This window comes from Fringilla coelebs (genome assembly GCF_963513975.1).
Source record: "Fringilla coelebs genome assembly, chromosome: Z".
Classification (NCBI taxonomy): Eukaryota; Metazoa; Chordata; class Aves; order Passeriformes; family Fringillidae; genus Fringilla; species Fringilla coelebs.
Window position 1 is genome coordinate 562053 of NC_140031.1, and position 71685 is coordinate 633737.

Below are 71685 nucleotides of genomic sequence, written 5' to 3' on the forward strand. Positions count from 1 at the left end.
TTTGCCTCCCACTGGCACTGCAGCATCTCCAGCCCCCCCAGGCCCCCCTGGCTGGTTCCCCGTGGCCCCAGCCCTGCTCCTGCACTGTGCCCATGGAGGGGCTTGGGGAGGTTGGGATTGGGTTTGTAGTTACAGCACATGTTCATATTTTAATGCAGAGATTTCATTCACCTCCCAACCAACCCCCCTGCGTTGCTAGGATTTGTATCCCCCTCTTATTTTTAGGTCTAGATATTTGCTAAAAGTATAGATTTTCACCCTTCTCTCGGGCTGGCAATCACTCTGTGTGGGTAGGACTGCAAATCTGAGTTATTAAATCTTTACATATCCAGGACACCACGCTAAAGGCTTATTTGGGGTTCTGTTTGCTTGCAGGGTGTAAATAGAGCCTGAGGTATCCAAATCCCTGTCCTGCCCCCCATCCATTTGTTTCGCTGTGACTGTGATCCCTTTGATTTCCCAATTTTTCCCTCCCTGTGTTATTTGTTACCCTCTCAGACGAATGCAGGCTGGCAGGCTCAGAAATCAATTCAGCACCGGAGTTTCAGTCTCAGAAGAGCTGTGTGGGGATGGCTGCCACCTTCCCAGGATGGCTGGTGACAGAAGATAAATCGCCGTGGATTTTTTGCCAACGTGCCATATTTCAAACTCATAATCAGTCCAGCATCACCCTGGGCTTCCTTCAGCAGCTCCTTCCCACCACGGGTGATTTATGGCCCCGGGTAGCGACACCAATTGTACATTTCTAATCCTCTCTTGTATAATTTCTCTTTGCTGCATTTCCTTAATTACCCTCTTTCTGACCTTCCTTTTCCTTCCTTACCCTGCTTCCAGCTTGCTCCTGGGCTTCCTTGCCCTCGCTTGACTCCTTCATTTAATTCACGGTGTGAACGTGGTTTATGAGCCCCCTCGGCCCCGGTGACATCGGGGTTTTAGGGTGGCATGTTCCTGAGGCTGGAGCAGAGGTGGGAGCAGCCCCTTGCCAGGCTGGATTTGGGCACGTTGCCTGGAAAAGCTCCACAGCGAAGGAGGAGGTGGATGATCTCTCCTTTGGGCTGTTGAAACCACCCCAACATCCCTTCCCTGTGTGTAAAGGACTCCTGGTCCCAGCGCTGGCATTGTCACTTCTGCTGTCAGTAATTCCAAACAGTGAAAGCCATGGAGACGTGCCCTCTGCACAGGGTCTGGGACAAAGCACTGGTCCCGGTGCTGCAGGGACACAAATCCATGGCCAGGTGCCAGCTCTGGCATCCTGGAACAAGAAGGGCATAGAGGAATTCTAGAATCTCTACAGGCTGGGAAAGCCCTCCAAGTTCATTGAGACCAAACGTTCCCTGGGCACTGCCAGGGCCACCACTGACCAGTGTCCCCAAGTGCCACATCCCCAAAGCTTTAAATCCCTCCAGGGACGGGGATGCCACTCTGGGCAGTGCTGTCTGGGCTGGGGCCTGAGGGCAGAGGGAAAGCACAACAGTTAACTTTAAGCAATCACTGGAACATCTTCTTCATAATTAATAAATGGGAGATGTTACTGCAGCTAATCAATAAAGTTGTTAGAGGGAATTGATCGCAGGGGGAACTCTTTTTGTGGGTACAATTTTTCACCTCTGCGGAACAAAGGGCTCCCCGGGGTGCTCTCACTGTGATGGGCACGGGGAGCCTCACCCAAACAGCCGACGAGGGAGAGACGATTAATTAATTAATTAATTAATTAATTAACACCCTGAGAACCAGCGGAGGGGCAGAGACTGGTGGCTGTGCATGTGCCACTGCTGGGGTGACCTGGGGCACACTCAGCCCGTGCCACTTGTGCCAGCACCCCCGGATGCTCACGGCAGGGTCTTTTCCCAGCTCCCTCTCGGCTGGGTCAGCTTTTCCGTGACAAACTCCTGCGCCAGGCAGGAAACATCCCTCTAGCAGGGGCTTTATGGGGTGATAATGAGCACAAAAAACCCTGGGACTGACGCTTGACGTTAAAGGATTTGCCTTGGGAGATGAAATTTAAAGAGCTTGTTTTCGACTCTCTACTTGCTCGGGGTTTTTTACTTGTTTGGGGTTTTTTAAAGTGGTTTGTTCCTTTTCCACTGGAGAGGCCGTTTGTGCCCCGGCGTGTTTGCCTCCCGAACGATTCGATGTCAGCTCTGCATCCTCAGCTGGAGCTCCGTGGCACGGGCTCACAGCCGCTCCTGTTCTCACAGGCAGCTGCACCCTCACACGGCAGCGCAGGCCCGAGCCCGGGGCAGGGAGGGACACCCGGGAGCGCTCCCGGGGACAGGGCAGGGGCCGGCAGGGACAGCTGTGGTGCCCCACGGCAGGGTCGTGGGCAGTGTGGCCGTTCCCCTGCTCCCTCTGCTACCTCCTGTGCCTCCTGGCCTCGAGCACTTCCAGGGATAGGCCACAGATGAAATCAAGGTGGATATTCTTGGCTTGACGTGCCCCAGGTAGCCGGTCCTGCACCGCAGGGTGCAGCAGGCACTGACCAGGATGTCCCCGGAGCGGCAGCCGCGCTTCCCGGGCAGCCAGCGCAGCCAGTTATTGCTTGTAATTAACTCCAGCCAGCAAATCTCCTCTAAATCAATCACAGCCTGACTAATAAATAAATCTTGGCTCAGTCGCTACCTGTAGAATGTGTAGACAAGGGTGAGTGTCTGTGATTTACCGCTTCCTTGTGCTGGGCTGGGGAATCACGGACTGACGCAGGAGGGACACGGGGATCCGAGTGCGATGCATTATTTAAAACTTCAGAGATAATAAAATTCTGGAGGAGACTAGCCCATTAGCTCAGCGTCCCCATTGACATTTCTCCCACTGTATTAGGCGCTGTGTTAATGATTTTATATTCCCTTCTGACTCCCCACTCATTTTTCTTTGTCTTTTTGTCATTTTAGCGGGGCAGTGGGACATGTTCCACGGTGACACCCCAGCAGCCAGAGCTGCCACGGCTCCTCGGAGCAGAGCACGCACCCCTGGTTTGACTGAGCTCCTCTGGACCCCCTAGGTACCAGCTCAGCATCACACGTGCCTTTGCTAATTCCAGGGCTGTGTACCTTAATCTAATGGCTAATTCCAGGAATCTGTCGCTCAGTAATGGGCTGTGCCCCCCGGGATGCGCCAGGGTCTGGTGCTGAGACGCTGAGCAGGAAGGATCCCGGGAGGTCTCAGATGAGAGGGAAGCTGGCTAGAATTCCCTCCTTAGCTCATTAACTCACTAATTGTGGGGTATTTGTAAAACCCAGAAAATGTCCTAGAAATGGAGGCAAAGGAGGGAGTCGCCCAGCCAGGAGACTCCGTGGGAGGCAGCACCTGGACCCAAAGCCGTGGATGTGCTCCCACCTTCGCTGTCAGTGCCGGGGAGGTGCTTCCTCAGGGGAAAGGAGCTGTGTGAACCCGGCCCGTGGTGAGAAACCCGGTGGAGCCGGTGCTTTTTGCCAGCCAGGGAATGCCATGGCTCAGGTGGTGCGGGGTGGAGGAGCAGAGCAGGGGCCAGGAGCCGCTGGAAAGGACTGCGGTCCCCTCAGACAATGCAGCCTCGACTCACATATTTTTCATCCCAGTCGAGGGTACAGTGTCAGCCGATGACCTTTGTCACACCCCAGTGCTTTCTGGGATGTAAATTAGGGCCTTTTTTTCCCCCCATCTGGACAGATAAGACGGACTCTGACTCGCCCGTCTCGGAAGCCGATATTTATTGTGAGCCCACCGCTCCTCTCAGCAGGTGGACAAAGATAATACTGTCATTATGTGCTCAGAAAATGCTTTGTAAAATTTGGTAAAGTCCGCGAGATAACATCTGCCTCGAGGACCGCTCCGCCGTAAACAGGGCTTGGAAAAATAGCACCCACTGCTTCTCCCCGGGAATATCGATTTTTGGTGTTGGAAAGGGTCAAATTCAAATCGGCGGCACAAAGAGCGGCTGCAGCTCCCGCTTTTCACAAAGAACAAAGTGCTGCGGCGGCGGGAGCGGCGCAGGGCCGGGCCGGCGCCTTTCCCACGGGAGCGGGCAGCTGCTGCCCGCGGGGACCGTCCTGTCCTGCGGCGTCCCGCCGGGAGCCGCGGGCAGCCCGGCCCGGGGGCCGCGAGGGGCCCCGGAACGCCGCGGCCACACCTGAGCCCGGCCCGGCACGGCGAGCTCCGCGCAGCGCCGCTCCGGGGCCGGGCCGGGCGGGACGGGACGCGAGGGAGGAGGGAGGGAGGGCTGCCCTGGCAGCTCCTGCGCCTGCCTGGCAGCCAGCTGGTGACAGTGACATTCCGCCAAGGGCTTTCCCTGTCCTTCCAGGGCAGAGGAGTGTGGGCAGCAGAGGCGCTGGAAGCTCAGAGCCGTGCGGTGCGCCCCAGGTGTGTCCCATCCTCCCCTGGCATCTGCGCCGGGCGCCTCTGCTGGGAACAGACCCCAGCCGGCACCCCAGGCACGCTCCCCCAGCAGAGGGACTCAGCATTCCTATTTCCCTCTCTGGTGCAAACCCCAAATCCCTGCTTGCTGCTGGAAACCAAGCCCCTGCCTCACGGCACCACCCCACAGCAGAGGGTCCTGGAGCGCTGACAGCATCGAGTCAGCCCTGGAAATTCAGCAGCCGAGCTCTTGTCCCTCAGGAACGCCTTGGACACAGCTCCTGCTCTAACGGGAAGCAAAAGCCTCGGCAGCAGAAAAGAAAGTGCAGGAGTGGCACAGGCTGTTGGAAGGAAAGGGTTTTACCCCAGGAGCACGTGGCAGCTCCAAATCCCCTCCATCCCCAGGGCATTATTTATTCATATTCCCCGTGTACAGACCAGGGGCTCGGGCAGACACAATCGATCAGGAGCACGAAAAGGGAACCTGGGATGGGAAGGGAGGGGGTCTTGCACAGCAGGCCCTGAAAGCTGGATGTGGTACCCAGGGAGGAACATCCCAGGGCAGGGCAGGGCAGGGCAGGGCAGGGCAGGGCATCCCCACGGCATGCCTGGGGTGTAGGACAGCAGGGGAAGTGCAGGGCAGAGGCACCATGGCAGCTCCCAGGGGCGCTCGGAGGCCGCCAGGGATGGGCCCCACCCTGGAATATCCCACAGCCCCTCCACAGCTCCAGAGGGCACAAGCAAAGGAGAAAAGGAGGTTCAGGAGGGACCTCCTGGCTCTCCACAACTCCCTGATAGCAGGGTGGAGCTGGGTGGGCACTGGGCTCTGCTCCCAGGGAACAGGGACAGGAGGAGAGCTGGAGGAGCTCGTGCTGCTCCCCAAGGCAAGGACATGGCCTTGGATCCTTTGGACTCCCCTCCCGGTGGGAAGTGGGCTGGGCCCTGCCCACAGGAGGGGGAGATGATACTCTGTGGTTACACACAGGATGGAGCTGGCATCTTGTAAAGGAAAAATAAACGTGGGTCCCACTCAGTGAAATGTAACTGGAGGCTTTGGAAAAGCCAGTGGGCTCCATTTATGGCTTTGGGATCCAGGAGGGCAGGGCTTTGAGAGCCAGATCCTGCTGCTGGGAGCCCATTTGGGGGAGAGCTGTTTGTTCAGCACATGGATTGTTTTCGTTGTGAATTAGCACTCAAACGCCCCCTTTTCCAGAGCAAGCTGCTCCAAGTGCCGTTTTCCAGGGTGCAGATGAGTGGCTGGAGGAGGCAGGAGGAAGGTGACAGTGAGGACACTCACTCAATGTGTGACAGGGACAGCCCCCCTGTCCCTGTGGGTGCACACCCAGGGAATCTGCACCTCTGATCCCGAGAGCTGTCCTGCACTGCTCCGTCCTCCATCCCTGTGCCCTGCTTGTATCCCAGCAGGTGCTGGGTGCTCTGAGGCCTGGCTGCATCCCTCGCTCCCTGGATGGATGTGGGAACAGCAGCTCCCAAAGATGGTCCATCTTTCACCTCCAAATCCCCAGCACTGCTGCCACAGAGCCAGAGAGGGGCTTTCTGCTGTTTCAAAATCCATCTCCCAGCTCATTATTATGCCGGGCAATTTTTCATTCATCGGGAATCCACGGCAGCATTTTAATGTGAGAAGCTCCCTGCTCTGTTTCTCTTCCCCTGAAGAAAAATAGCTTAATTTCTGCAGTTTGATAGATTTTCCTGAGCCTTCAAAAGGTAGAGAAAGACTCTTGAAAATCGGTCGTTGAACTATCCACAGGCATTTTATAATGGCCGTAAATAGGCCTGGACTGAATAGCTCTCCAGGCATCAGCTTGAATGGTGTCCTTGACACTGTTATTATTATCCCCACGGAGAAAAAAGGGAAAAAAGAAAGGGAAAGAAAGTCTGGGAGCCTCTCCACACTGCAGTTGGTGTGTCTCTAGGCTGGAAGAGCTAAATCCCCCCTGCTGGATCTACAGCCCCGGAAATGTGCTGGTTTTCACCTCCCAGAATTGTCATAAATTTCATGGAATTTCCTGCATTAAAAATAAAATCAATGAACTCAACAAATTTTGCAAACTCTGGAGCAAATAAAGTACAAGAAGTTTATGGGAATTTAGTTTTTGCCTTTTTGCCCCTTTGCCCCCTTAAATCTGTGGTTGCTTTCCATCAGGGAATTACTTTTGTGACTTCCAAGCTGTTGTGTCCCACTGCTCTTTGCTGAGGAGCAGCTTCAGCAGCCTCACCCTCTGACCCTCAGTTTTGGGGGGTTACTTTTCATGGTGATCATTTTCAGCACCCCAACACATCACCACAGAGCAGCTTGAGAGGTTTCCCAACCCCATTTGGACCCTTCCCCACTGCAAATCCCAGCACCTGAACCACGCCTGTCCTTCTCACCTTAGATCCTGTGGGATTGTGTCACCAGAGACACTGCAGAAAAGCTCGAGGTTAATCAGTAAGAACAATTTTCTCAGCTTAAATAGGGTGCTTTCATTTCTTGAAAGCCACTCTGATTTTTCCAGCCCCCTCACAAGGCAAAAATAGCGTGTCCTAAAAATGTCAGCGGCGTATGGATTCCTCCATATGGAAAACGAGCTCGGTGAGCGGCCGTGCCTCTCCTGGAGCAGCCTCAGCCCTCCCCACGGGGTGATGTTCTGCCAGGCTGTGGGCTGTGCTGCAAGGCACTGAATTCTGGGATGGGTTGGAGTGGAAAGGAGCTTAGAGCCCATCCAGTGCCAGCCCTGCCATGGCAGGGACACCTCCCACTGTCCCAGGCTGCTCCAAGCCCTGTCCAGCCTGGCCTTGGGCACTGCCAGGGATCCAGGGGTAGCCCCAGCTGCTCTGGGCACCCTGGGCCTGCCCGCCCTCCCAGCCAGGAATGGGCTCCTCATTCCCTCCCCTTCCTGTGGGGGCTAAAACAGAATAAATAAATCTGCATTTTACCCCTTGGCCCGTGTTCAAACACAGGAAACAGCTCAGCCTGGGGCTGCACTTGGTGCCCGCTGTGGGAACAGAGGAGAGCACGCCGCTGCTGCTCTGCCAGTGCTGCTTCATCCCCAGCCGTACCCTCGGTGTGCCCTGCACGCCCCGGGTCCCCGCCCGTCCCCAGCAGCTCCCCGGGGCTGGCTGCCCCTCCCGCCGCTCGGCAGGGCTGGCAGCGCCGCCGCCCTTCCCGGCACCGCGCCGCTAATTGCTCGGCTTCGTTAGGGAGCGACAGCCGCGCTCCCTCCGCGCCGCTCCCCGGGGGCTCCTCCGCCGCCTTTCCTGGAAGTGTTTCCTCCTCGGGCCCCTGCAGTTCCGCCTCCATCCATTATTGATGCCGGGCTGGGACCGGAGCTGGGTTCGGGGTGGAACGCCGGACCGCATCCTGTGGGATCCCACCCACGAGCTGCGCGCCGTGCCGGTTTTGGGGCCGTGGGACACGGATGGGGCCCGTTTGGATGGAAACCTGCCCTCCGTGAGCTCGTGTTCGGGGATGAGCTTCGGGCGAGGCGTGCGAGTGCCGCCGCCAGCGCTGGAGCCCCCCTCCCCTTCCCAAATCCACTGCTGTCCCGGGTCGGATTTTCAGCCCTGCCAATCTCCTGGCTTGCCGGGAAACCCAAAATTCCCGACCCAAACTTTATATTTAATGCCCCAGCCCACCCAGTGGTTACATAATTCCCAGCTCCGGGCCCGGGGCAGCAATGAGCACTCGGAGTTTTTAATTGTCTCCCTCCTCCCCGGCAGTGCAGGAGAACAGACAGAGCAGGCACGAAATGAATCCCACAAAACCACAGCTGACAGGTTTAAAAATCTATTTTCCTGCAAGGATCTACAGGAAGGACGGGTGATTAATGAAGACTATGAAGAAAAGGTTTTATCCAGCAGATTAATTTCAACGGGTGTTTAAATCCTTAGCAGAGTTGGACAAGATGCTCCAAGGAGCAGCTGGGGGGGCTCCCTGGGCACCTTCCCAGCAGGGCACAGCATTCCAACCAGCCAAGGCTCCATGTTCCCCCAGCAGTGCCTGCCTGTCCTTGTCCCCCTCAGGCACCTCCTTTGCTGAGGCTGCTCCAAGTTTGGGTGCAATAATGCAGTGTTTTACCAAAAAGAGGGAATATCTGTTACCCTCCACGTGTGTTTCCCCTGCAGAGACAGCCAAGGAGAGCAGCAGAAGGAATCTGGTGTAGATGGAGGGTGACCAGCTCCCATGTTCAGGAGCTATTCATGATCCAAACCTCCAGTTTGGCAGAAAAACATATTTAATCTCTTTTAATCCCTCAGGACTCGGACCTCTGAGCTGGAACCCACGACCTCCCACATCCCACAGGACAGGCCCCAGGCACAGAGGATTCCCTGTACCCCAGAAGTGCTGCCCAGGTAAGCTTTGCTGCCAGCTGCCTCTGCAGGTGGGCTCCAGATCCATCCTGGAAGGAGGTGACCTGCACCCTGCTGAGTCCCTGCACGGTTTGGCTTGGAAAGGACCTTCAAGACCACCCAGTCCTGCTGGGCTGTTGGTGCAGGCAGGTCTCCCACAGAGTCAGTCCCAGCACTGCAGAGAGAATGCATAAGCTGTCCCTGACAGGCAGCGTGGGGTTCTGAGTCCGTGAGTCCCATTTATCCTCCTTCCCAGTGCCCCCCATCTGTGTCTGACAGAATTCCATCAGGGAGCTGCTATCCTGTGCTGTCTCTCTGCCCGTGGCAGGGGCTGGAACTGGCTGAGCTTTAAGGTCCCTTCCGGCCCAAACCACTCCAGGACTCCAGGATTCTGTAGCTCCCTCCCACAGCCGGTGCTCCAGGAGCAGGTGATGGCTCTGGACAACTGAAACCCACAGAAAATTGACTCTGAAAGGAGCAATCACAGCACAGGCGGCTGCAGCTCTTCCCATTTCCCCTGGCAGAGCTTCCCCCGGGACCGTGCGCGCCTGACCCTAAACCTTCCCCATTTTCCAAGCCAATGCACTTGATGGGAACTGATCTCTGCACTCCCCACGGCTCCCCTGGCATCCCCGGGCTGGGACACGGCCGCTTTCGGCTCGGCTGAATCCCCGGCTCCATTGCACAGATTGGATTGGGGCTCTGCTTTCATCTGCTGCCATTCCTTCAGCTCTGCAGGCTTCCTCACCTATGGAACAGGGGCTGTTCTGTTCTCCTCAGGACAGGAATTGCCCTGTCTCCTACAGAACAGAAATCTGTGCTGGGCAAACAGCCCAGAGGGCCAAGGAAAGCCCTCTGGCACCCTGGCACCATCCCTCTCCCATCCTCTGCCTCCTCCCACGAGGCCACCAGCAGCACCATCCTCACTGTGTGTTCCTGGACTGAAGTGCATTTTAACCTGTTTTCTGTCTGAATCCATTGTTTTATAAAAAAGCCAAATTAAACCTTGCAAGGGGTGCAGATTCCAGCATCACTTCCAAGCTGGAAGCATCGGTTTCCTTTCACCGTGTTGCAAAGTGTGAGTAGCTCTGCAGGAGTGAGTAAATGCCTGTTTAAGGTTATTTACATCAATAAATAAATATTTACCCCTTTTTAGGCATCTCCAGTCCTTGCAAACAGGTTTCCAATTTACAAAAATCAATTAAAATCTGATATTAGAATGCACCAGCCCACGGTGATGTTCCCGGAGATGTCACTCAGCCTCCATTCCAAGCCCCACATCAGCATTCCAAAAGCTCTGCTGCTGAAAGAGCAGAAAGTTTCACCTTTTAATTTTTCATAGCGGATTAATTTTTAATTTTCAGACATCAGAGAGAGGGGGAAGTTCCCCAGGAGCCTCTCCCGCTTCAAAGCGCGCTCCAGGCAACCGCTGGATCGAGTGTCAATTTATCACACCGGAGGCTCCCTTCCAGATTTTTCCTGATTTTTTTTTTTTTTTTTGGTGTTCAGACAAAAGTATTAATGCTGGTGAAGTTTCCTACAGGCTGGGAACGGGCTGGACAGAAGCAAAGCCTCCTCTGCTGCCTGCTCAGCTCAGCTGGAGGAGCAGAAGGGCCGTGGCTGCTCCAGCTCTGCAGGCAGGTGCTTCACTGCCCCGAGCTGAGGCTGCAGCCAGGCACTGCCTCTGCCCATCCCTCCCTGGATCCCCCCTGGCACTGCCCAGCCAGCCCTAGGGAACAGAGGGTAACACATCCACACAATTCCTGCGGGGTTTTGGAGTCTGGAGCACCCCGTGGCACAGGGCCTTCCTCTGCTGGCTGCCATGCCCTAAAGCAGTGGGCAGCCCAGCCTCCAGAGACTGCAGCAGAGTCAATTATTCAGTGCAGTTCATTCCCCTGGGGGAACTCCCCTCTGCTCTGGAGCCAGCCTGGCAGGGCTGGGGGTGCTCACCTGCACAAGGGAAGGCTCCAGGAGAGCTGCACAGGGACTGGGGACAAGGCAGGGAACAAGGACCCAAACCATCCCAGGATTCTGCTCTCATTCCAAAGGAAATGGGGGCAATCTGTTCAAGAGTGACAGATTCCTGATGAGGGGGCAAAGAAGGAGATCACTGACACCCACGCAAACCAAGAGGTTTCAGTCCAGTTTTATTCCACAAGCATATTTACACCAGGAATGTCGATCTACAGAGGGCAGGGATTGGTGGAGAAGCAGACACTGGAACCATCCCAGGGTGACTTCATCCCCCCCTCTCATCCAGGGACACCTCCACACACACAGGGAGAGGCCAAGCAGCGCCAAGGACACGCAAAGCTGGCAGCAGGGACGGGCACACAGCCACCTCCAGCAGCTTGTGCTCAACCCTCCTCAGGCTCTGAGCCCCTGACTGGAACTCTGCTGGAACAGCACACGGAGCTTCTGGGCTGCAAATCCCACCTGGGCACTACACAGATCACCCAAAGCGGAATTAAATACATTTATTTCCTCTTTTGGAGCCATGTGAAAAATGAAATCCTTCATTTTTGGAACAAGTACCATGTTTAGCTTAGCAGGTAGTGCCAGCCTCAGGTCGGAGCTCTGCAGCCAAGGAAAAGCTGCACAAACAGAGATATTGAAATAAAAGGATTTGAGAGATTTTCTCTCTTTCCCATGAGCAGAAACCAGAAAATTTCACACAAAATATTCCACAGAACGAGATATGTAAGAAGGAAACACAGTCACAGCGAGTGTCACACAGGAATATTCCTACTGAAGGAAATATTTCAGTACATCCAGTCGATAATTCATTTTTTCCATAATTTCTATCATTTTTCCATTCAAAATGGCCCCCTTTGTCCTTTATTTAAATAAATACCTGCACTGGTGGCAAAAACCACCTTTCTATATAAATACTGCTTTTTTCCAAGTCTGCCATTTAACAGGATTTTTAAATTATTTATTTACACGTGGACTATCATTTTTCCTTCGGCCTGGGCACAGCAGCACTTCCCATCCCCTCAGGAAGGAGCTTCCCCCCTCGGGATCCGCACGGCCCCACATTCCAGCCCCAGCCCCGGGCAGGTACCTGGCTCCGGGGACAGCATTCCGCGGTCACCAGGAGCACGTCCATGTAAACACGAGCCTTTTTGGTAAACACCGACATTCTGGGAGGCTCCGCAGGGAAAAGGGGTCGGGTGCCATCCAGCGCCGAGGGGCCGGGCTCAGCCGGCTTCGGGAGGAGCTGCTCCTGATGCCGCTCCCGCTCCGCCGGGCACGCTCGCAGCGGAGCGGGCCCCGCGCCCTCCTCCTGCTGGAGGCACGGCAAGGCTGTCAGTGCCACCAGCCGGCCGGCAGGGATGGGCCGAGCCCCGCAGGGCTCCCTCAGATCCCAGCCGAGCCCCTCAGAGCTGGGCAGGATTTCCTCAGACAAGCCCCTCCCGGGTCCCGGCGCTCCCCGGCACGGCTCCCGGTGGCCCGGCAGGCTCACCCAGCCCGGTGAGCGCTCCCTGCTCCCTGCTCCCCGCCCTGCCCAGGCTCACCTAGACCATGAAGCGGTGCTCCCTGCCGTCGTGGGCCATGAGGATGATGTTGCGGTTGGAGGTCCAGATGAGGCGCGCCAGGCGCAGCGCCGTGTGCGAGCCGGGCGAGGCGGGCTGCACCGGCGGCACCTGGTAGGTCTTGACGCAGCGCAGCTGCGGGGCGGAGTTGAGCATGCCGATGCTCCCCAGGAGAGAGGTGTTCATCTGGGGACACAGCCTGGCTGAGCCCGGCCCCGAGGCCCAGAGAGCACGGGAGCGGGGCTCTGACGCTGCCCGTGCGGCCCAGCGAGAGGATGCGGGCGTGCTTTGGGTGGGAAGGCACCTTGGAGCTCATCCAGTCCCACCCAGCCATCCTCACGAGGTTCTCCAAGCCCCGTCTGACCTGGCCTTGGCTTCCACTCTTGGGAAAACAGGCTGAGCACTGTTGGTGCCAGCTCCAAACCCTGAACACTGAGATTCCCCAACCCGCTCTCCGTGCATGGCAAGCCTGGGGTTTCTGTCCCTAGCAAGCCCTGGCACGCCCCGGGGTGTTTGACTGCTGCTGCCATGCCCTGAATCCCGAGCACGCCCCGTCCCAGCCGCCCTCGTCCCGGCTCTCCCGTGTCAGGGTGTAAATCACGGCATCCGGGCCGGCAGCGCGCGAGCCCCGCTGACATTTTCACAATTTAAATCATCTTGAGTAATAACCCTTTTAGGATGACTAATGCTCCTGATTTTCCTGCATTAATAATCGTGCCAAACAGGACACGGAAGGGAAAAATCACCAGCGCAGGAGGTCACATTTGAGAAGCGCACGGAGGTTTTTTAACCCCTTGCGTCTGGGCTGCGAGGGATTTCAAGGATCAGCTCATTCCACTAGCCCGGGCTGCTCCAAGCCCAGTCCAGCTGTGACCTTCCCTCCCTGGGGATTTCTTCCCTGCTGGAGCCCCTCGATGCCTGAAAAGAAGGGATAAGAGCCCTCAGGTGTGCTCACCTGCCAGAAGCAGAGGTGGCTGTCGGAGTTGGAGTAGGTGGCCAGGTAGCGGCCGTCGGGGGCGAACGCCACGGCGGTGATGGGTCCCTTGTGGCCGTGGATAGTCTGGGAACAGGGCACACAACGGCAGGGTGGCACGCGGTGGCAGCCACAAAACAAGAGCCCCCCACAGAAATGTCTCCCCAGAGAGCTCCTCTCCCAGAGCAGTTCCCCCAAAAAGGATCAAAAAGCCCAGGTTTGCACTACATCCAAGATGCCACTTGATATTCTCCTGGAAAATCCCATTCCCCCCTGGATCAGCACTAGCAAACCCCATTAGCAGGGCTCCTGTGCCCATGGCCAGGTTATTAAAAGCCCTGCTCGGTGTCTGCACCTGGAATGAGCCTGATATATTAACAATCCATTAAGATATTCATTTATTCCTGGTGGAAAAGGTGAGTGAACCCCAGATCTCTCTCTTTAATGGGATCCCCACAGTTAATTAGTTTAGCCCCATCCCACTCTTTAGCACTTAACAAGCACGGAACACTTGTCAATAAAATATGTTTTGGTGAGACAAAGGTAGAAATCAATAGGAGCAGCACACTTGTTGCTCTTTTTACTCCTGGAACACGTTCCAAGAAGTACAAATCCTTCAGGGAATCCAGCTGCTTTGTTATTTAAAGGAAGCGCTTCTCTAATTGATGCTAATCCTTTCCAGCCAGGATTTTTGTGCTCTTAGCTTGTGTTTTCCACCAGGAAGTGAAGCAGCTGCTTCCAGCTTCCCTCTGCCCAGGGCTTGAAAGGGAAGGGAACTCTCCTAGGAGCCCCCTGCACCACAGCACCCACTGCAGTCACCCCAACAGCCCAACCCCAAGGGCAGTGCTGGGGAAAGTCTCCACTGAACCCCACTATGCCACTAAAGGTGATGAAAACCCCACACTGGAACGATTTATATTCATAAATGCATATTTTAAATTGATAATGCCCTGCTGGAGACACCCACTGATACCTGATCCTGTTTGCTGTCTGGTATTTATAATTCTGAATTCCTCACATACAAACCTGCAGCAGGGGCTGGCAGTGCCCAGCCTGGGAACCCCAGGGCACGGGAAATGGTCCCACCCAGCCTTTCCAAAGGAATCCCTGCTCTTGGAGCAGTGTAAGGGAGATTTCTATGGACCCACAGCAGTTTCAGCACCTTGCTTTAATAAATGAATCAAAGAAAATCCCTTCCTCTGTTGTTTCTGTGTTTAGAAAAGGCCTTTATCCAACTGAGGTTACACTCAGGAATTCCCTTCTCTCTGAATTTCCAGGATGTGCTTTCCAGTGACCAGGTTTGCCTGGAAATGCAGGTCTGGATTGCAGGATAAACACCTTTAAAGCACTGCTTTCAAGAGCAGCATCTTTTACTCTGTAATTAATTAAGCCAAGCCACAATTCATTCCAAATGGAATATTAAATCCTTTCCTGCCCTCCACATAAATCAAACTTTGCCAAGGCATCCAGGACTGAAATAAAATCAGCCCTGCACAATCCAATTAATGCTCGGATTGCTGGGATTTTAATTCTGGAAGGACCCAGGACCAAACAGTATTGATTCCAGCCCAGGCTTAAAAGTAGTTTTTGCTTTGAAATAAACCCAAAATAACTTATGTTTCTCTTTAATCTTCCGGTGCAAATGACCCAGGTTTTAGGTACAAAAATTACATGCATTTCTGAAATGCAGCTCTAAATATTTATGATGAATCCCAAGATTTAATCAATAAAAATGGAATATTTCAGAGTCTCTCCTTAAAGACCCAAATACGGTCGTAAAGGAAAAGAAGATAATTAAGGAACCTGTACAGAGGAATTAATTGGGGGATTTTGGGCCAGACTCTGGTACTCAGCAAGAATTTACCTGGGAAAATACGAATATTTTCCCATCATCCCAAAAGCAACCATCAGGTATCCTAAAATTCAGTCACCTGCAATCTCTCTCTCCAGTCCCATTTTAGTGTTTAATTTGATATAAAATAGTATTTATAGCATCAGCATTTTCCTGTGTTACTGCACCTTTAAGTGCAGGATTTTTACCTGTGTGGTAATAATTAGGAATCTTACTAAAATATTAAAAATTTGGTTGGAATTTAATATTATTTTAGTGTTTAATTGGGCAAGCAGAGCCTGTGCTCAAGGATACCTTAATCCTGTTGCCTAATCCTTTTAGCATTGTTATAGATGAATTATAGCTGTAATTATTAATCCAAGGGTTTATTTTGGGATAAAAATTGCCACCGGTGTTTAATCCCGCGCGCCTGGCTGGGGATGCGGCCGTGGGGTTCCGAGCTGGGCAGACAAAGGGCACATTTCCAGGTGGAGCTGCTGCTTTCCAATTCCCTGTGCAGCATCAATTATCTTTATCAAATCCCAGATCTCATCTCAGCCCTGATCAAGATGGAGCCCCGCTGGAGCAGGACTGCCAGAGCCAGGGAAAAGCTGGGGAGGGAGGGAGGAAGGGATCGATAGTCATCATCGGATTGTGCTGCAGCTCAGGGGCTGGAGGTGCTCAGGGAAGCTCCACCTTCTTTTTGGGAAGCTGCTGCCGAGTTTAACCTCTGCCTCACCTGAGAGCCGGGCTCTGCTCCAGGCAGGAGCGCTCCAAATCCCGCCGGCATGGCCAGAGCCATCCCAGCAAAGGGAGGTGGGATAGAGCTCAGAGCCAGCACAGGGACAGGGACCTGGCTGCTCAATCCCTGTGCTCCAGGATAAAACAGCAGGATAAAATCCCACCTGAGCCTGCTGGGGCACCTGGATCCTCCCTCCCCAGCCAGCAGGGAAACCCTCGCACAGAGCCCCGACCTCACCCGGGCAGGCGCTCCAGGAGCTCGGAGAACCTGCCCACAAACCCTGGGAAAGCACTGCATGGATCCCTGGGAAAGCACTGCATGGATCCCTGGGAAAGCACTGCATGGATCCCACAGCACATTCCCAAAATGATCAGGGAGCTCGTTTGTGAGGGGGAGCATAGAGCAGAGGGGGAATATGGAGCAGGAATGAGTGAGGGGGAACATGGAGCAGGAATATGGAGGGGGAATATGGAACAGGAATGAGTGAGGGGGAATATGGAACAGGATTGTGTGAGGGGGAATAGGGGGCAGGAATGTGTGAGGGGGAATATGGAGGGGGAATGAGTGAGGGGGAATATGGAGCAGGAATGTGCGAGGGGGAATATGGAAGGGGAATATGGAGCAGGGATGTGTGAGGGAGAATATGGAGGGGGAATATGGAGCAGGAATGAGTGAGGGGGACTATGGAGGGGGAATATGGAGCAGGAATGTGTGAGGGAGAATATGGAAGGGGAATATGGAGCAGGAATGAGTGAGGGGGAACATGGAGGGGGAATATGGAGCAGGAATGAATGAGGGGGAATATGGAGCAGGAATGAGTGAGGGGGAACATGGAGGGGGAATATGGAGCAGGAATGAATGAGGGGGAACATGGAGGGGGAATATGGAGCAGGAATGAGTGAGGGGGAATATGGAGCAGGAATGAGTGAGGGGGAACATGGAGGGGGAATATGGAGCAGGAATGAGTGAGGGGGACTATGGAGGGGGAATATGGAGCAGGAATGAGTGAGGGGGAACATGGAGGGGGAACATAGAAGGCTGCAGCTGCTGCCCTGTGGGACAGCCCCTGAGCTCAGGGCACGGATCCTCCGTGCAATGGGGCACACACCCATCTCCAGCTGGCCCCCAGAGGGAGAAGCCCCCCTGAGGCCGGGCTGGCTCCCGGAGGCACGGAGCTCCCAGGCGGTTTATCGGGAGCGCCACGGGGACGGGTGAGCTCCGGGAGGCACGGCAGCGAGCGGCTGTGGGTCAGTACCCTGCGAGCTGCCGTGGCAATGAACAATCAACAGCAGCCCCGGGAGCTGTGGAGCTGCCAGCAGCCCAAGGGCAGATCGACGGCCACGGGAAGGGCACGCCCTGCCCCGACCACCCCACGGAGACAACTGCGCCACGTGGGGACGGCCAGGGAGGGCTCACAAACCTCCAGGGAGGAGGAGGAGGAGAAAGAACCTGCTCTGGATGTGGAGTGATGGAACAAGAGACCCAGCGTGTGCCCTGCTCACCTGGCACTTGCCCGTGCGGATGTCGTAGAGCGCCACGGAGCCGTGGCGCGCTCCCACGGCGATGCGGTGGCTGCGCTCGTAGTAACTGACCATGTAGAACCTGGGGACAACAAGGGCACAGCGGGACACCGCACTCAGCTGGGTGCACTGCCACGGGCTGGCACACCAGGCTGACTTCTGATGGGCATGAAGGAAAAGGAAGAGGGGAATTGGTCATCACACACTCCCTACTCCGATAACACCCAGGGGTAAAGGCTGCAATGGTCCTGAACACCCAGTGTAGCCATGGGGCGTTTATTGGAACTCCAACGGCTGCAAAATCCAAGGAATTTCAACGCTTTGAAACCCAGGAGACACTAAATCCTAATTGCAAATCCAAATCCTTGGGGATGTCACCGTGCCTTATCACAGGAGAGCAGACCTGCGGAAGTGCCAGCCGCATTCCGAATTATGCTGGAATTTTGCAGCTCAATTTTCCTCTACCAAAATGCACCAGAAATACCTGGAATCAGTCTCCAAAACCGTATTGCTGAGCATATTTAGGGCTTCAAACAAGCCACCTTTCAGACTCCTCTGCTGGTTCCTGGGGATTCCCAGTGCCATAGCAACTGCTATGAACGAGACACGTCCTGCACTGCAGGATGGCAGCTGGTGAAAAGCAGGATGAAACACAGGGAGAAACCAAGAAAGAATAAAAGAGAAGGAAGAGAATCCCTGGGTTTTGTGCAGGGAAAAGGGAAAATGCGGCTCAGCTGCAGCTTTGCATGGCGGTGTGTCCCTCCCTGAGGTGTGACTGTCCTTCCCCTCAGCCTGCTCTCCCTGTTCCTTTGATCCAGGGATTTGGCCACACACGTGCACACCTTCCAGTCCAGCATGGGGAAGGAAGGCTGGGATATCAGGGGATTAACCACGGGGTGTTGGAGAGTGCTTTCCCCTGGAATCCATGCAGAGATCCCCCCACTTGCTAGGGCCTGCTGGCAATTTCCCCTGGGCTCCCTCCATCGCTGGGTGCTGGATCATTTTTACACTGGCTGTAACCAGGAAATATTACCAGAGAATTTAAAATACTGGATGGCTATAAATATACACAGCAATAGGGAGACTGGGCACTAATTCCCATTTATCCTTCCCTTTATGTTTTAAGGAAAGCCACTTAAAGCATCAGGAAGGAGGAAGATCATCTCCATCAGTATCCAACCTGGCAAGGGGATAATTGCTCTTTCCGTGAAACTATTCCATATTTTAATAGGTTATTAAATTAAAATGTAATGGCCGACAGGTGATTATTAGAATTTATTGCCTGGACCAGTTTAAGAGGATGACTGGGATATTTATTCACATTTAAAAATACTGGAAATGCTCCCATTTTATAAATCACCTTTTACTCTTTGTTGTGTCACCTAAAAGACTGTTTCACTCTTAATTAGGAAATATATCCTGCTGGTGATTCTATCATTTACTTCACAGTATTCCCAGAGGAAGAGCTCACCTGCAGATGGCTGGAAAACATTCCTGAAGACCCTTCTTCTTAACTAAAGATCCTTCCAGGCAGTACATGATGATGTCCATCACCTTGGGAACAAAAATTACCATCAGCTGACAATCAAGTTCTGAAGGTCATCCCATTCCAAGCCCTGCCACGGCCAGGACACTTTCCAGCAGATCCAAGCTCTGTCCAGCCTGGCTTTGACCTTCTTTTGCTTGGGATATTTTCCACAACAATGTGATTTATGTAATGCACTTTAAAGTTTGTGAAATATAAAGCAAATCCTTTCTGCTCCCGGAGCCTCACCTCCACCAGCAGGTCCACCACGTCGGAGGGCATCTTGTCGATGAGGATCTCGATGACGCGCAGGATCTCGCCCTTGGCGCGGGCCAGCGTGCTGGTGTGGATGTTCTGCTGCGACTGCGTGTTGGCCGCCAGCGCCGTGTGCCTGTGCACCTGCGGGCAGGGGGGCGGCGCTGGCACCTGGGAAAGGCCTCCAGGACCAGCGGGGCTGGCCTTGAACCCGGCCCCACTCCCGGTCCCCACCGAGCCCGGTCCGCCCCTGAGCTCAGCCGGGCTCCGGCCGGGGCGGGGGGGGCTCAGGCCGGTGCACGCACCGAGCTCCCAGCCCTGCCCACCCTGCCCAGCCCGGGGAGAGCCCCCCGAGCCCCCCGAGGCCCCGCTCACCTCCTTGGCGATGGTGGTGATGAAGGCGGGCGGGCGGGCGGTGGCGATCAGGGACAGCGCGTGGCGAGCCGAGCGCGCCGAGTCGGCCGCGGGGCTCAGGGGCAGCCCCATTGTGATGCTAAACGGGAGCGCACAAAGGCAGGGACAAAGGAAAGCCGCGTTAGAAATATAGAGTGAAAAGATTAGAACCAGCTTATAATGTCAGTTCAAGGTCACCGGGAGCACTCCGGCAGTTCCAATATAATGGACTCCCAACAAAGAGCAGTGATTAGGAGTCAGGGTGTTCCAGCATCAACCCCAAATCGAATAATTAACCATGAAGATTGAAAACAGTAAGTGCATCTGTCCAAAGTGGGCAAAAGGCCTTGTTAACAAATTATCTGTATGTGCTGAATACATATCGCCCCACGGAGGCCCACGGCGTCCTCCCAAGGATTTATGGTCTGGTCTTTTACAGTATTTTAAACACAGCCTGAAAAATCCCCTGGCCAGAGTAATTCTCCTTAATTCAAGGCTTTTACTCGCTGTGACAAGATAAAAGCAAAAAGCAATAAGGTGGTAAGTACCCAGTAACTGCAAAAATAAAATCTCTACGTGCCCTGCACATTACCCAAAAATCCCCCAAAATGTAGGAACACGGAATCACAGGCTGCTTTGGGTTGGAAGGGTTTTAAGGATCCCTTATTCCACCCCCTGCCATGGGCAGGGACACCTTCCACTGCCCCAGGTTGCTCCAAGCCCTGTCCAAGCCAGCCTTGAATACTTCCAGGGATGGGACAGCCACTTATTTTTCTGGATAATCTGTGGAAGGGGTTCCTCCTTCTTCCCTGTGCTCTCTGACTGATTTTTTTGGGAAGAGAATAGCAGGAGTTTATAATCCCAACCAGTTTATTTTCCTTTCCCATCATCACTCACCATCATCACTGTACAAATTAGAACTCCCAAATGTGAAACTAAATAAAGTCTCTACCACAAGGTAGAGATGTCCCCTTTGGCCTTTCCTTGGAAAATCACATCTAACTGTAACTTCCAAACTCCTGTCCAGATGTTCCATGAAAAAGGGGTAAGCCAGGAAAGGAGTATCCCAGTTAACTTTTGGAGGAGGTTGCCCAAGCCAGCAAACCCCAGTGCCTCTGTCACTTTCCAAAGGCTCAGTGCCACACCAGCAGTGTTTTCCCCTACAGGATGTAATACAAAGTGTGTATTTTCCTGGAAAGCAACAGGCTTTTAGCGAATTCCTTCCCCTGGGAGGATGTGACAGGGGAGAGCTCGGGGCCAGCCCTGAGAGGGGACATTCCAGCCAGGACAGAAGCACCCAGACCATCCTGGGGTCAGATTGATCCTAAGGTGATTGGCTAATCTGGCTGTTTCACATCAGAGAAAAGCCCAGAGAAGCTGTGGCTGCCCCATCCCTGGAATTGTTCCAGGCCAGGCTGGATGGGACTCAGAGCAACCTGGACACGTGGAAGGTGGAGAAGGAGGGTTCCTGTCTGCGGCAGGGGGTGGAATGGGATGATCCTAAAACGGCCCCCAACCCGACCCACTCCATGAAAATCTGTGTGAAATGCAGCTTAACTCAGAAAGCAAAACCACAGCCAAGACATCAGAGCCTCAAAACGCTGGGGAAACACTCTTTATCCTCACAGCTGAGCAGCTTCCCTTGGCACAGCCTAACCTCCGGGAACCAGGGCGAGCCGGGCGAGCGAAGGAGTTCCAAGCACCTGAGTTTTGCCTAACAGCTCGGATATTCCCTTGATTCAGCAGGGAAAAAAGAACCCCACTCATTTTCCTGGTCAATAAATGTGATTTCTTCTTTTCTATCTAAAAGCAGAAGCTTGACATAAAAGCTCTTTAATAAAACCTCCGGGAGAGGCGCCGGCAGCTGTGTGCCGTTATTGTGTCCACGGCAAATCCGGCACAAAGCGGGAGCTCAGCGGGGCTCCGCCAGGGTGAGATCCACACTTAACCCCTGCACACATTGTTGCTCCATTTCTTTCCATCTCCCTCCATCCTGGATCTGTCAGGAATGTAACAGGCCATTTTCAATCTAAATCTTGTTATGGATTAATAAGCAAACGCTTTCGCGCTTATTATGCAATTTATCATGAGGAAAATTGCGCCGGGCTCCTCAAGGCTCCACGCTGATCCCTTCATTTATTCCCTGCTCTTTGGAGGGAGAGCCAGACTAATCTTCCTGACAGCTAAGGGTGGAATCACAGGAGCACAAGGACTCGCTCAAGAGCTCTGGGCACTTGGATCCTGCAAGTCGGGATTTACATAAAACGGGGCTTAGGAGGGGCTTTGGGAAGGGACAAGGCGGTGGTGCCTCCTGTCACACTACAAGGAATAACTGGAATCCGGACAAGAAACAATGGTAATCCAATTTGTCCATATTTCTCCTGCCAACACAGGGCAAGGATCCCTTCTTTGTATGTTGAGGAAATGAAAACTTCCATAAAAGGGGCTCAGAACAATGTCAGAACCCTCAAGACTGATGGATGTGGAAACACATTTCTGGGATTGAAAGAGCCCAGGGCAGCTCCTTATGGCAGGTGCCATTTGGTCAGAACCCAGGACATCCCTCTAGCTCTCCTGGATGGCTTGAGCCCCTGCCAGGGGGCTCAGAGACCTCGGCACAGAGCCCAAGACCCCTGTGCCTTTGATTTTAGCCCATGGAAAAAACAACTACCAACTTTGTGCAAGAGTTTGAGTAGAACCTTAGCGAATTTATCACCGGGTGAAAATGTAGAATTTTGGGGTTTTTATTAGAATGGGGGTTCAGGAAGCAAGATGGAGGGATTTGTGCATGCCTTGTCCTTCTTCTTCTTAGCCTCCATTTTCTGGGTGATGCTGGCACTTTTAGATTGGTTTAGAGTAGAAACACGCTGTCTAACACAGGTGATAGGTATTGGGAAATGATTGTAAATAATGTAGTTTTTGGTATAAGAAGATAACACCACCCCAGAGGCAGTCAGTGTGCCTCAGCCCGACCTGCCAGACAGATCTCAGCAGGTCAGAGAAAGAATGAAATAGATAAGAAATAATAAACAACCTTGAGAACCAGAGCCAAGCAATCCTGACTCCTCCTTCAGCTGCTGGGCTGGGAACAGAGACTCTCAAACAGACCTCAGGGTCATCCTGACCACAGAGACCACTAAAATTCTGTGTTTATCAACAAATATTGCACGGAATCATATCCTGCTGTGTGTTGGAAGGAACCTTAAGGATGCAACCTTCCACTAGGCTGCTCCATGCATTGTCCAACCTGGCCTCGGACCCTTCAGGGATGGGAATTGCATCCTCCCCACCAATCCCTCTCCAACACCCAGCCATCCCCGCCCCAGGGCCGGCACTGTACCCACTTGGCCAGCTGCTTCTCGGCGTCGGCGCAGAGCTCCAGCAGCCCCATCAGCACGGCCGACACGTCCATGTAGGGCTCCCAGACGGTGAAGCCGCGGCCGATGAGGTCGATGGCCGTGCGGCGGATGGTGCTGTGCGCCGGGAGCCGCGCGCTGGGCGGCTGCAGCAGCAGGAACGTCAGCGCCTTGCCTGCCAGGGGGATGGCACAGAGCTCAGAGGGGATGGCACGGCGCTCAGAGGGGCTGGCACGGTGCTCAGAGGGGATGGCACGCACCCCACAGGCACCCAGGGCCACCCCTGCCCCGGGCACCGCCAGCCCAGCCCCGCCTGCAGACAGCTGTGCCAGCCCGACTGTCAAACACAGCATGGTCACTACCTAAGAACTAACAGTAAATGCACTTTGGGGGGAAAAACTGAATCCTGAATCTTGATCCACGTTCTTTTGGAAATCCTTACTAATATTGCATTTAACAGCCCACTTTTAAATAAAACTCATTACTTACACATAAACAGAGCAGAGCAGTGCTCACCGATAATTTATCATTATCTCTCCATCATTATTTATTACCCCTCAATAGTGCTTCTTGTGGTAAAGATAATTGCTGATTTTATCAGGTTTTTCTTCAACTGTCCTCAACAAGTTGCTTGTTTTGTTTATTCAACAAGCCTCCTGTTGTTTTTTAGGGCCGGGAAAAGCCAACAGAGTTTTTCTGGTTAATTCACACCAACCAATCCCAGTCTGTGTGAAACAGCCCCCAAAATTCCTCCCTGTCGTGCCACCAGGTTGATGTTCTGCCTCAAAAGCAAACCCTTACTAAAAGGTGCCTCCTCCAGCAGCAGCACTGCCCCAAAGGGCCGGTGCCAGGGCGGGACAGCTTTGTTTAAAGCTCTGCCCGGCCTTAAGCCAAGGAATGAATATTGACAAAAACATCCCGGCGCTAATGAGTTGTTCGTTAGGGCAATAAACATGTCACATTAGAGTCGGGCAGACGAGGTAATTAGCCCTGGAAAAGCTCTGGAAAAGCTCAGCACCCCGGCCTGATGTGCTGATGTGCTGCTGCCCATTCACCTTCTCCACACAAAAATGCAGGTGGGCACAACTCCTCCTCAGCCCGGGGAATGCCATTCCCACTCCAAGCGCTGTTAAAGCAGAGTTTTACTCCAGGTGGTTCATTCTGCACTGGCACATTTGCTCCTTGCACCACTTTACGAACCCACATGTGCCCAAATGCTCTCATGTGTCACTTATTGTGAGCACACAGAAGCCCCTGGATTCCCAAAATGTCCTTCCTTGCCGTGGAATCTCTCTGAGCACACGGCTCCAGGCTGCCTTGTTATCCCCAGCTTGCCAATGGATTTTAAAAAATGAAATTATTTGCTTGGGAAAATCAATAGCCCAGGCAGGAATGAGCCACTGAGAACTCTGATCAAGATCCAACTAAATCCAAATGATGGACTCCAAGAATAGGATTTACCTTGATTGTGACCCTTTCTAGATTATTTTTTTCCCCCTGATTGTCCACAGAGAGACAGAAATTTTGGAGAGCTGGGGGAAAGAGTTGTGAGGGCTCCAGGGATTAATGCAGGTGCCAAGCAAGGGCACAGCTGGAATTTCTAGAGAATTCCACCCTCTCCAAAACACACACAACCACAGCTGCATGTCACAGTGCAGTTGATGGATTTAAGCTTGCCCAGAGCAGCTGTGCATTCCCCACCCAAAGCTGGGCTGGGTGAGGCTTGGGGCATCCTGGGGCAGTGGGAAGTGACAAATAACACAAGAATAAATGCAGTGCAAGTGCTCTGCTTTAGCTGGCGTGAGAATAAATCCTGGCAGAACCCTCAGCACCTCTTACTGCCCGTTCCCACTCCCTGATCTCGCTCTTTTCCAGGGAAACTGAACAAAGTCCATCCCCAAGGGAGGCAGGAGAGGTCAGGGGTACTCACAGCCCATCCCCAAGGGAGGCAGGAGATGCTGGGGATACTCACAGCCATTCCCCAAGGGAGGCAGGAGATGCTGGGGGTACTCACAGCCCATTCCCACTCCCTGATCTCGCTCTTTTCCAGGGAAACTGAACAAAGTCCATCCCCAAGGGAGGCAGGAGATGCTGGGGGTACTCACAGCCCATTCCCACTCCCTGATCTTGCTCTTTTCCAGGGAAACTGAACAAAGTCCATCCCCAAGGGAGGCAGGAGATGCTGGGGATACTCACAGCCCATTCCCACTCCCTGATCTCGCTCTTTTCCAAGAAAACTGAACAAAGTCCATCCCCAAGGGAGGCAGGAGAGGTCAGGGGTACTCACAGCCCATTCCCACTCCCTGATCTCGCTCTTTCCCAGGGAAACCGAGGAGCCCATGCCAGGGGAGGCCCAGGGGGTACTCACAGGTGTGCCTGGCCAGGGAATAGTTGGATCCCCCGCTGGTGAGGCCGAAGCCCTCGGGGATCTGGCTGGAGCTGCGGGGCCGCGTCAGCAGCTTGGGCGGCTCGATCTCGGCCCCGAACTCGGCGCCGATGACGCCCAGCAGCACGATGGCCGTGGCCTGCTTGCGCCTCTCCTCGTAGGACGTGGACACCTTCTTGGGCTGGGGCAGCCCTGCCAGGCAGCCTGCAGGGAGAGCCAGGGCAGGGCTGTTAGTGCTGATTGAACACCAGAGTGGCACCGGCAGCACGGCGTCAGCTGCACCCTAGGAACAGCGGCACGGGCATCATTGCATTCACCTCTAAAAACCTCTAGGCAGCTCAAAATAGCCCCTCAAAAGCTGCCAAGAACTCCTGGGGGGGAAAAGTCACCAGCAATGTCCAGCTTTGTTTGCTCAGTGATAGAAGATCCACGGAATTCTGTGTTCACCTAGTGATCTCTGCTTCTTGTTCGCTTTGAATGGACAGGCTGCAATTTTTATTGTTTTTAAAAGATGGATTATTTTCAGCATAAGTTCTTTGCATCTTTTTGATATAGGATCCATCACCACATCCAGCTCCTATTAAATGTTAGGGTATTTAACTTTTAGGATAACAGTACCCACCATTAAACCAAACAGATATTTTCATACAGCAAAATGGAATTTTAACAATGGCACAAAAACCACAATCATGAATTTTATATAAAAGTGAAATATATGTCATTAGTTTAACATAGTCCAGGGATTCTGAGTTCCACTAAGCAGAGGAGGGTTTTTTATTTGGAGTAAAATCCCAAAATCTGTGAAGAAATTATTGGAACAAAACCACAGTCACTTATCCTGACAAATAAAGTCCATTCTCGCCTAGATGTTAATTTCCAGCATCCTGGGAAATGCCCTACCATTTACTCCAAAATATAAGGAAGTTTTAACCCTTCCCAAGAGCTGTTTGCTGAGGAGTTGGGAGGCATCACCTGCCATGGAATGAGGCCGGTGGATTAATGAAGGGTGGATTAATGAAGCACACGGGATGTCTCTGTTAACGACATCCATGGGGCTCCAGAGGAAAATAAGGAATTAACCAAATTTCAGGAGCTGTGGTCAGGCAACCCCGCCAGCCAAAAGGGAGAGAAAAACAAGGGAAACCTTAACAATGGGAAGGGAGGGAGAAAAAGGGAAAAAATCGATAGCAACTGCCTTTGGAGAAAGAAGGATGCAAAGGGGCTGGAACAAAGCAGGGCAGGAACAGCTGGAAGTGCCCAAGAGCCGTTTGTGCCGGCTCTGTTAACACGTGCGGTGTCCCAGCGATGTCACTCACAGCCCGATGGCACAGCCCGCGGTGGCCCCGCGGTGCCCGCCCGTGCCGGGGGCCGGCCCTGCAGGGTGCTCCGATGTCACAGCCCCCGGCGGTGCCCGCCCGTGCCGGGGGCTGGCCCTGCAGGGCGCTCCGATGTCACAGCCCCCGGCGGTGCCCGCCCGTGCCAGCTCCCTGCCCTGCCCGGGCCCGGCTCTCCCGGCGGGAGCAGGGCCGGGACGCGGGCGGATCAATAGCCCAGGGCTGACCCCTCCAGCCGCGGGAAGAAAGGAAAAGCCAACACGTGTGCGGCTTCCAGAAGGAAATGAAGCGAACCCGGGGACTGCAGCAACACCCGGTTAACCCTTCCTGCATCCACAGGGAGCATCCTTCCCACCACGGAAGTACAAGGATTAAAGGATCACCCCATCCTTCCATTAGCCCAGGCGTTATCCAGCCTGGTTTTGGACACTTCCGGGGATGGGGAATCCTCAAGCTCTCTGGGCAATAGAATCTGTATCAAGAGAATTTTCATGTATCAACCTGGAATGGCAAAAAAAAATCATGAGCTGAGCTCCCCCTGTGCCAAGACATCACTCCTTGTGAAACTCCAACCAGGACAGGCTGGGAAAGATCCACAGTGTCCCATTAGCAATCTGGAATGTGACAGCTTGGTCCTCACAGCTGCACTGCAGGATTTTCTGCCTCAAGAAGAAAACAACCCCCAAAATGCCCTAAAAACAAACCCACCAAACCCCTCAGATGCAGCAGAATCTCCTCTGGAAGCACACCTGGAAGAGGAGCCCTCTCCTTTGGCCGTGCCAATTTGGTATTTTGTCCCTGTGCTGCGTGCCCCTTTAATCACAGCCCGGGCTGACACACAGATCCATTTTCCTGACAGGACCCTTGATCACCCTATCACAGGCAGAAAATTAATAACCTCCAATGGCTCCGGCTGGAAAACACAAGCTGTGGTGCCAGAAGGACAAAAACCACTGGGATTCCAGCTGGAAAAATCCCAATTCAGGCTGATGGCACAACAAAACAATCCTCAATATTCCCACTGCATGCCCTACAGCCCAGGGGTGCTGCAAGCAGGGCTGGGCAGGGGGAAGGTGCCCAAACCTCCCTGGTTTGCAGATGGGCAGGGGTGAGGTGCCCAAACCTCCCTGGTTTGCAGCTGGGCAGGGGAAAGTGCCCAAACCTCCCTGGTTTTTCAGGCTGGGCAGGGGGAAGGTGCCCAAACCTCCCTGGTTTGCTGCAGACAATCAGTGGCTGGGAGCCAGGGGTCAGGCTGCAGTTAACACCCAGCAGCAGCACGTGGCTCCCCAGCTCCCCTTAATTGGCTTTGCACACTTCTGGGGGAAATTAATTTCAGCCCAGCTTACAATAAAAGGATTAAAGCCCCAGTAAGTTGTGCAGGTCGAGCTGCAGAGGGATTGATGGGTGTGGGTTAAGGAGAGGTGCACTACAGAGCCAGGAATCCAGCCCAAATCCGACCTGATCCACCCTGAACATCCCTGAGAACCCCCTGGGGGTGCCCAACTCGGGGGTGTCGCTACACAACACTTCCAGCAGGCTCAGCACCAGCATTTACTCATTGCATGAAATAACCCCTGGAAAAACAGAAATACTGCAACCAGACATTTCACAGGGATAAATGATCTGCTCAATACAGAGAGAGAATTGGGAGGACTCTCTCCAAATAAATCAGAAGTGAAAATACTGTCCAGGGACGCCAGTGACCACAAGGAAAAGGCAGGAAAACAGGAGAATATTTCACAAACCTGGGGTTGCTCATCCCCAGATACTCCAGGGCTGGGGAGTGGGGCCATTCCTGGCTGCACAGTTCCCTCTGCTGGCCCCGCAGAGAAGGGACCTCGGGAGCCTGGCAGGGAGCTGAATTCCTGGAGAATTTGGGAATTTCTCCTTGACAGCCCATCCTTTATTGTGTCTGCCATCATAATTCAGCACCAACTGCTCACTACTAATAACAAATAGTGCCAATGCAATCACTGCTCTGGAATTCTAAATTGGGAATAATTAATGACAGAGCTCTTTAAGTGCTGGGAGTTGTCATGCATTCGAAATTACAACTTAATTTCCTTCCTTGCAGGTAGAAGATGTGCCTTTCCACACCCTCAAGGAGCATTTTGTGCAGCCATTCCCATCTCCTGCAGTTCAGTGGAATTTTCTGCTCCCTTTGATGAGGGAATGTTTCACTGTGCTGCAGCTGCATCTGGGAACACAAAATGGGTGAGGATGCTGCAGCCTTCTTCCAGGGAAATAGGCAGAGACAAAATGGATCCTGTGCTGCTCAGATGGGCAATATCAGGCACCTTTCAGCCAGGTTGGAAAGCTCTGGGCCCATCCATCAGTATTTCCCTCAGAGGGGATGTTTAAGGGATGAGAATCTCAATTTTTCACAGATCTGGTTATTGTTGTTGGGATCTCAATATATAAGAGTCTGTAGACCAATGATATTTAATTCTGGATTTGAACTTTAGTGACAACTTCCCAACAGGATCACTTGGAACAAATAGTGGTGAGAAAGACTTAAATTGGAGTAGTTACAGCCCAAATTCCAAAATGAAATTAAGGAAAAAGACAGCATGCACACTTCCACCAGATTTCTGATGTGCAGGAATGGGATTTTGGAGTTTCAGAGTTATCAGCATCAATTTACCTACAAAAACTGACCCACAGAAATGGACCCACAAATGAAGAAATATCATTTCAGAAGTGATTGAATGGCTCTAACTCATCCACTTCCCTTTCAGGGAGGAACCACAGGATGTTTTCAAACCTGCAGAGCCCAGTCAGGAGCTCCCCTTCCTTTCCATCCCAGCCCCTGATTTAGGGTGAAGGACAAGCCAGGAGCACATTCCTGGCTTTAACACCGCAGCTCCACTGAGAGATCCCAAAAGGAAAACAGCCCTGGGAAACAGCACCTGCTGCTCCCCCTTCCTCCCAACCCCCCAACTCCTCCCTGGGGGAAGAGAAACTTCCAGAGGAGCTGCAGAACTCAGGTTATTAAAATTCACCCTGCTACAAGCTCAAATTAAAACAGCACCTACCGTTTGTTACAGAGTTTCCTTCTGAAAGATTTGATTTCCTCGAGTAAAGCAGTTGTAATATCACACAGAACAAATCATAAATCACTCTGGAATTCATTGGAGGTTCCCAAAATCAGAAAGTCTATCATTTACACAATTCAAAATATACCCTGAATATTCACCAAATCCCCAAATTCTGACCACTGGAGCCAGGAGAATTTATGCCCAGCTGGGAAAAAACGCTGCTGCCCATGTGTGAATTATTTAAACAAAGCATTTGGTCTGTTTTTAGTTACCCAAAAAAGCCTTTCAGGCATTGAAAGGAGATTTGAGGACAGACCAAATTCTCTAAGTAACTTCTGAATAAAAAGCCACTGGAGTGTGTTAAGGATTTTCAGCTAAAATGTTTCCCTGTCCCTAAGTTCTGAGGTGCAAATGATCCTTTTAAGAAATGATGTTGATAGGTGGATCTCTGGAAAAGATCCTACTGAGCAGCAATGCCATCAACAACTACTGGTCTTAATGGGACCATCAGAGAAAGAAGCTGCCTCAAAATTCTTATTTTTCCCTCTATTCTCCCAATACAAACCTGACTGTATCCCACTGAACCCAAAATTCAGGATGCAGCCCCCTTGGATCAGATCCTCCACCAGAACCAACGATTTGGGGAACAGTTATAAAGAATGACAGACAACCACAGAAGGCCTTTATTTCTGAGGAGCTGCTGCTGGCTGTGGGCAGGTTTCAGAGCCCCAAATGCAGTGAAACAGAGACACCTTAATTATCTTGGTACCATTAACGATCTGAGCGCTCACCTGCTGCAATGTCATCGTCCACCAGGTCGTGCTCCTCCTCCTGCACCTTGGCCTCTGCTCCTGAGGGATCTGGGGTGGCACTGGCACTCTGAAGGGCTTCTGTGGTCACTCCAGCTGGAGGAACAACCCAACACCCAAAATCAGGCATCTGGGCAACAACTCCCTGTTCCTGCAGCAGCTAAACTTCATTTCATCCCTCCTTTATCCCAGTCCTTCCCCTCCAGCCTCGCACAAGACGCTCAGCCTCAGCTAGAAACAGCAAAATTTGCTAGTTTTGACCTACAGGAATGATTTCCAGTCTAACTGAGCTCAGAGAAACCTGAACCACATCCTAACACCTTCTATTAAGATTTAATATTACGATCAGACACTCTAAAATCAGCTGGGCAATAACAGAGGCCTCATTTTCAGGGACAAGGAGCCACGCTGGAGGGATGAGTGGGAATGTGGGGGTTCCCAAGGCCCTGTCCCCCCATTTCCCAGCTGAGGGGCAGTGCCAGGGCGCTCCTTACGGGAGATGATGCTGTCCATGTACTGGGGCAGGTAGGGAGCCCAGGTGTCGATGGTCTCCTTGCGGCCCGCCTGCTCGATCCTGCGCAGCTCCGCCAGCAGCAGCGCCTGCGCCGCCTCCCGCACCTGCAGGGACAGCAGGGCAGCACACAGGGCAAGCACAGCTCCCAGGGCTCACCAACCACACTTACACCCAGCTTTAGTGCCATCCCTGAGAGTTAAACTGGGCTTTAACTGGAGACTATTCCTGCAGCAGCGCCTGCGCCGCCTCCCGCACCTGCAGGGACAGCAGGGCAGCACACAGGGCAAGCACAGCTCCCAGGGCTCACCAACCACACTTACACCCAGCTTTAGTGCCATCCCTGAGAGTTAAACTGGGCTTTAACTGGAGACTATTCCTGCAGCACAAACACAGCTCCCAGGGCTCACCAACCACACTGACACTGAGCTTTAGTGCCATTCCTGAGAGTTAAACTGGGCTTTAACTGGAGACTATTCCTGCAGCACAAACACAGTTCTGACACCTTCAGCTTTCACCTTTCCCACATTCTGGACTGCATTAGTGTGTAACTCTGAACTCCATATAAAGAGTTAGCCAGCTCTCCTCACAGCTCAGTCACACAAACAATCCTTTTCCAGCCCCACAAGCAGCACTGACACTGTTGCAGCTCCAGTACCAGAAAGTACAAACAACAGGGAATTGAGGAGAGCCAACTGGGAGGATGGGACTGCATAACCCAGAGCTGGAACTGGACACTGAACCCCAATATGAAATTGTAATGAGCACCAGTAAATAATGATAAGCACCAGTAGCAATAATAACAGCTTTCTAAGAGCATGGAGTCAGATTCATCCTTCCTCTCTGAAAATGTCCCGATTCCTGACGGGGTTAAAGCGGGCTTTGAGCAGAAAACATTCCTGAATCATGAATTAAACTGCAGGATCCCTGCTGGAAATGCAAAGGGAACACAGGAGGAGTGTGACCAGCCCACCCCAGGGGGCTGAGCTCACCTCCAGGCAGCGATCCTGCCACCTCCGGGCCAGCATCTCCAGCAGGGGCGGCCGGAACTTCTCGAGGCCCAGCAGGTCGGGCAGCATGACGCAGTGCATGGCAGCCAGCTGGCTCCAGCCTGGGGAGCACAGAGTGAACACCAACCCTCAGCCAGCACGGGCACTGAACACAGCCCCAGCCCAGCTCACCCTCCTCTGCTCAAACTGCTTCACTCACTACAGCAAACTCACAGCAAGGGGCTCCTGGCCTCCTGTAAACTTATGCAAATAGATGCAAGCACAATTTATCCTTATTAGCACATCACCATCCTTATTTTCCACCTGAATCTTTATTGCAGCACACTTAATCCAGGTGCATCCCTACTACAGCTCTGTGTAGGTAAAACCAGCAGAGAAATACAGAGTTCAAATAAAAATATCCCATATTTGATTAAATATATATCAAATATTCAATTCAAATCTCCACCAACACCAAAACTCAGATTTCACTGGTGTGAAAAGCCTACCCCAGGTACCCCGTGTTCAAAGAATTCCCTTAGAAATCAAATAAAAAGAACAATGAGGAGGGATTTTAGCAGAAGTAAAGGACAAGTAGAAAAGTGAGGAAGGAATACCTTCGTTGACTAAGAAACAGGAATGGAAAGCAGAAGTGTCAGAGTGCCCAGATTCCGTGCTGGAAGCAGCAGCAGGAGCAACTTGCAGAGGAAAGAAGAAGAAATAAAAGAGAGAAAAAAAGAGGGAAGTGAGGAGAGCAGCAGCAGAAAAACAGGTTAGTATCACTGGAGAATGGAAAACAAGGGGAGGCTGTGATGATCTTCAACTTAAATATTCAACTTAAAAATAATACTCGGCCTCAAAATAATATTCAACTCAAAATAATATCCAACTTAATGAGAATTCCAGGTTTTCCAAGAAGGAAGAGGCAGACATGCAGCTGCAGAGGAACATGGAGACAGTGAGAGAAACTGGGATGTTTTGAAAAGACCCAAGTACATCTAAATTGAGTAATTTTAAATATGTTTTTAGGCAGGTGGCTTTGGTTTGACTTCACACTTGACTGTAAGTTAAAAACCCAGGAGCCTTTAGCTCCAGGCTTTAAAGCCTCCTCAGAATGTGTGGGAGCACTAGAAACAGGCAAAAACTCCTTGTCAGGGAATAAAGTCAAGGCAGAATCAGCATCTTGCATTGGTTCCTAAACAAGTCCTGATCCCCAATAATTTCATGGAGATGAACGCTGCATTACTGCCCTACTCTGTCCTCCCATGCAGTAATTTTACCTCTTGACAACAAGGTGTTAAATTCAGTGTCATGAGCTGCAGTAACAGACCCCAGGGCTGCAAAGGAAGTGCTTTTTACCTTGTTTGATTTGCCCTTGTGCTGCATGGCTGGACACGGGAGGGGGTGGCTTCACCTTGGCCATCTCGGGGGTGCCCGGCCTGGGCGGCCTAAAGGTGAAACATCCACGGAGAGACACATCAGTGGAAGCCAGCCATCCATCCATCCATCCATCCATCCATCCATCCATCCATCCATCCATCCATCCATCCCCAGCAGGCAAACCACCCCGAATCCTGCATTCCAGAGGGGCCTGCCCTACCTGCTGGGGCCTTTCTTCATGTGCTCGCCGATGAAGGTGGCGTTGGTCATGCTCATCAGCGTGTTGGCCAGCGAGATGACGGACAGCAGGTGCTGCGTGGTGACGGCCCGTGACACGCCGTAGGTGCCCTTGCCCAGGCCCTCGGTCACCGACATCTTCCTGCCCAGCTGCTCCAGGGCCGCCCTGCCCACGGGCTGGTTGTAGCCGGGCAGCATCAGGGACATGTGGCCGCCCCGCGACAGGAGGCCGAAGGACACGGAGCAGTGCGGCTTCAGCATGCCCAGGCGATCCAGGCACAGCTCGTCCAGCACCGAGTTCAGGCCCCAGGCGTGCAGGCAGGACATGAAGAGCTTGGCCGTGTCCATGGTCAGGTTGTACTCCAGCAAAGTCAGCGGTTTGGATTTGCTGGAGCGATACTCCGGGTCGCCGTCCTCTCTCCTCTGCCTCACGGCCTCTTCGTCCTCATCTTCATCGTCCAGGAGGTGCTCCTTGATGTTCTCCTTGATGGTCTCCTTGACCTGCTGGAAGAGCACGGCCGCCCGCTTGCCGGCGAGGAAGGAGCCGCCCTTGTCGGCGCCGCCGGGCGCCTTCTGCAGGTTCTCCGGGGACACCAGGGCGGCGCTGGGCCGCGAGGCCTCCTCGGTCAGCAGCTGGATGATCAGCGCCTCCACGTCGAAGAACAGCACGTGGATGTCCGGGTCCGTCAGGTTCGTCTTGATGGCCTGAACCATCAGGGAGTTGTGGGAATATTTTGGTAAATTCCCCTGGAAACAAGAGAGCAAATGGAATTCACAGCAGGGAAGCTGTGGATGAGCCCGCAAACCACAGAAATTCCATTCACAGGGGTTTGTAGATAAACGGAGCTCTCCAGGTAAGACACAAGGTCACACTTCCTTCTCCTGAACCCTGTGAGACTGTAGTTAGATTCCAGGGAACAGCAATATTGTTCTTAAGCTTAAAACACAGGAAATATTTCATATTTGGAGGGTGAACTACGGAATCAATATATGGCATTGGGAAAGCAGCTGCTCAGATTCACTGCACCACTTGGTCACTCCCCTTCAGCTGCTCAGATTCACTGCACCACTTGGTCACTCCCCATCTGCTTCCTCCCAAGGGGGAAAAAAGGGAGGAGGCAGGGAATGAAGGTGCTGTTGGGAAAAAGCTGGAGAATGTCAGAAAGGAGACTGGAAACCAGAACATTAACATCAGTTTTAAGCATTAATTTCCCTAACCCCTCCATTCCCAGCACCCTCACTGGATGAGGAGCCCACACACAAAAGCCTGCAGGTGCAAATGCAATGTTCCCAGTTCTGCTTGGATCCAGCAGGAGCAGCAGCAGAAACCCTGAGCTGACATTTTTGATAGGAACATGCTGGTGGTGCTCCAGGCAATGTTCCCACCACGGGAGATTTCTCTCCCCAGAGAAGGTGACAGCAGAAGGCAAAGAAAGGATGCATGGAGAAGCTGGGAATGGAGCTCTGCTGCTCTCTGCTGGCCACAAGCTGTGCCAGGGGAGCTGAGCTCTTGGGCTGGATATTGGGAACAGCTCCTCATGGAACCGGCTGTCCAAACCCAGGGCAGGGCTGCAGGCCCCATCCCTGGGGGGAATCAAAGCCGTGTGCATGTGGCACTTGGGCACACGGGATAGCCCAAACACAGGGCAGGCTCTGGAGAGCTCTGGCTGAGAACCTCCTGGTTCCCACATTTCATTTCCTTCAGGGAACACAGCACACCCACCTTATCCGAGGCCTCGGAGGCCAGCAGGTTGGTGGCCAGGGTCTGCAGCTTCTGGTGGGCCACGTTCTTGAGGGCAGCCAGGCTGCGGCGGGTCATGGCCTGCTTCAGGTTGACGGCGGGGTGGCTGAGCGCGTCCACGGCCGCCGGCACGGCCTCGTCGCAGGCGCTCAGGATCTCCACGGCCGTGATGCCCATCACGCAGCGGTCCAGGGCCCCTGGAACGGGGACAGGGACAGCTCGACATCCCCCCTGACAGGGGCCAGGGACACCTAGGTGTGACAGGTAGCTCCTGTGCTTTAGCTGGGCTCTGAACCAACACTCCTGAAAGGATGGAATTCCCTGCGTTTCCATGGCTCACAAACCCCCCCAGTGCTGAACACACGGAGTGAGAAGCTCCTAATAGAGATGTGCCAAAGTGTCTGAATTCTCCCTCTGTTGGGGAAAGCCTTATGGATATGACTGCCTGGCAAAAGATTTTGAGAATATGGAAACTATAAGTGAGATTGAAATGAAAGCAAGCTTTGAGATACCTTAGTTACTGAACAACTGGAAAACAATGGCATGGCTGGCTGAAGGCAATCCCCTTTGGATGGAACAACACCCTCTGCTTGCAGGCAGCTCCAAGGGGCAGAGCAGACCCCGCTGGCTTGGCAGAAGGGGTCCAAAGAGGAGTTTTTAGGGTTTAAAATGTAACACAGCATGGCAATGTAATGATTCTTACAGGCTCTATGTAAATGCTATAGGATTTGTGTATTGTACCAGATTGGTCAGTGAGAATTAGAATGTTCAGCACAGAACATTTATTGTATTGTAACAGGAACCTCGCTCTTTTATCCTCTTTCACTCTTCCTCGCTCCCTCATGCTCTTTACCACGCTCTTGCCTTCTTTCTCTTTACTTCTCTCGGGCCTGCTCTGAGCTGTGGCTGGCAGCTCCCAGCAGGGCCCTTTGCAATAAACCCCAATTTCCACGACCTGGCTTCAGAGATCTCTCATCTCTGTCCTACCCCCATCGCTCCCACATCCCTCAGAGTCAGCTCTGACAGCAGCAGGAGCAGATCCCCATTTCTGTCCCTGACAAAGGGATTAGCCAAGATGTTGAGCTCACCAGTGTCCATCTGCCAGACGTACACGGAGCCGTCGGAGCAGCCCACCACCAGGTAGTCATCGGCCGGCCTCCACTTGATCACCTGGATGGGGAAGAGGTGCCGGGATGCCAGCATGATGCACTTCTTCTCCCTCAGACTCAGCAGCCCCACGGAGTGATCACTGGCAACAGAGCAAACGCAGTGCTGCACTCGGGCCTGAGGAAGGGAAAAGAGAAAATGCTTAAGCACAATGCAGAGTTGGTATTAAAAACATTTCCCCTGCTGGGCTTAGCCCTCTGACCAAAAGCCTCTTTAATGCACAAAATTCAGGCATGTATATCAATGTTCAAACTCACTGAGGTCACTGGGAACAGAATTCCCCAACCAGAAATTCCCTTTAATCCATTCTTTGCACATCATGAAGAGAAAATGGGTATTAAACCCCATTTTCCTAAGCAAACCCCAGAGTTTTCAATCAATGGCATTTTGTTCATTAAATTCTATTTATTCAGCTAAGTTTCAAGAGGCAAAATTGTCTCTAAGCCCTATTTTTATTAGGTTTAATAAAGCCCCTATTTTCAACCCTTTATAGAATTAAAACATGGTGGGAGAAACCATAAATAACAGAATAACCAAGCTCTTCTTTGTGAAGCTCTTGCCAGAGCTGGGTCAGTGATACATCCCCAGCACTCCTTGTTGCATTCCCATTCTCAAGGAGCACTGAGGTGCTGGAAAGGTTATCCTGGAGAACTCACACTGCAGTTTTCTGGTGGAACCAGCAGCTGGGTGATCTCTCCGCCGTGGACACAGAAGATATGTTTCATCTCTCCCGAGAAGATATCCCAGATGATGACGGAGAAATCCACCCCGCCTGAGATGAGGTACCTCTGGTCGTAGCGGGAGGACACCTGGTGAGGGTACAGCAGACACGTCACCTTGTTCCGGTGGCCTCGCAGCGTGCGGTGGGGGGGCCAGCCTGCCAGCGGAGCACGGGAAAAAGCACAGGGAAAGAGAGGAAAAACAGAGATTCAATAAACAACTGCTTCCCAAGGGTTTGTTCTGCACTCACACCCCAAACTATGAAGGTAAGGTCACGTGGAACCCACACATCCAAGAGCAGCCCAAGCACAACACACGGATCCCAGCAGGAACCCTGGCAGCTTTCCCCACGGAGACATCAGCACCCAGCACTGCAGCGAGATGCAGCACAGGAGATGCTCCCTTGCCTTATCTCTGCTCCTGCATCTCAAAACCCCCGCAGAAACACCCAAACTGACCTCGCCTGGGTGGACAGCTGCAGGGACTGCCAGCACAGAGGGGCACAGCAGATTTCTGGGGTTCCTGCTCCCCCTGCAGCAGCTCTGTGCATTCCCCCCTGCAGGCCGTACCTCGGCACAGCATGTGCTCCCCCTGCAGCAGCTCTGTGCATTCCCCCCCTGCAGGCCGTACCTCGGCGCAGCATGTGCTCCCCCTGCAGCAGCTGCACGATGGCGGTCTGCGTGGCGGGCACGATGACGATGCTGCCGTCCTCGCGGCCGCACACCAGCCGCCCGTGGGCCGGCATGTAGACGCTGGCGGTGACGCGCAGGGGCTCGCTGGCGTTGGCCACCATGCTCAGCTGGTCGATGATGCCCGCGGGCCGCGGGCTCAGCTGGTCAAAGGCCTCCTGCAGGGACCTGGACGTGGTTGCTTGCAGGCCTGGGAAGGGAGGGGAAATGCCAGGGCTCAGGTGGGAACTGGCTAGTGAAGGTCTCCCCTGCCCACTGTGGCACTCATCACTACAAGAATCATGCTAATTAAGATTTTGAGCCTATCTGGTAAGATGAAAATGTTACAACTCCTGCAAGGACGTAACAATGAAACCAGCAGGCTTCATGCAGCACAGACACACAGGAAGCCCCAGGATGTGGCCATAAATGAGGTACCTTTTGCACCCTCCTGCTGGTCAAGGGTGTCAGGCACGCTCCAAATGCACAGCCTCCCCGAGGAGTCCCCCTGGATCAAGAGCCTGTAGGAAAACTCTCTCTGGCCGCAGAAGAAGCGAGTCACTGGAGGACATATTAGGAGCTGTTTGAAAAATAAGGAACAAGCTCAGAGCAGGCACAAAGCACGTGCTCAGCTCCAAGCTTCCTTCCTCTCAAAGCAGGACAAAAGCTAACAGAGCTCCCTAAAAAGATGTACCTGTTTCTCTGCTCTGTCCAACACGCTGTACAGCAAAGGTGGGATCAAGTTCTCCACTGCCTTCCCCACATCCCTGCGGAACGAATCGCTGGCTGGCAGGCAGCTGGGGGTAGGAACAGAGGAAGGAGACAATGCATTTATAATAATAACATTCTTGGCATTTAAAGAGTGATTCCTACAGCAGGACATGGGTGCTGCTCCCACCCTCCTGCTCTGATGACGTGAGGGCAAGGAAGGAGTTCCCACACTATTTATGTGGGAATATCCAAGATAAAACACTATCACTACCCAGAACAAACACATCTGCACACCATGAAGATGTCAGAAAGAAAGTCTTGGATTTTACTCCTGTCCTTTCTAACCTCTTTGATGCCAAATTTTGAATTAATTTTATAGCTTTATATTTACATGCCTTCCCTTACTGGACAGCAGCTGTTCAATTCAAATCAATCAAAAATTAAACAAAGGGGATATTTTTTTGTTGAGTACCTGGCTGGTAATTTATAGATGAAACTTTGTCCATCCTCTGTCCATACAATCACTTTATCAGCTGCCACAAAGTCCCCACCAGTCCAGGTCTGCTCATTCTCACTGGGCACCGAACATAAGAGGGAATAATCTCCAGCATCAAAGACCTGAGAGGAAACAATGTCTGTGGTTATTAACCAATTATTAAATATTAAAATGCCCAGGCTGCAGCTGGTTTGGGGTTCAGTATCACAGAACCATGGAATGGTTGTTAAAGACCTTAAGGGCCATCTTGCTCCAAACCTCACCACGGGCAGAGATTTGGATCAAATATCTAGAAATACAATAAATACACGTATATTTACATTAAACACACGTATATTTCAATGCAGAGGTAGACTGAAGAGACTTGGAGCACCTTCAGCAGGGTGTTTCATGTGGTTTAGTGGGGATGCTGAGGGAGCAGGCCCGGGGGCTGTGCTTACCCTCCAGTACTTGGAGCACACGACGAGCAGCGAGCGCTGCGTGAAGGCGCAGAAGGAAATGCTCTGGCAGTTCTCGCAGTAGATGGGCTTGGACTCCTCCTCAAACACCGGCGTGGTGTCCTGGAGCAGACAGAACCGGCCCTCAGCCACCTGCTCCCTGCTCCCAGCGCACCCAGCACCGTGCCTGGCCCTCCTGCAGGGAAAGCCCAAACCCTGGGAGCAGCATTTACTGCACAACTCCCCCTAGGCAGATCTGCAGGAGCACGTGGTGTCCCCTCGGGGCACCTGAGTGCCCAGCTTCCCCAGCAGCACAGATTAGTGCTGCTGACCTTGCAGCCAGAGAGGCAGATTCCACTCCCTGTCACTCCCAAAGAGAAGGTGATTTCTCCTTAGCTGATAAATGTATTTTACCAGAGGTTTCCCTGAAGGAAACCTTGATTTGCCCCTGAGACCTGGGGCAAATCTGCTTTAGGACTTTTATTCATTAGTACCCAGGAAATGCCAAATAACAGGGAGCTGGAGATAATCCCATATAATGAATATTCCTAATAATTGTGGCAACTTAAGGTTGCAACTTAAATCAGTAAAGGAAAATTCAGTAAGTTATTTTCCACTGGCAAGGAGGAAAAATACTATCATCAGCAGAATATCATGACCAGAACCCTCCATCCCACCAGGAAGTGCCACTAATCCAGCAGCCCGTGCCTACCTGCATCCGACTGACTTCCGAGGTGATGATCCAGACCTTCAGGATGCCAGTCACGGACACAGCCACGACGGTGTCCTCTGGGAAACACAAAATGAGCCTGAGGCACAGAGCAACACCCCAACAAGACACTTGTCTGCCAGAAGTTAAAGCCCACCAAATTAACACAACGAGCAGAACCGACCCGGGCCGTGCCCAGGTGACACTTCAGCTGATCCAGCTGCAGCAGCCTGGGACAGGGGAAGGTGTCCCTGCCCCAAGAAACAATCACCTTGTGTCCTGTTGGAGCGGATGATGGTCATGGAGCTGATCCAGTCAGGAGAGATCTTGGATATCAGAGAGTAAAGAACCTCAAGGCTGGTTGCATCCACCACCAGAATTTCAGGGTAATGTCCATGGCACAGGAGTCTCCCTTCCCGCTGCGTGCCCACCGTGAACTGATAGAACTGCAGAGATGGGAGCAGACAGAGATTAGAATCCGTGCAGGACAGGCATTAAACCATCCTGGCCCTGAGGTGTGTGTCCCAAACTTCCCTCCCTGCCACTGCTCCCACCCTCACCTGGATGCCCGTGTGTGCACAGGCCAGCTTGGTGAACTCGATGCACCTCCCATCGTTCACATCCCACAGGCACATCTCCCTGAAACACATGGAAAACAGGCCAGGCTTTAAGCACTTCAAACCCTTCACACTGGGGGAACTTCCCTTGAACCATTTATTAGGGATTAGGTCAGTTGTGTTTAGAGAAACTCAAAATCAACTGGACTTTCCAGTCCTCCTAAATCCACACAACCTCCTGCTCCCTGTGAGGATAAATTACAGAACCTGCAGGAGGTCAAATGAGCAGCTATTACCCCCTTCTACCTGCTTCTACCACTTAACTGCTGCTCTCTGATTAATAAATAAAACCAATCAAAAAGTAAAATGCATTTCCTGAGGAATTTTCTCTTAAGGATAAAAACTGAACACAGAGTCGAATATATGGATAAACTGGGCACAAATTCCCATTATTGCACATAATAAACACTTAGAAACTCACCCACTCTCTGATGCACTCACTATATATTGCTTTTCACTGGAAGCTGAGGCCTTGGATAAACACGTAACTGAGGCTGTATGACCAAAGAGCAGAGCTCTGGGATTGATCTGGGAGCAGGGAAAGAAAACAGGGAGTTAAAATCACACAAATGACCAGAACATCCATATCCCAGCTTTTGACCTCATGTGTAATATAGGCAATAATATGTGCACACACATTCAATTAGCACAGCAGTGGATGGATCATATTGGAAGACTTTCTACTTCCCACAGGAATGAGAATTTGGGGAGGAAAAAGCATTTTGCAAACTCCTCTCAATATTTACAAACCAGGAGCTGAATTTGTCTCAAATCAATTTAAATTGAGTTTGGCTGAATGAAAAAGATTGTGCTGCACATTAAGAGTTTTCCCCATAAATAAGAGGAGACCTCAGAGCCCTTTCCAGTGCCAAAAGGGGCTCCGAGAGAGCTGGAGAGGGACTTGGGACAGGGAATGGGGGAACGGCTTCCCACTGCCAGATGGGATAGCGGGAAGGAACTCCTTTTCACAGCACAATATTAAGCAGCTCAAGTAGAAAACCAACTGGTTTAGAGCAGCTCCAGGGAATTGGAACGAGTTAAAAAAGGTGCAAACCCCTCGTGGTAACCCCGGACAGCGCCGCGGGCAGGGCGGAGCAGGGCACGGGGAGGCCGAGGGGGATGGCGCCTCCATCACCTGCAGGTCCGGAGCCAGGTCCCAGAGGCAGATCTGCCCGTCGTGGCAGCCGGTGACGATGACGGAGCCGTCCACGAGCAGCAGGGAGGACACGCAGTGGGTGGGGGCGCGCCGGCCCCACAGCACGATGGGCAGCACCAGGCTGTTCCCGGCCATGGCCGCCGCCTGCCTGCAACGCCAACAGCGCCGCACGTCAGCCGCCTCCGGGCCGCTCCTGCCCTCACCTTCCCGCTCTTTCCCCTCACGTTTTTGCCATATTCCCCCCTCACATTACCTGCTCTTTTCCACTCAGGTTTTTGCCATCTTCTCCCCTCACAGTTCCTGCTCTTTCCCCCTCACGTTTTTGCCATCTTCTCCTCTCACAGTTCCTGCTCTTTTCCCCTGAGGTTTTTGCCATCTTCTCCCCTCACAGTTCTGCTCCTTCCCCCTCAGGTTTTTGCCATCTTTTCCCCTCACAGTTCCTGCTCTTTTCCCCTCACGTTTTTGCCATATTCTCCCCTCACATTTCCTCCTCTTTTCCCCTCAGGTTTTTGCCATCTTTTCGCCTCACAGTTCCTGCTCTTTTCCCCTCACATTTCCTGCTCTTTTCCCCTTATGTTTTTGGCATCTTTTCCCCTCATGTTCCCTGCTCTTTTCCCCTCATGCTTTTGCCATCTTTTCCCCTCATGTTCCCTGCTCTTTCCCCTCACGTTCCCCGCTCTTTTCCCCTCAAATTTCCTGCTCTTTTCCTCTCATATTTTTGCCATCTCTTCCCCTCACATTTCCTGCTCTTTCCCCCTCAGGTTTTTGCCACCTTCTCCTCTCACAGTTCCTGCTCTTTTCCCCTCAGGTTTTTGCCATCTTTTCGCCTCATGTTTCCTGCTCTTTTCCCCTCATGTTCCCCGCTCTTTCCCCTCACGTTCCCTGTTCTTTTCCCCTCATGTTTCCTGCTCTTTTCCCCTCATATTTTTGCCATCTCTTCCCCTCACATTTCCTGCTCTTTCCCCTCATGGTTTTGCCATCTTTTCCCCTCACAGTTTTGCCATCTTTTCCCCTCACAGTTTTGCCATCTTTTCCCCTCACAGTTCCTGCTCTTTTCCCCTCAAGTTTCCTGCTCTTTTCCCCTCATGTTTCCTGCTCTTTTCCCCTCACGTTTCCTGTCCTTTTCCCCTCATGTTTTTGCCATCTTTTCCCCTCATGTTTCCTGCTCCTTTCCCCTCAAATTTCCTTCTCTTTTCCCCTCATGTTTCTGCCATATTTTCCCCTCACGTTTCCCACCCTTTCCCCCTCATGTTTTTCCATCTTTCCTCCTCATGTTTCCTGCTCTTTTTCCCTTATATTTCCTGCCCCTTTCCCCTCATATTTCCTGCTCTTTTCCCCTCATGCTTTTGCCATCTTTTCCCCTCACGTTTCCTGCTCTTTTCCCTCATGTTTTTGCCATCTTTCCCCCTCATGTTTCTGCCATCTTTTCCCCTCACATTTCCTGCTCTTTTCCCTCACATTTTTGCTATCTTTTCCCCTCATGTTCCCTGCTCTTTTCCCTCATGTTTTTGCCATCTTTCCCCGTCATGTTTCTGCCATCTTCTCCCCTCACATTTCCTGCTCTTTTCCCTCATGCTTTTGCCATCTTTCCCCCTCATGTTTCTGCCATCTTGTCCCCTCCCATCTCTGCCATTCTGTCCCCTCATGGTTCCCACCATTTTCCCCTCACATTTGGGAGGTCCCAGGATGCAGCAGATGGGGTGCAGCAGACAGACAGACAGACAGACATGACCCCCCAGGTATGAGGCAATGCCGCTGTTTATTTACATTATGGGGGTGGGGGGAAAGGCTGCAGTCTCTCAAAATCCAAAATATTATCCTTTAAACCAAGAGTAAAAGGTGAGGGCCAAACAGCACATCCCTGTGCACACAAGGATTTTTGCCCAAATCCCTCTTTTTAGAGTAGTTTTGAAGTTACAAATGTTTTAAGCCCTGAGGCTGAAGCAGTTTTTATACCCCTGATGTTGTTATGTCCCTGCTACACAGACATTTATGTTGGAATATGGAATATCCTGCCTTAGGTGAAATCAACCCTGTACAAACTGGATGCTGGCCACTCTCCAGCAGGAAATGGGTCCAGCACTATCTTGACAGCAACATTTTGGATATTCTGAACATATTGACACAAAAAACACTGTGGAATTTCACTTGTCCCCAGGCCAAAACGGTCTCAATGACTGGGAATAGAAACTCAAGTTGTGGCAATAAAACCCACTTGAATTTGCACAAGATTTAAACCCCACAACAACCTTCTGTTTGTGGTAGCAACATTCCCAGCTTGCCCAGCACTTCCACGCTTTTAGAGCTGAGGTTTTCTTATCGGTGAAAAGGTCGTGTTAAATTAATAACCAAACACTCCTTGTGGATTATCTTGTGGAGGTTCATGCTCTGAACTCACCCCAGCTCAAAGCAGAGCTCTGATTTAGAGGAGCATGAGCACACCAAAACAGGCGGGATTCGTGGAAGAACTATTTTAAAATCTGTGTGGTTTTGTGGGGTTTTTTATTGCTATATACACGTTACTCCATGTGATGAGTGCTGCCACCCTCTGCAGCCAGAGAACTGGAACGTGTCCGTGGAAAAAAGGGGGAAGGGAGCGAGCAAGGGCCGGGTAATGAATGGCTAAGGATTACACACGGCTCCCGGCAGGCTCCTGACAAGTCAGGGATCAACTGTGGGGTTCCCACACAGCCCGCACCACCGAATCAGTGCTAGCACATCAAATGACCCTTCCCAGTGAGACAGCTCCTTTCTGGCAGCCTACTGGCCCATCTTCACTAAAAGCTGTTTAATTAAGAGCTCCAATGTAATGGTCAGGATCAATAAAGACCAAAAATGCAGCGTTTCTGCACGTTGCAAACCACACCTGGCCCTGCAGAGTTAATTGTTATGCAATGCTGGATCAATTGCTCTGTCTGGACCATCACAACACAGAAAGAGAAATTAATTCAGCATTTTAAACAACATTTTAAACAAACCAAGAGCTGCAATTAAACCAGGCTTGATTTGCAGGGAAATCATTATAAAAATGGCATAAAAGCAGGAATAGAGTGTCCAGATGCAGCCGAACAAAATGCAAATATCAACAACAAGAACAAAGCCGCCCACAGCAAACAAAAATACCCGGTCAATTTCTGTGAGGAAACAAAGCAGAAATGACTAAAGCAGAGCTGAAAAACACCAATGAGCAACACAAAAATCCCTTCCCACGGCTCTGCTGTCCTGCTGCTCCCCGTTCAGGGAACAGGTCACAGTGCTCCTGTGTCACCGGGCTGTCAAAAACAGCTGCATTTTTAAATAAATACAGAAAGCCCGTGCTGCTTGAATCCTGCACTTAACAATTCTGCAGTTAAAGCCACTTCTGAACACTTCCAAACCCAGGCAATCTGAATAAAGGGACTTTTCAAAAGGAACATACAGGAGGATATTACAACATACAGGAGCACCAGCACACAACTAACCCTAACTAACCCCAGATTTTCCATGCAGAAACCACATTAGCAACCCCCTGACAGTCCCATTTCAAACCCAGCCCTCAGAATATTTCACAGCAAGGCTCTGGGAGAGAGAGGAAAAAGAAAAACTACCTCTTTCCTTCTAGTTTTTGACTGTGGTGGCGCAAGGCCTTCCTAAAGAACTTCCTTTTCAGGAAAAGCCACATCTTAATTCCCCAGGAATTTGGATTGCAGAGCTTAGCCCCAGCACACACCAAGTGCAGCCCCTGGCAGCACCAAAATCCCTTTTTGTCTGAAAACAATCAATAATTCCAATTTTTGACATCAGTGATGACAAAGTACAGGAGCAAATCAGCAGAACAATCCAGTGACTCTCTGAACTGCTCTGCCTGAAGGTGGGACTTAGGCACATTTAATAATCCCGGATCAGTTCCTATTTCAGTCAAGCCACTAAACTGATTTTTCAAGTACACTGAATCCAAGGCTCAACTAAACCCCTTTTCAAGCTGCCTACTCAGAAATCCACAGCATGGATTTTTATAGCCAGAAAACCCCACCTCTGTTACACCAGAGTATCTCTTCCCAAACACTTGGTATTTCCACTGAGGAAGGAATTCATCCCAGGATATGTGTGCACACTCCAATAATCTGCCCCCAAAATACAAATAAATAGCAGTAAATAGTGTTAAATAGTATAATAGAGCTATGAATGGGCTAATTGTGCATTTTGGGAAAATCGAATGATTTTAAATTTAATGACAGGTTAGACTTTCTAGTTGTTACTCAGGGATGGAGAGAAGGGACTTTGAGGGAGGAGAATACAATGAGAACACCTTCCCTGGGTAGGCAGGAGCTTCCAAACCTACACAGAGAACAAAACACTCATTTGGGACACGAGACTGGAGTTAATTAACACCTTCGGAAGCCACTTGCAGGTTTTCCCGGTGCTTAATTTGATGACACACTGAAGCCACAGTAATTTTTCCTGTTTCGAACTGTCACAAAGGACAGTTATCCAAAACAGCTGGAGCACTCCGAATCCCATCCCTCGGTGCCAAGAGCACCGCGTCTGGCACAGGAAAGGGAAATAAAACGGGGAAGGCGGCGAGGTAGCAAAAAATCGGCATTAAAATGCATTTAAGGCCCCCAGAGGATCCATTCCTGCCAGGAGCCTCTCCTTAGGCAAGGCTCCGTTAGCAGCGATGGAAACCTCCATCCATTAATAACCCGGTGCTCGCTTTGAGGCGAACCCTGACGGAATTCCCAACCCCATCCCTGCTCCGTTACCGCTGTCCCGGGATCCCTGGGCTCCCCGGGCTCCGGCCCAGCCGAGCGTCGCTCCCGGAACGCCCGGGTCCCCGCGCCTCCCGCTGCCGCAGCCTCCTCAGCGCTCCCGGCGCAGCGGATGCTGCGGGGCCTGCGGACACTCGCGGGCTCGCCCCACGCTCCCGCTGGCAGCGAGCGGTTCTCCCGCCCCGGTCCCCGGTCGCACCTGTTCGGTCCCGCTGCCGGTGCCGGTGGCTTTCCCGGCCCTCACGTGTCCCGGGCGCCGCGGCCCCGCCGCGCTCGGTGCGGCAGCGGCCGGATGACAGCGCGTCCCGCGACACTGGCGCAAAGCTCCGGCCGGCGCGCTTGACGGCAAAGGTGCCGCCGCCGTGGAAACTGCCGGGTGACGCTGAGGGCGCGCAGGGAACCGGTGATTACTTGCTTAAAAAATTAATTCGTTAATTAGCGATTACTGCAAGGCTTTTGAATTACAGCAGGCGAGAGTAGAGTGCTGGGGATATTCCTGGTGTTTAGCAGGAAAAGCGGAATTATGAGACATCTTGAAGTGACATTATGTTGTGTTCTAAAGTACGTGGGGAAGTTGTCAGGAATGACGCTGCAAATGGGGTCGGAGAAAGTCCTGGATTTAATGTTGGTTTTATTTTGTGGTTATTACAAGCACTTATCTCTTATTTCCCCCTTTTTGGCTTCAGCGTTTATTTCAGAATTCTTTTCTGTATCGCGACGGCGCGACTTTATTAAAAAACATAATTTAAGTAAGGTGACAAAAATTGACATCAGTTCTGCGCGTAAGACAGAAGGGCCATCCCCATAACGTCACCAAAAAAACAAGTTAAGGACGAAAGTAGTACTAAATTTTTATGTTGATATTTAAAGTCGCGTCTCCCCTCACAGAATTCCCGCGCTTGCCCTTTCCCAAAATGGCCGCTGGAGGGCGCCGCTCCCTCACGGATTGCCCGTTCCCAATATGGCCGCCGGGGGGCGCCGCGCCCTCACGGATTGCCCGTTCTCAAAATGGCCGCCGGGGGGCGCCGCGCCCTCACGGATTGCCCGGTCCCAAAATGGCCGCCGGGGGGCGCCGCGCCCTCACGGATTGCCCGTTCTCAAAATGGCCGGCGGCGGCATCGCTGCCCGTTCCCAAAATGGCCGCCGGGGCATCGCTGCCCGTTCCCAAAATGGAACGGGCGGCATCGCTGCCCGTTCCCAAGATGGCCGCCGGCGGCGTCCCTGCGTCCCCCGCTGCCCTGGCCCAAGATGGCGGCCGGGCGGGAGCGGAGCGGAGCGGCCGCGCCTGCGCCCGTGCCAGCGGTGCATGCCGGGCGTCCTGCCCGCCGTGACGCTGCACATCGCACCCGGCACCGCCACCGGGGCCCGCGGCCATGGCGGGCGTGAAGGTGATCGCCAACGACACCGAGTTCCAGCCCGAGCTGAGCGCCGCCGGCTCCCGCCTGGCCGTGGTGAAGTTCACCATGAGGGGGTGAGTGAGGGCGGGCTGCGGCTCCTGCGCGCCCGTCGCGCCTCTGGCTCCGGGAAGGGCTCCGGTATTCCCGTGGTTGTATTCGGGGATCCCCGGCGCGGTTTGCGGCGTGAGGGGCGCTCCGGAACGCGTCAGTGCAGCCGCAGCATCAGCGCCTTTCTAAGTGCCATGATTTTAACGCCGTGTTCCCGGCTCCTGGGATAAATTCCCGGTTTTCCCGCCGAACCCGCTGCCCGCGGAGCCGCCAGCCCTCAGGCGCTCTGAGGAGCAGGGGCTGCGCTGGTTTAAAGCCGCCTTAAAGGGCAGGAAACTGATGGGAACAAGGCACGGACAACACTAAAAACACCTAAAAACTTGGAAAAACATCTTTTGCCCCATAAAACTTGGCTGGATCCGCCCCCCATTTGCCCAGGACAAGTAGATAATCCTTTTTCCCCTCTTCAGCAGGGAGGTGCAACTGTGGTGAAATCGGAATGAATCTGTCACCAAATAAACCTCCACATCTGAATTATTCCCGTTAATTTGTGAAATCAGGGAGAATAATGATCATCTCGGGGGTTTGGGGGTTCATAGGGCACCTCGTTATTTTTTGGCTGCTGCCTCTTAGTTATGGGTTTTTTTTTGCCAATTTTCTACGTCGGGGTTCTTTTATTCCACTTTTTGTTTCTCTTTCTTAGTGAGAAAGTCCCTTTACGGGAATTGGTGCAGCTGAGCACTTCCTACACTTTTGCTGACACAGAATAAGTAAAAAATACACATTTTCATCCAAGGCACTGCAATGAAACCAACTCTTTCCTCCCAGGGCCAATAAATATGGGAATAGCTGGTTACAGGTGTAAATGAGATTTGTTGTGGGAACAGTTTGATACACGTTGACCATTAAATATTTGAGTGGTATGTTAATATAATTTTTTCCCAGGATGGACTAACGATAGGAGTTTTTTGTTAGTAGTATTTTTTTGCCCTCTTTTGTAACACTTTATTGTAAATAAAGACAATAAATTGTAGATTCCCAAATGTCATCCTTCATTGTATCAGCAGCTGGCAGCCAGGTAGGGAGGCTGTTTTTACAGCAGGCTGTCAGGAAGAGCAGGAACATTCTAATTCCATTTGGGGCAGGCACTGCAAAGGAAACCAGCAGTGGAATTCAGTGGAAGTGTCACTTCTCCCACAGGTGCGGCCCTTGCCTGCGGATCGCGCCCGCCTTCAACGCCCTGAGCAACAAATACCCACAGGCAACCTTCCTGGAGGTGGATGTGCACCAGTGCCAGGTGTGTGCTCCAGAACCAGGAATGAGAGGGAAAGGCTCCATCAGTGTCTGTGCAGGGAGGGAGAGCCAGGAACGGGAGGGAAAGGCTCCGTCAGTAACTGTGCCTCTCACTGTGCCTGCTACAGCACAGGAGCCCTGACTGTGACTTTTCCCAAACTGGGAGAACTCAATCCCTCCTAGGAGAAATATTCCTGCTGTGCTGCCATTCCTTTGAGCAGTGTAAAAGCACAGTAATTCATTCATTCATTGGTTCCCAGCCCCAAATAATGCTTTAGATATTGGACACTATAGCACTAGTGGGAATTAAACAGAGCCTTTCCAACCAAATCCTGGTGCAGTTCCTGAAGTCAAAAGGCAAAAGGGAAATCAGTGGGTTTCTGGGGCAGCTCCCAGTGGTGCAGGTGAGACTGACTGATGGGGACTGCTGTCTGCTCCCAGGGCACGGCTGCCACCAACAACATCTCAGCGACGCCCACGTTCCTGTTCTTCCGGAACAAGGTGCGGATCGACCAGTACCAGGGAGCAGATGCCGTGGGCTTGGAGGACAAAATCAAACAGCACCTGGAGAACGATCCTGGCAACAGCGAGGACACAGACATCCCCAAAGGATATGTGAGTATCTCCCCAGAGCTTCATTGGAGTGCTTGTGTAGCTCAGGTGTTGAAAAACCCCGGGTTTCAAATCTACTTCAAGTCAAATAATTGGATTTTAGGCAAAGCTGCCCAAGAAAATCGCTTGTCTGGGCTTTCTTTTCCAGAGAAAATGTAAATATTGATACATACACATTCACTAAGAATGAAAAATCTCCCTAGTCATTAAAATGCATTTTGTGTGCTCTCTGTCTCCAGATGGATCTGCTGCCCTTCATCAACAAGGCTGGCTGCGAGTGCCTCAACGAGAGCGACGAGCACGGCTTCGAGAACTGCCTGCGCAAGGACTCCTCCTACCTGGAGTCCGACTGCGACGAGCAGGTCTGCTGCCCTGGGCCGAGTGTTCTCCTGGGGGGTTGGGACTGCAGGAAAGGGGGTGCTGCCCATGGATCCAGGGTGTTCTCCTGGGGGCTGGGACTGCAGCAAAGGGGGTGCTGCCCCTGGATCCAGGGGTGTTCTCCTGGGGGCTGGGACTGCAGGAAAGGGGGTGCTGCCCTGGGCCGAGTGTTCTCCTGGGGGGTTGGGACTGCAGGAAAGGGGGTGCTGCCCATGGATCCAGGGTGTTCTCCTGGGGGCTGGGACTGCAGCAAAGGGGGTGCTGCCCCTGGATCCAGGGGTGTTCTCCTGGGGGCTGGGACTGCAGGAAAGGGGGTGCTGCCCTGGGCCGAGTGTTCTCCTGGGGGGTTGGGACTGCAGGAAAGGGGGTGCTGCCCATGGATCCAGGGTGTTCTCCTGGGGGCTGGGACTGCAGCAAAGGGGGTGCTGCCCATGGATCCAGGGTGTTCTGCTGGGGGCTGGGACTGCAGGAAAGGGGGTGCTGCCCTGGGCCAGGGGGTTCTCCTGGGGGCTGGGACTGCAGGAAAGGGGGTGCTGCCCATGGATCCAGGGTGTTCTGCTGGGGGCTGGGACTGCAGGAAAGGGGGTGCTGCCCTGGATCCAGGGTGTTCTCCTGGGGGCTGGGACTGCAGGAAAGGGGGTGCTGCCCTGGGCCAGGGTGTTCTCCTGGGGGCTGGGACTGCAGGAAAGGGGGTGCTGCCCTGGGCCAGGGTGTTCTCCTGGGGGCTGGGACTGCAGGAAAGGGGGTGCTGCCCTGGGCCAGGGGGTTCTCCTGGGGGCTGGGACTGCAGCAAAGGGGGTGCTGCCCCTGGATCCAGGGGGTTCTCCTGGGGGCTGGGACTGCAGGAAAGGGGGTGCTGCCCTGGATCCAGGGGTGTTCTCCTGAGGGGCTGGGCCTGCAGGAAAGGGGGTGCTGCCCTGGGCCAGGGTGTTCTCCTGGGGGCTGGGACTGCAGGAAAGGGGGTGCTGCCCCTGGATCCAGGCGTGTTCTCCTGGGGGCTGGGACTGCAGGAAAGGGGGTGCTGCCCTGGGCCAGGGTGTTCTCCTGAGGGGCTGGGCCTGCAGGAAAGGGGGTGCTGCCCTGGATCCAGGGGGTTCTCTGAGGGGCTGGGGCCTGCAGGAAAGGGGGTGCTGCCCTGGGCCAGGGTGTTCTCCTGGGGGGCTGGGACTGCAGGGCTCCAAGCTGTGCACAGGACTGGGCAGTAAAGGGGCAGCGTGTGTGCAGCAGGGGCAGTGAGCACAGCGCTCTGTTCCAGAGCTGCCCTATCCCTGTCTCTGTGCTGGTTGGTTCCAAGGGCAGAACCCAGGCTCTAATTGTGGTTTTTTTCCCTCCACAGCTCCTTATCACTGTAGCTTTTAGTCAGCCTGTCAAGCTTTACTCTATGAAACTGCAGGGGCCAGACAATGGTGAGTGCTGCAGGTAGAACGATTTCTCATTGACTGATGGGCAAAGAGTCGAGTGTCACACACTGATCAAAGGATTTATTATAGATTGATGCACAAAGGATTTCCAGTAGTCTGATCCACAAAGAGAAGTATTTATTGCAGATTGATACACTAATAGAAACATTTATTATAGATTCATACACTATTTATTTATTGTAGTTTGATACACAAGTAGAAATATTTGTTATAGATTGATGCACACATAGAGGTATTAAAGATTAATACACCAATAGAAATATTTACTATAGGTGGACACATAAAGTATTTATTGTAGTTTGATACATAAGTGGAAATATTTATTATAGATGGATACACACATAGAAGTATTTATTACAGATTGATACACAAATAAAGTCTTTCTTACACTTTGATACACACTTAGATTTATTGTAGATTGATACACAAATAGTTATTGTAGTTTGATACAGAAATTATTGCAGTTTGATGCACACATTAATTTGTTATAGATTGATACACAAATAGAAATATTTATTATAGATTGATACACACATAGAAATATTTATTATAGATGGATACACACATAGAAATACTTATTATAGATTGATACACACATAGAAGCCCTTATTATAGATTGATAATCTATGCACAAATACATAAGTATTTATAATAGATTGATATGCAAATAGAGTATTTATTATATATTGACACACCAATGATTTATTATAGCTTGATACACAAATAGGAATATCCATTATAGGTGGATACACATATGGAAGTATTTATTGTAGATTGATACATACATGGAAGTATTTATTACAGATTGATACACAAATTAAGTCTTTCTTACACTTTGATGCATACTTAGATTTATTGTAGACTGATACACAAATAAATGTTTATTAGAGATTGATACACAAATAGTTATTGCATTTTGCTACACAAATTATTGCAGTTTGATACACAAATAGAAATATTTATTCTAGGTGGATACACAAAGTATTTATTATAGCTTGATACACAAACAGAAGTATTTGTTGTTATTTGATACACACATAGAAGTATTTGTTATAGATTGATACACAAATTATTTAGTGCAGTTTGATACACAAAGAAATATTTATTATAGGTAGATACACAAACAGAAATATTTGTTGTTATTTGATACACACATAGAAGTATTTATTATAGATTGATACACAAATTATTTATTGCAGTTTGATACACAAATAGTATTGTTATTTGATACACAAGTAGAAGTATTTATTATAGGTTGATACACAAATGGAAATATTTATTATGGATAAATATACACACATTGAGGTATATATTATAGATGGACACACAAATTATTTATTGTAGTTTGATACACAAATAGAAATATTTCTTACAGATTGCTACACAAATAGAAGCATTTATGACAGATTGATACACAAACAATTTCTCACAGTTTGATGCACACATAGATTTATTATAGATTGTTACACACATAGAAGTGTTTATTATAGGTGGATGCCCACATAGAGTTATTATAGATTGATACACACATGGAAGTATTTATCACAGATTGATGCACAAATAAAACATTTCTTTTTATTTGATGCACACATAGATTTCCTGTAGGTTGATACACAAATGGAAATATTTCTTCCAGATTGCTACACAGATGTTTACTCTAGTTTGATGCACAGGTAGGAGTGCTTATTGCAGTTTGATGCACACACAGCAGTGTTTGCAGGTCGGCAGCCTGCAGACACACCTGGCTGGTGTGGGATTCCCTGGAAGCTCGCCCATATTTTATGGTAGCCCCTGGGCAGAGCAGGGCCCCTGCCATTCCTGGGATGAGTGTGGCATTGCCGTGTCCCTGTCTGTGTCCCAGGGCAGGGCCCCAAGTCCATCAAGATCTTCATCAACCTGCCGCGCTCCATGGACTTTGAGGAGGCGGAGCGCAGCGAGCCCACGCAGGCGCTGCAGCTGGGCCCCGAGGACATCCGGGAGGATGGCATCGTCCAGCTGCGCTACGTCAAGTTCCAGAACGTCAACAGTGTCACTGTGAGTGCCTGGCCCGGGGGGGACTGCCTGGGGGGGGTGAGCAGTGCTGCTCTGAATCCTTCTTGGGATGGGGAAAAGGCTGCCCTGTGCTCGCCTCGCACATCTGGGGCAGCTGGAGCTGGAGGTACCGGTGCAGGGGTGACATGCAAGTCCTTCTCTTGGCTTTTGTCCCATCTGGGGCAGCTGGAGCTGTAGGTACCGGTGCAGGGGTGACATGCAAGTCCTTCTCTTGGCTTTTGTCCCATCTGGGGCAGCTGGAGCTGGAGGTACCGGTGCAGGGATGACATGCAAGTCCTTCTCTTGGCTTTTGTCCCATCTGGGGCAGCTGGAGCTGGAGGTACCGGTGCAGGGGTGACATGCAAGTCCTTCTCTTGGCTTTTGTCCCCTCTCCAGTTGTTTGTGCAGTCCAATCATGGTGACGAAGAGACGACGAGAATCACATATTTCACATTTATTGGCACTCCAGTGCAGGCCACCAACATGAACGACTTCAAACGAGTGAGTCCCTTGGTGATCCCCCTGGGGAGCAGCTCCTGCCTGCTCTGGGCTGGGCTGAGGGAGCAAAAACACTTGGGGGGACACAATTGGGGCTGAGGGAGCAAAAACACTTGGGGGGACAGAACTGGGGTCAGGCTGAGGGAACAAACACTTGGGGGGCCAGAACTGGGGCTTAGGGAGCAAAAACACTTGGGGGGACACAACTGGGGTCAGGCTGAGGGAACAAACACTTGGGGGGACACAGCTGGGGTCAGGCTGAGGGAGCAAAAACACTTGGGGGGACAGAACTGGGGCCAGGCTGAGGGAGCAGAAACACTTGGGGGGACAGAACTGGGGTCAGGCTGAGGGAACAAACACTTGGGGGGACAGAACTGGGGTCAGGCTGAGGGAGCAAACACTTGGGGGGGCAGAAATGGGGCCAGGCTGAGGGAGCAAACACTTGGGGGGACACAATTCCTTCCACGCTTAGGGCACCTGGTGCCTCTGTCCTGGTTTTTTCTGAGCTCTCTGCAAGGTTTGAATGATCAGCTTGGTAAAAATGAGTGGTAAGGACTGAACACAGGTGGGGCTGCCAAGTTACACACACCAAAGGCAGCTTGGAGATTTCTACCTTGATCCAGAGCATCTCCTGCCTCAGCAGCTCAGCTTCCCCTCCTCTCCCTGCTCCTTCAGCCCCTCTCTTTCCCAAATTCTGTCCTGTTTCTTAGGAGCTGAATGCTCAGGTCCTCCTTTTTCCCATTCTTTCCCCCTTCTTTTCCCATTTTTTGCCATTTTCCATCTTTCCCACTTCTTTCCCATTTTTTTCCCATTTTCCCATCTTTCCCCTCCTTTTCTCCTGTTTTTTCTACTTTCCCCCTTTTTTTTGCCTATTTATTCCCATTTTTGCCCCAAATCCCCATTTTTGTCCTTTCTCCTCTTTTTCTTGGCTTTTTTCTCCCTCTTTTCCCCACTTTTCCCATTTTTTTCTTTCTCCTCTACATAACCATTTTTCCCCTGGAAATTCCCCCGGAATTTCAGGGAAAAGAAAAGGGAACTTTGCCAGGGGGGGGGGAATTGAGAATTTTTGGGGGAAATGGGGATTTTTAAAGGGGGAAAAAAGGGAATTTTGGAGGGCAAAAAGAGGAAGGATGTTTGTCCCAGCTGAGTTTCTGCCGGGCGCCAGGCTGGCCTGACTTGGAGCTGTCTTTGGGCTCTAGGCCTGGCCTAGCTAAGGCCAAAGCTGAGCCTATCCTGGGTTCACCATGCTCTTTCCTCTTGCAGGTAGTGGGCAAGAAGGGAGAGAGCCACTAGGAAGGAAGGACAGACGGCCACTGGAAGGCCCGCTCCCCTCTCTGCATTCCTGGAGAAGTGCTGACCATAAGCAGGGACTGTCCCTTGATTTGCTGCCATTCCCAATAAATCATTGCTTTAGCTGGAGCTTCTTCCTCGTCTCCTCCTCCTCCTCCTGCTGCTGCCGCTGCCGGATTTGTAAATAAAACCGCTGACTTTTGCCAAGGTGCGTTTTCTTCTTGCAGGAACCCAGGCTCGTGAGCTGCAGCGGCGCTCCCGAGGCTGCAGGTGGCGCAGGCAAGTCCGGGGGATTGTTTGCACTGCTCTGCACACACCAGCTCCGGTATTGCTGTGAGTCAGGACATTTTAGGGGTCATTCCCCCAAATTCCTGCAGGGGAGGAGCCCCACAGCCTCATTGCTGCCAGTCACAGCACAGGGAGATCGTAGGAACGCGATTGGTGTTCGTTCCTTTGTTCTGATACGCAGATAGAAATGCTTAGAAAGGTGGGTACAAAGTACTGACTGTGGATGGATACACACATGGAAACACTTGGTGCACACAGAGAAGTGTTTATTAGAGATTGATACACACATAGAAATATTTATTAGAGATTGATACACACATAGAAATATTTATTAGAGATTGATACATACATGGAAATATTTATTAGAGATTGATACACACATAGAAGTGTTTATTATAGATGATACACAAATAGAAATATTTATTAGAGATTGATAGAGACATGGAAGTGTTTATTATAGATTGATGCACACATAGAAATATTTATTAGAGATTGAGACACATAGAAATATTTATTAGTGATTGATACAGACATAGAAGTGTTTATTATAGATTGATACACACACAGAAATATTTATTAGAGATTGAGACACACGTGGAAATATTTATTAGAGATTGATACACAAATTGAAATATTTATTATTGATTGATACATACATGGAAATATTTATTAGAGATTGATACACACATAGAAGTGTTTATTATAGATGATACACAAATAGAAATATTTATTAGAGATTGATACACACATAGAAGTGTTTATTATAGATGATACACAAATAGAAATATTTATTAGAGATTGATACAGACATAGAAGTGTTTATTAGAGATTGATACACACATAGAAATATTTATTAGAGATTGATACATAGAAGTGTTTATTATAGATGATACACAAATGGAAATATTTATTAGAGACTGATACACACATAGAAGTGTTTATTGATTGATACACAAATGGAAATATTTATTAGAGACTGATACACACATAGAAGTGTTTATTGATTGATACACAAATGGAAATATTTATTAGAGATTGATACACAAATAGAAATATTTATTAGAGATTGGTGCATAAAGAGAAATGTTTATTAGAGATTGAGACACAAATAGAAATATTTATTATTGATTGATGCATACATAGAAATATTTATTAGACATTGATACACACATGGAAGTGTTTATTATAGATGGTACACAAATAGCAATATTTATTAGAGATTGACACACACATAGAAGTGTTGTAGATTGATACACAAATAGAAATATTAGATTGATACAGAAATATTTATTATTGATTGATACACACATAGAAGTGTTGATTATAGGTTGATACACACATAGAAATATTTATTAGAGATTGATGCATAGAAGTGTTTATTATAGATTGAGACATACATAGAAATATTTATTAGAGATTGAGACACATAGAAATATTTATTATAGATTGATACACACAGAAATATTTATTATTGATTGATACACACATAGAAGTGTTGATTATAGATTGTTGCACACATAGACATATTAGAGATTGATGCATAAAGAGAAGCATTATTGATTGATACACAAATGGAAATATTTATTAGAGATTGATACACACAGAAATATTTGAGATTGATACACATGGAAGTGTTTATTATAGATGGTACACAAATAGAAATATTTTTTAGAGATTGATACACACATAGAAGTGTGGATTGTAGATTGATACACAAATAGAAATATTAGATTGATACACACAGAAATATTTATTATTGATTGATACACACATAGAAGTGTTGATTATAGGTTGATACACACATAGAAATATTTATTAGAGATTGATGCATAGAAGTGTTTATTATAGATTGATATACACATAGAAATATTTATTAGAGATTGAGACACATAGAAATATTTATTATAGATTGATACACACAGAAATATTTATTATTGATTGATTGATACACACAGAAATATTTATTGATTGATACACACATAGAAGTGTTGATTATAGATTGTTGCACACATAGACATATTAGAGATTGATGCATAAAGAGAAACATTATTGATTGATACACAAATGGAAATATTTATTAGAGATTGATACACACAGAAATATTTGAGATTGATACACATGGAAGTGTTTATTATAGATGGTACACAAATAGAAATATTTTTTAGAGATTGATACACACATAGAAGTGTGGATTGTAGATTGATACACAAATAGAAATATTAGATTGATACACACAGAAATATTTATTATTGATTGATACACACATAGAAGTGTTGATTATAGGTTGATACACACATAGAAATATTTATTAGAGATTGATGCATAGAAGTGTTTATTATAGATTGATATACACATAGAAATATTTATTAGAGATTGAGACACATAGAAATATTTATTATAGATTGATACACACAGAAATATTTATTATTGATTGATTGATACACACAGAAATATTTATTGATTGATACACACATAGAAGTGTTGATTATAGATTGTTGCACACATAGACATATTAGAGATTGATGCATAAAGAGAAACATTATTGATTGATACACACATAGAAGTATTTATTAGAGATTGATACACACAGAAATATTTGAGATTGATACACATAGAAGTGTTTATTATAGATTGATACACAAATAGAAATATTTATTAGAGATTGATACACACATAGAAACATTTATTATTGATTGATACACACATAGAAACATTTATTATTAATTGATACACACATAGAAATATTTATTAGAGATTGATACACACATAGAAGTGTTTATTATAGATGATGCACACATAGAAATATATGAGATTGATACAGACAGAAGTATTGATTATTGATTGATACACAGAAACATTTATTAAGAGATTGATACACACATAGAAGTGTTGATTATAAATTGGTGCACACATAGAAAGAGATTGATGCATAAAGAGAAATATTTATTATAGATTGATACACAAATAGAAATATTTATTATAGATTGATACACAAATAGAAATATTTATTATTGATTGATACACAAATATTGAAATATTAGAGATTGATACACACAGAAGTATTTATTATTGATTGATACATAGAAGTGTTTATTATAGATGATACACAAATGGAAATATTTATTAGATTGATACACACATAGAGATTGATGCACACGGCACACATAGAAATATTTATTAGAGATGGATATAGACATAGAAGTGTTTATTATAGATGATACACACATAGAAATATTTATTAGAGATTGATACATAAAGAGAAGTGTTTATTATTGATTGATACACACATAGAAACATTTGTTAGAGATTGATACACACATAGAAGTGTTGATTATAGGTTGATACACACATAGAAATATATATTAGAGATTGATACAGACAATTATTGATTATTGATTGATACACAGAAACATTTATTAGAGATTGATACAGACATAGAAGTGTTGATTATAGATTGATGCGCACATAGACATATTTATTAGAGATGATACATAGAAATGTTTATTATAGATGATACACAAATAGAAATATTTATTAGAGATTGATATAGACAGAAGTATTGATTATTGATTGATACACAGAAACATTTATTAGAGATTGATACACACATAGAAGTGTTTATTATGATTGATGCACAAATAGACATATTAGAGATTGATACACACAGAGAAGTATTATTGATTGATACACAAATGGAAATATTTATTAGAGATTGATACAGACATAGAAACATTATTGATTGATACACAAATAGAAACATTTATTAGAGATTGAGACACAAATAGAAATATTTATTAGAGATTGGTGCATAAAGAGAAATGTTTATTAGAGATTGAGACACAAATAGAAATATTTGGTAGAGATTGATACAGACATGGAAGTGTTTATTATTGATTGATACACAAATGGAAATATTGATTGATACAGACATAGAAGTGTTGATTATAGATTGATGCACACATAGACATATTAGAGATTGATGCATAAAGAGAAGCAATATTGATTGATACACACATAGAAGTATTTATTAGAGATTGGTGCATCAAGAGAAATACTTATTATAGATTGATACACACATAGAAATATTTGTTAGAGATTGATACACACATAGAAGTGATTATAGATTGATACACAAATAGAAATATTTATTAGAGATTGATACACACATAGAAGTGTTTATTAGAGATTGACACATAGAAACATTTATTAGAGATTGATACACACATAGAAGTGTTGATTATAAATTGGTGCACACATAGAAATATTTATTAGAGATTGATACACACATAGAAGTGTTTATTAGAGATTGACACATAGAAATATTTATTAGAGATTGATACACACATAGAAGTGTTGATTATAAATTGGTGCACACATAGAAATATTAGAGATTGATGCATAAAGAGAAATATTTACTATAGATTGATACACAAATAGAAATATTTATTAGAGATTGATACACACAGAGAAATATTTATTAAATATTGATAGAGACAGAAGTATTGATTATTGATTGATACACAGAAACATTTATTAGAGATTGATACACACATAGAAGTGTTTATAGATTGACGCACACATAGACATATTGGAGATTGATGCATAAAGAAAAGTTATTGACTGATACACAAATAGAAATATTATTGACTGATACACAAATAGAAATATTGATTGATACACACATAGAAATATTTATTAGAGATTGATACACACATAGAAGTGTTGATTAGAGATGGATACACACATAGAAATATTTATTAGAGATTGATACAGACACAGAAATATTTATTAGAGATTGATACACACGTAGAAGTGCTTATTGATTGATACACAAACGGAAATATTATTGATTGATACAGACAGAAGTGTTGATTATTGATTGATGCACACATAGACATATTAGAGATTGATGCATAAAGAGAAGTATTATTGATTGATACACACATGGAAATATTTATTAGAGATTGATACACAGAGAAATATTAGTGATTGATACAGACATAGAAATATTTATTAGAGATGGATACACACATAGAAGTGTTTATTAGAGATTGATACACATAGAAGTGTTTATTATTGATTGATACACAAATAGAAATATTTATTAGAGATTGATACACACATAGAAGTGTTTATTATAGATGATACACAAATAGAAATATTTATTAGAGATTGATACAGACATAGAAATGTTTATTATAGATTGATGCTCAAAAAGAAATATTTCTTACAGCTTGATACACAAATAAAGTCTTTATTGGGGTTTGATACACACAGAAATATTGATCCTAGATTGATACACACAGAAGTATTGATCCTAGATTGATACAGACACAGAAGTATTGATTATAAATGGATCCACAGTTTATTGATTGATGTTTGATAGACAAGTAGCAATATTTCTTACAGGTGGATGCCCAGACTGTGGGGTGATTTCTGGGCTGCATTCCCTGCAAATCACATTGAGGAACTTCCTCAATGTTCTGGAACTTTCTGTGTACTCATTTCTTCGTGTTCTGGAACTTTCTGTGTGCCCTGACAGGTTTCGGGTTCGTTTCCGGCCCGGTGAGGATTTCTGGGGCTCATTCCCAGGTGGCAGCAGGCCCCAATTAACGAATGACCATAATTAATCTCATTCATTTAGGGCTGTGTGGAGCCCCTGGAAGGTGAGTCCCTGCAGGATGGAATTTATCCCAGGCCAGGCTGGAGTTTTAAATGTTTATCAGCAATAAAAATGAAAAAAAGAATAAAAAACCAGAAACAAATAGGGAAAAACACCTTAAAAACTGCCCCAAATAACAACAACAATTCAAAAATAACATTAAAATAACACTCAAAATAACACTCAAAATAAAACTAACAAATAAAACTAACAAATAAAAAATAGAAATCAAAGTAGCACCACAAAACATTTCCAAAAAAATAAGAGATAAAAGCCACAAAAAAGAAAAAACATGCAGAGAAATAAAATGAAAAATCAAGAATAAAATAAACAAAGCCCCCAAAAGAATAAAAAATCAAAGGAGGAAAACACACAGAAAATAAAGGCAAGCAAATAAAAATAGTGATGATTTTAAATGAAATAAATAATAAAAAATAAAATAGGAAAGCCCAGAAAATATAAAAACCCCATCAAATAAAGATAGCAATAATGAAAATATAAAGTAAAAAACCAAAATAAAGTACAAACAGAAAATAAAAAATACAACCTCTTACAAAATAAAAAAATAAAAATAGAAATAAAACACAAAAAAGAAAAAGAAAATTAAATTAAATTGTAAACAACCCCCTCTTTAAAAATAATAAAAATAGCTTAAAAACCCCATAAAAATAAAAATTCAAATTAAATGAAATAAAACCAAACCCCTCCCAATATTTAAAAATAATTAAAATAGAAAAAAAAAATTAAAAATAAAAAATAAAATTAAAACCCCAAAGCCCCCCAAATAATCAAAAATCCAAAGGAAAATGGAAAAAGCCTTGCAAAAATAAAAATAAAATAAAAATACCAGAGCACAAAAATGAAAGAAATTTAAAAAGAATTCAACAGAACCAAAAATACAAAAAAACCCACAAGAGAAATATCAAAAACCCTTTAAAAACCAAGAAATTTTAAATAAAAATTGCAAAATAAAAGGAAAAAATACTCAAACAGCCCCAAAATGGTAAAAATCATTTTAATGAGCAAACAAGAGAAAGTGCCAGAAAAGGAACATTCGAAACCCTCCAAAAGTCCCCCAGAAATTATAAAAATAAAATAGAAAACAAGAAAGAAAATAAAATGAAGAAATAAAATAAAATAATTTAAATAAAATAAAAAATAAATAAAATAAAATAAAATTAAATACCCCCAAATAAAAATAAAAAAGCAAAATCCAGACCCCAGAAGAAATAAAACCTAGAGTGGAATGGAGTAAAATAAAATAAAATAAAATAAAATAAAATAAAATAAAATAAAATAAAATAAAATAAAATTCTATGAAACAAAATGCACCACAATAAAATAAAAAATAAAGTGAGGAAAAGGAAAAACTAAACTAAAAAAAAAACACAATAAAATAAAATGATTACTTAAAAATACTAAACTAAAAAATAAAAATAAGTTCAAAAATAAATGAATGAAAGGAAATAAAGTCAAATGAATAAAATAAATAAAAATATTAGAATACAATAAAATAAAAATAATTTTTAAAATAAAATAAAAATGAATAAAAATAATCACAAAATTAAATTAAATTAACAATAAGAAATAAAAATATAAATAAATTATATTTTAATTTTTTAAAATTAATGAATAATTTTAAAATAAAATAAAATTGAACATAATAAATAATTTTAAAAATAAAGTAAGAAACCAAACGAAAATGTTTAAAATAAATAAATAAATAATTGTAAATAAATAATTTAAGAATAATATGAAAACAAATAAATAAATAATGGAATGAAGAAAAAGAAAGGGAAATAAAATAAAAATAAATAATAGGAATAAAGTGGAATAAAAATAAAAGTAAAATAAAATAAAAATAATATGAAATTGATTGAAAGGAAATGTAAATAAAATTAAATATAAAATTTAAAAATTATTACAAAAAATAGAGAAAAGAAGTAAAATAAAAATAAAATAAAATAAAAGTGTCATGAAATTGAATAAAATGCCAGAGAGTCAAATGGTAACATTTGAAAACTTTATTAAAAATAGAGATTTATTTGATAATGAAACCTATATGAAAAACTAGAAAATCAAATCAATAAAGGAGTAGAGAATGGAATAAAATGAAAAATGTTTATTTTTGATTTTATTTAAAATCAAGAATGAAATCAAGTCAAAGTGAAATGAAATAAAAGGCAAGAATGATTAAAAGCTAAAGGTAAAAAGTTACTCATAACATTTAAAAGAAAATCAAGCCAAAGTGGAATTAAAATAAAATAAAATTGAAATTGAGTCAAATAAAATAAAAGTAGTCAAATTTTAAAAAAAATCAATGAAGTCAAATAAAAACTAATTGAAAAAGAAAATAAGAAAATAAGCAGAAACTTTTGAACTAAAATAAAATAAAATAAAATAAACTAGTAATTAAGGAATATAAAAGTGTAATGGAAAAAGGTAAAATATAAATAAAGATCAAGAATAAAATAATAAAAAATAAAATAAAATTTAAAAAATAAATTTAAGTAAAATGAAATAAGATGACATAATGAACTAAAAATAATGAAAATAATATGAAATCAAAATGTTAAAATGAAATAGAAAGAAAATAAATTTTTAAATCAATTTCAAAGTAAAAATAGACGAAAATAAAGTCAAAAATGCAATGGAATGCAATGCAATGCTAAAGCCAGGCAATGAGGGAGTTGTTTGCAGTGTTGCAGTGGCACAAGTGAAACATGAAGTGAAGGTGCCTGGCACACACGGACAGTGACACACAGTGACACACAGTGACACGCACACAGTGACACGCACACAGTGACACACACGGAGTGACACACAGTGACACACACAGTGACACACACACAGTGACACACACAGTGACACACACACAGTGACACACACAGATAGACAGACACAGATAGACACACACACGGACAGTGACACACACACAGATAGATGGACACACACACACAGAGTGACACACAGTGACACGCACACAGTGACACACACAGATAGACAGACACAGATAGACACACACCCACACAGTGACACACACACAGATAGATGGACACACACACACAGAGTGACACACACACACAGAGACGCACACAGAGTGACACACACACAGACACAGACAGACACACGGACACATCAGACACAGACAGACACATGGACACACACAGACACACACATAGACACAGGCAGATCACAGACACATGGACACAGAGTGACAGACACACACACAGACAGACACACGGACACACAAAGTGACACACAGACACGGACAGGCACAGACACACACACAGAGTGACACATGGATGCAGAAAGCGACACACAGACGTAGACACACAGACAGACACACAGAGTGACAGAGACACACACACAGATGGACAGACAGATCAGACACAGACACACGGACACACAGAGTGACGCGCACACACACACACAGACAGACACACGGAGTGAGAGACACACAGACGGACAGTCAGATCAGACACAGACAGACAGACGGACACACAGAGTGACACACACACACACAGGGTGACACAGACAGACACACACACAGACAGACAGACACACAGACAGTTCCCGGTGCCCGCCCCGCTCAGCAGCGCCACACAGCGGCCGGACAGCCCCGGAACAGCGGCCGTGTGCAACATCGGGGGAATGACATAATAATAAGTAAATAAATAAATAAATAAATAAATAAATAAATAAATATTATAATAATAAGAAGAAGAAGAAGAAGAAAAAGAAGAGTAATAATAGTAATAGTAGTAGTAATAATAATAATAATAATAATAATAATAATAATAATAATAATAATAATAATAATAATAATATTCCTTAATTAATTCGAGAATTCACTACTAATTAGGTACCATATCTAAAAAAACCTCATTACTAGATAATTACCCAAGAACCTTATTACTATTATGATCATTATCCTACTAAATATATAACTAATAATTATATATTAAAGAAATAAAGAAATCAAATTAAATCAATTAATATGGGTTAATATTATTAAATAATAGTATAGATAATAATTCTTCTTATTATAAATAATAAAATATTTATTATAAATAAAATTATTATTATTGTAATGTTAAATATATAATTAATAAAGATATTAAATTAAAGAAATTGATAAATATATTAATATCATTATTAACTAATATTATAATGTATAAGAATAATTATTAATTTTTCATTAATTCTAGAATTGACTATTAATTAGGTACCATCTCTAAAAAACCTAATTAGTAAATAACTACCCAAGAACATTATTATTATTATTATTATTATTATTATTATTATTATTATTATTATTATTATTATTATTATTATTATTAATATTAATATTAATATTAATATTAATATTATTAATAATATTATTATTAATATTATTAATATTATTATTACTCCTTTCTAATAATAATGATAATAATAAATTCTTTATTAATTCGAGAATTGATCATTAATTAGGTACCATTTCTAAACGACCTCATCAGTAATTACCCCCAAATCACACCGTTATTAATTGCTAATTAATAATTAAATAGCTACTTGATTATTAATTACCGATTAATAACTAATTAGATATATGCTAGAAGTTGTTAATTTGTTAGTAAATAACTATTAATTAAATATTCTTTGATTAATCAATCTTTAATTTGGTAATCGACTATTAATTAGTTCTTATTTTTTAACGACCTAATTAATAATTCATACATATATAACTAATTATTAATTGATAATTAATATGGAATCCAGTAATAAGTATGAATCGCTAATTAATAATTAATTAGCTAATAAGTCATTAATTAGGGACTGATCATTAAATAGTTAACCATTAATTGCTCATTAATTGCATAATCATTACTAGCTAATTATTTTTAAATTGCACTATTAAACACTAATTGCTTAGGACAAATTAATTTCCTAATTAATTATTAATTAATTGGTAAATAATTATTAAACACTAATTATTATTTATAAGGTCATTCATGATAAATTTCTAATCAATAATCAATTACATAATTAATTATTAATTTAAATTTATTTTCATTAAATAAAAATTTGATTCTTAACAAGAAAATATTAATTCGCAATTAATAAAGGGCTATTAATTAGGTACAATCTCTCCATTACATAATTAGGAAGTCATTAAAAATAATTATGTAATTATTTATTGCTAATTAATATTTAATAATATAATTATCAGTCACTAATTATTAATAGTTAATACGCTAACAAATTATTAATTAGGTATTAGTATTTAATTCGGTATTAAACATTAATTACTGGTTAATAAGTAATTTCATAATTACATATTTACTGCTAATTAATAATTAATTAGCAATTAATAACCCCCAATATCGAAGTCATTACATAACTAATCCCTGATTAATAATTTATGACCTAATTAATTATTAATTAGCTCATAGCAATGACCTAATTAAACATGACAGGCAAATTAGTAATTATTTAATTGATTAAGCAATAATTGCTAAATTATAATAATTACCCAATTATTAGTTGCAATTAATGTTTAACGACCTAATTAACTAGTACCCTAATTAATAACCAACAGCTAATTAATTATTAATTGCACAATGAAGCATTAATTGCTAATGCATCATTACCACGTTAATTATTAATTGCTATTAATATTCAATTAGGTCATTAAACATTAATTAGCAAATTATAATCAATTACCTCATTAATACTCGCTAATTAAAAATCAATTAGCAATAATTAATTACATAATTGATTATTTACTAGCTATTAACAATTAATTACCTAGTTTATTAATAACCCCTCATGAATAATTTACTACCTAATTATTAATAACTAATTAATAATTTATGACCTTATTAATTCGCTATTAATAATTAATTATTAGATTGCTAATTATTTTTAATTGGCTGGTAATTTATTGGTAATTAGCTATTATCTCATTAAATCGGTAATTAATCAATGATTCGGTAATTGGCTATTAATGAGGTATAATTCCTTAACTACTTAATTAGTAATTAATAATTCTGTAACTAATTATCAAGTGCTAGTCAATATTTAATCAACTAATTAATTATTATGCCCTAATTAATTTTAATTAGGCAATTATTTCTCACTTAAGAATAACTTAATTCATCATTATTTGCTAATTAATAATTTAATAGCTAATTAATTATTATTTGCTAAATAATTATTAGCTAGCTCATTGATTATTAATTGCTAATGAATATTCTGATTCTCATTAATTATTACTTGATAATTAATAATAAAGTAGCTCATTATCATTAATTACTAATTAATAAATATCTCATTGTTATTAATAGCTAATTAATGTTCATTAGCTCATTCTTATTAATAATTCAGTGCTTCATTAACTGCCGGATTAATTAATGATTGATCTGTTGATCGATTGCATCGTTTATTAATTACATCATTAAACACTTGATTAGAATTAGGTGAGGAAGTTTTCAGGCACTCATTAATGCGGGAATTAGAAATTAATTAGAGATTATTGATTAATCAATCAGAAATGAGGGAATCAGTGATCGATTAGTTATGACTAATTGCTTGGTTAGAATGCCTGGCTAATGAGCTCCTGCAGGCATCAACAATCGATCCCCGATCCATCGATCCCAGTGACGTCACCCGCTCTATAATGGCACAGCTAATTAACAAAGTCCTTAATTACAGCTCCGCGCCCTACCTGCGGCTGCCGTGCTGATCCACCAGGTGGCGCTGCAGGCCGCGCCATGCTCGGGGACACGGACACAGAGGGGTGTCACCTCCCGGGACAGCCCTGAGTGTCACCACCCCCCCGGACACCCATTTGTGTCACCTCCCTGCCGGGACACCCCTGAGTGTCACCTCTCTGGGACACCCATTTGTGTCACCACCCCGGGACACCCATTTGTGTCACCTCCCTGCCGGGACACCCCTGAGTGTCACCTCTCTGGGACACCCATTTGTGTCACCACCCCCCCCGGGACACTCTTGGGGACATGAGACATTCATTTGTGTCACCTCCTCAGGATACACATTTGTGTCACCTCCCTGGGACTCTCATTTGTGTCACCTCCCTGGGACCCTCGTTTGTGTCACCTCCCTGGGACTCTCGTTTGTGTCACCTCTCTGTGACACTCTTGGGGACATGAGACATCCATTTGTGTCACCCACCCTGGGACTCTCTTTTGTGTCACCTCCCTGGGACTCTCGTTTGTGTCACCTCCCCAGGACACTCTTGGGGACATGAGACATTCATTTGTGTCACCTCCCTATGATACACATTTGTGTCACCCACCCTGGGACTCTCGTTTGTGTCACCTCCCTGGGACACACGCCTGTGTCACCTCCCCAGGACACGCTTGGGGACATGAGACATTGATTTGTGTCACCTCCCTGGGACTCTCATCTGTGTCACCTCCCTGGGACACACATCTGTGTCACCTCCCCAGGACACTCTTGGGGACATGAGGCATCCATTTGTGTCACCCACCCTGGGACCCTCATTTGTGTCACCTCCCCAGGACATGCTTGGGGACATGAGACATCCATTTGTGTCACCTCCCCTGGGACCCTCATTTGTGTCACCTCCCCAGGACACTCTTGGGGACATGAGACATTAATTTCTGTCACCTCCCTATGATACACATTTGTGTCACCTCCCTGGGACCCTCGTTTGTGTCACCTCTCTGGGACACTCTTGGGGACATGAGACATCCATTTGTGTCACCTCCCCTGGGACCCTCGTTTGTGTCACCTCCCTGGGACTCTCATTTGTGTCACCTCCCTGGGACCCTCATTTGTGTCACCCACTCTGGGACTCTCGTTTGTGTCACCTCCCCAGGACACTGTTGGGGACCTGAGACATTCATTTGTGTCACCTCCCTATGATACACATTTGTGTCACCTCCCTGGGACTCTCGTTTGTGTCACCTCCCTGGGACACACATCTGTGTCACCTCCCCAGGACACTCTTGGGGACATGAGACATTCATTTGTGTCACCTCCCTGCCACACACATCTGTCACCTGTCCAGGGACATGCTCGGGGACACAGGACACTTCTTTGTGTCACCAATTCCTCCAGGACACCCATTTGTGTCACCTCCCTGGGACTCTCGTTTGTGTCACCTCCCTGGGACTCTCATTTGTGTCACTTCCCTGGGGCTCTCGTTTGTGTCACCTCCCTGGGACACACTTGGCAACACAAGACACTTGTGTGTGTCACCTCCCTGGGATGCCCTTGGGGACAGGGGACACTTGTATCACCTCCTCAGGACACACTTGGGGACAGGGGACACTCCTTTGTGTCACCTCCAGGGACCTGCTTGGGGACAAGGACACACGTTTGTGTCACTCCCCTGGGACACTCATTTGTGCCACCCGCTGGGACACGCTCGGGGACAAGGACACAGGTTTGTGTCACTTCGGGACACGCTCAGGGAAATGGGACACAGGTTTGTGTCACCTCCAGGGACACGCTCGGGGACAGGGGACACACAGTTGTGTCAACTCCAGGGACACACTTGGGGACAGGAACACACAGTTGTGTCACGTCCCTGGGACACCCATTTGTCCCTGCATGTCCCTGGGAGGTGACACAAACCTGAGTCCCATGTCCCCAAGGGTGTCCTGAGGTGACACACACCTGTGTCCCGTGTCCCTGAGCGTGTCCCGGGGAGGTGACACAGACCCGTGTCCCGTATCCCTGAGCGTGTCCTAGGTAGGTGACACAGACCTGTGTCCCTGAGCGTGTCCTGAGGTGACACAAACCTGTGTCCCGTGTCCCTGAGCGTGTCCCAGGTAGGTGACACACACCTGTGTCCCGTGTCCCTGAGCGTGTCCTAGGTAGGTGACACACACCTGTGTCCCTGAGCCTGTCCCAGGTAGGTGACACACACCTGTGTCCCGTGTCCCTGAGCGTGTCCCAGGTAGGTGACACACACCTGTGTCCCTGAGCGTGTCCCAGGTAGGTGACACACACCTGTGTCCCTGAGCGTGTCCCAGGTAGGTGACACACACCTGTGTCCTGTGTCCCTGAGCGTGTCCCAGGTAGGTGACACAGACCCGTGTCCCTGAGCATGTCCTAGGTAGGTGACACACGCCTGTGTCCCTGAGCGTGTCCCAGGGAGGTGACACAGACCTGTGTCCTGTGTCCTGGGGAGGTGACACAGACCTGTGTCCTGTGTCCCTGAGCGTGTCCCAGGTAGGTGGCACAGACCTGTGTCCCTGAGCGTGTCCCAGGGAGGTGACACACACCTGTGTCCCTGAGCGTGTCCCAGGGAGGTGACACACACCTGTGTCCCTGAGCATGTCCCAGGGAGGTGACATACACCTGTGTCCCGTGTCCCTGAGTGTGTCCTATATAGGTGACACAGACCTGTGTCCTGTGTCCCTGAGCGTGTCCTGAGGTGACACACACCTGTGTCCCATGTCCCTGAGCGTGTCCTGGGTAGGTGACACACACCTGTGTCCCGTGTCCTGGGGAGGTGACACAGACCTGTGTCCCGTGTCCCGGGGAGGTGACACAGACCTGTGTCCCTGAGTGTGTCCCGGGGAGGTGACACACACCTGTGTCCTGTGTCCCAGATAGGTGACACAGACCCGTGTCCCGTGTCCCGGGGAGGTGACACAGACCCGTGTCCCATGTCCCCAGACAGGGCCCAGAGTGGCAGTGCTGAAGCCCTCGGTGGTTCGCAGTCCTGCCTTTACCCTTTCATTTGTACCTTTACTCACACCCGCCAATAACTCACACGGACACGGGGAAGGGCAGGGGAGTTGGAGGTGCTTTTCCAGTTCATTTTATTTAATGCCGATGGGGAAAAGAGACAAAAGCATTAAGGCACGAATTAAACCCCACTTTTCCCTAGGAAGGACTCCAATTCCCGGCAAATTTAATCCGGACTACCTTAGGCCCGGCTTAGGCGCTGCTGGCGCGTCCCCGCGGCCGCGGGCGGAGCGGGAGCGGGTGACAGGCGCTGCCTCCCGGGAGAGCCGCCCGCAGCGGCGGGGCCGGCGCGGGCTGTCAGCTCCGGCTCAGCCTGCCATTTTCCTGCGGTAATTAGTCTCTCTGTGAGTTTTTAGGCTCCGTGT

The 71685-nt window shown here is 47.9% G+C and overlaps 2 protein-coding genes across 4 annotated transcripts; one reads left to right on the plus strand and one right to left on the minus strand.

Annotated features, from left to right (window-relative positions):
• Positions 1-10865: 10865 nt before the first annotated feature.
• Positions 10866-46977, minus strand: WDR7 (WD repeat domain 7). Of its 3 annotated transcripts, none has more exons than XM_084225294.1 (29): positions 46867-46977; positions 41899-42067; positions 41185-41291; positions 40707-40785; positions 40418-40592; positions 40150-40226; positions 39441-39560; positions 38977-39122; positions 38488-38590; positions 38232-38373; positions 37756-38004; positions 37062-37282; positions 36327-36522; positions 35221-35435; positions 33481-34244; positions 33240-33328; positions 32498-32578; positions 31884-32002; positions 30875-30998; positions 30363-30476; positions 25182-25403; positions 22802-22988; positions 19440-19557; positions 19059-19208; positions 18756-18838; positions 17267-17366; positions 13174-13278; positions 12201-12404; positions 10866-11968 (listed from the first exon to the last, which is right to left on the minus strand). In XM_084225294.1, exons 2-28 carry the CDS (start codon positions 42052-42054, stop codon positions 12201-12203), a joined length of 4446 nt encoding a protein of 1481 aa, XP_084081420.1. In that variant the 5' UTR covers positions 42055-42067; positions 46867-46977; the 3' UTR covers positions 10866-11968. The 3 variants fall into 3 exon arrangements, with proteins under 3 accessions (XP_084081420.1, XP_084081419.1, XP_084081421.1); XM_084225293.1 differs by having other exon boundaries at positions 10866-11971; XM_084225295.1 differs by lacking the exon at positions 32498-32578 and having other exon boundaries at positions 10866-11971.
• Positions 46978-48004: 1027 nt separating this feature from the next.
• On the plus strand, positions 48005-55831 carry TXNL1 (thioredoxin like 1). The gene is made up of 8 exons (XM_084224983.1): positions 48005-48138; positions 49313-49409; positions 49847-50020; positions 50257-50379; positions 51732-51801; positions 53678-53850; positions 54244-54348; positions 55609-55831. The coding sequence occupies exons 1-8, from the start codon at positions 48041-48043 to the stop codon at positions 55636-55638; spliced, it is 870 nt and encodes a 289-aa protein (XP_084081109.1). The 5' UTR covers positions 48005-48040; the 3' UTR covers positions 55639-55831.
• The last annotated feature ends 15854 nt before the right edge of the window (positions 55832-71685 follow it).

Excerpts from the sequence above, each read along its gene's own strand:
- WDR7 (XM_084225294.1), bottom strand. The coding sequence starts at position 42,054 with ATGGCCGGGAACAGCCTGGTGCTGCCCATCGTGCTGTGGGGCCGGCGC. Across the intron at positions 19,558-22,801 it reads GCCGAGAAGCAGCTGGCCAA|CATCACAATGGGGCTGCCCC; the intron begins GTGGGTACAGTG and ends GCTCCCGTTTAG. Across the intron at positions 12,405-13,173 it reads GCCACCTCTGCTTCTGGCAG|ATGAACACCTCTCTCCTGGG; the intron begins GTGAGCACACCT and ends CTGTGTCCCCAG.
- TXNL1 (XM_084224983.1), top strand. The coding sequence starts at position 48,041 with ATGGCGGGCGTGAAGGTGATCGCCAACGACACCGAGTTCCAGCCCGAG. Across the intron at positions 50,380-51,731 it reads AGTCCGACTGCGACGAGCAG|CTCCTTATCACTGTAGCTTT; the intron begins GTCTGCTGCCCT and ends TTCCCTCCACAG. Across the intron at positions 51,802-53,677 it reads ACTGCAGGGGCCAGACAATG|GGCAGGGCCCCAAGTCCATC; the intron begins GTGAGTGCTGCA and ends TCTGTGTCCCAG.